The sequence below is a fragment of the Lagopus muta genome, chromosome 6 (genome assembly GCF_023343835.1).
Source record: "Lagopus muta isolate bLagMut1 chromosome 6, bLagMut1 primary, whole genome shotgun sequence".
Classification (NCBI taxonomy): domain Eukaryota; kingdom Metazoa; phylum Chordata; class Aves; order Galliformes; family Phasianidae; genus Lagopus; species Lagopus muta.
Genome location: NC_064438.1, coordinates 22105122 through 22176741, shown reverse-complemented (window position 1 = coordinate 22176741; position 71620 = coordinate 22105122). Strand labels below are relative to the sequence as shown.

The 71620-nt window shown below is 45.1% G+C and overlaps 2 protein-coding genes across 7 annotated transcripts in view; one reads left to right on the top strand and one right to left on the bottom strand.

Moving 5' to 3' along the window:
• The window catches only part of SYT13 (synaptotagmin 13), a 12763-nt gene extending 3113 nt beyond the window's left edge, over nucleotides 1-9650 (top strand). The window contains exons 2-6 of one of the 2 annotated variants that reach the window (XM_048947948.1): nucleotides 2140-2362; nucleotides 4690-4824; nucleotides 4921-5231; nucleotides 8671-8800; nucleotides 9074-9650. In XM_048947948.1, the coding sequence (XP_048803905.1) occupies nucleotides 2140-2362; nucleotides 4690-4824; nucleotides 4921-5231; nucleotides 8671-8800; nucleotides 9074-9378 (1104 nt within the window). In that variant the 3' untranslated portion in view covers nucleotides 9379-9650. Of the gene's footprint in view, nucleotides 1-2139; nucleotides 2363-4683; nucleotides 4825-4920; nucleotides 5232-8670; nucleotides 8801-9073 lie in introns of both variants that reach the window. The other variant, XM_048947947.1, reaches the window with a different exon arrangement.
• An 8101-nt stretch (nucleotides 9651-17751) lies between these two features.
• On the bottom strand, nucleotides 17752-64874 carry PRDM11 (PR/SET domain 11). 5 transcript variants are annotated; one of them, XM_048947925.1, is made up of 8 exons: nucleotides 64756-64874; nucleotides 48512-48630; nucleotides 47854-47957; nucleotides 46977-47239; nucleotides 45942-46009; nucleotides 30639-30826; nucleotides 26898-27548; nucleotides 17752-26049 (listed from the first exon to the last, which is right to left on the bottom strand). In XM_048947925.1, exons 2-8 carry the CDS (start codon nucleotides 48625-48627, stop codon nucleotides 23885-23887), a joined length of 3555 nt encoding a protein of 1184 aa, XP_048803882.1. In that variant the 5' UTR covers nucleotides 48628-48630; nucleotides 64756-64874; the 3' UTR covers nucleotides 17752-23884. The 5 variants fall into 5 exon arrangements, with proteins under 5 accessions (XP_048803882.1, XP_048803880.1, XP_048803879.1 ...); XM_048947923.1 differs by lacking the exon at nucleotides 64756-64874 and adding an exon at nucleotides 64256-64464; XM_048947922.1 differs by lacking the exon at nucleotides 64756-64874 and adding an exon at nucleotides 61274-61621.
• Between the last annotated feature and the right edge of the window lie 6746 nt (nucleotides 64875-71620).

The following is a 71620-nucleotide window of genomic DNA, read 5'->3' as shown; positions in this document are numbered from 1 at the left end:
AATCTGGTGTGTTTTCTGAATGTCAATACTGCCAGACAAAGAAGGGTCAGCTAGAGCCTCCCAGCTAATTTTGGTGTCTTTGCTTTCACACATTTTATGCAGAACTACCAGAATTCTTCTGTATTTAAGATACTGCTGCTGCAAAGGGAACTTCCATAGGGCACAGCTCTGCAAGTAGCTTACAGACAGCACTTGGGAACAGAGCTGGCAGCAAAAATAATAAACAGAGGCAGATGCAGTTGGAAGAGGGGGTGGGCTAGTCCCACTGTGCTCACATATGTCTCTCATCTCTAATTCTACTGAGCAGACAGACTAGAAGAATATTTAGGCCCAGTGGAGCTCTTAGTTGCAGTGCGCTGATGGATTTCCTGACTAAGTATCTTCCTTTTAGCAAGCAGAGAAGATTGTGCTAACAATACCTCAAGCTTGTACAGTATTTTTCATCCCAAAGGATTCCCCAGAGTGCTTCATATGTGAGATGCACTCAGCACCCAGGCTTGCTGCTGTGGTGTGATGTTCAATGGCTAAAACAGCAGCCTCATACAGCAGGGTCAAGAAAGAAAGAACAGGCAGTAGCTGCCATAGCACACACTGTATGAGTGTTTAGAGTCCTTGCAGAACAAAAGTATCCTGTTTCTTCAAGCTATTGTCTACTAGTTCCTAACATATTTTGGTTGATTGGTCTTGATCTGAAGAATGAAAGGCTTTGATAAGTTACTTCCTATGTATTTTAGGACTGATGAGACTCACATCTCGACGAGAGGGATTTCACTACATTGCTATTATAAACCAGCACTATATGACTTACATAATAACCAAACTCAGCTGAATGCTAGGCGGATATCTGCACACAGCAATGTGGTTCTTTTTCAACTCATTCCTGAGTAAGTGTCCTTAAAATTAGATAAGAGAAAGTGCTGCTACACAGTGGACTTCCTAAACATCAGTGCACCAGTTGCCTTGAGAAGATGGAGTGAGTGACCTAATTAGCTCTTATCACTGCCAAATCCATGCAACTGCAGTGCTATGATACACAAAAGCAGAATATTGACTAGAGATCTAGAGAACAAGACTACTCTCTTTCTCCAGCTCTACTTCTTGAGGAATGGCTGATCTCCCTCAGGACATACAAACTGGGACCACACAGTCCCAACACAGACAAATGCTTCAGGGCATCATCTACATTCTTCATTAATAGGAAACAATGACACTAATGAAGAACTTAATTACAGTTATGAATACATTTTGGCTCACCTTCATTCTACACTGAACATAGAATAGGTTGGCAGGCAGTGGGGTTGGAGAGAATCCCAGTGCACAATAACCAAACAGAATGGCAGTCTTACTTCCGCTTTTTCTTTTACATACTTTGGAAATATTAACAAAATCTGACGAGAGGGTCAGGCTCATTTGCTAGTCAGCTTTTGTTCTCTCCTGCTGATGAACCCAAATATAAATGAATAAGAAATTATTTCAGTTGTAAGCATATGGGATTCTTTCATGAGATATGAAGAAAAGATGACTGTTACATTCCACTAAAATATTTTTCATTGCTGGGAGAAAATACAACCCTGCATCAACCTTTGCCCAGTCTGCCAGGGCATCACACCATTTTTCAAGTTCTTCTGTTGATACCATGTTTAGCAGAGAAATGAATTTGTAAGAACAAACTCAAACAAAACATCAGTTCTCGTGTAATAAAAGAGTAATGTGTTTCTAAGGATCAGGTTGGTCCGCAGAGACAACAGATATCCCAGAAACTGATAGACCACTGACTCTACTATTCTTGGCATGCTGTTGCAGAGCTGGTCTGCTCAACCATTTCTCCTTTGTCTTTTTACATGACTGTGACCTATGCTTTTGCCTTCCTAATGCTTTCTACAAGTTTGCTTGAAATGTTGTATAAATCAGAGCTAATGGTAAACTCTTAATCAAGAAGACATGCACCAAATAGACAGGTAACAGATTTGGCAAGAAAATCTTTTGACACATAGGAAGGCAGTTGTTTCTCTAACCTGAGAAACAATGGCAGCAAGAATGACCAGGGACACCATCTTATTTCCCTTTGTATCAGTTCGTTTGACATAGAGATTCAAAAGAATTAATGAAAAAATAATAAATACTGTCTTAAATTTTCAGTTCAACGTTAAGAAAACTGCAGAGCCAGTCCAGCCTCGAGCTCTCCTGAAGTTTCCTAACATTTATGGCCCCAAACCTGTTGTAACTTCACCTGAGGTTGTTAACTACACACAATACTCCTTGAAGACAACAGAAGAACCAGCCACTGTAAAACACGCTGTTTTGGATGAGAACAGGATGAAGATACAAGTAAATGAAGAATTGTTCATTCTCCCTCAAAACGGTAGGAACATTTGGTCTTCAGACTATCAGACTAAAGATTTCTTTTCAGGGTGTAGATCTTCAATACTTTTGAACATTATGTGATGCTAGTTAGACTAATAAGCGTGGAAATGAAGACACTGAGTGCTTTTCACTCTCCTACCATGAGGATTGTGAGCTCTTTTTTACATGCATGTGTTTAATATTAAGTAATCAAGTAGTACATCAGGAAATTTAGACAACAAATCCATAATTACAACTGGTTGTATTTTTTTTTTTTTTTTTTAAATCTAAACACTTTGTTGATGAAGAACCTGCTCTTGGGAAGCAGGTTTCATGTTGAAAAGCATGTATTCAGTGTGAAGTTTTACCAAGAGCTGTTACCACAATACAGGTGGAACACCTGGTAAAATACTAGGCAGTACTGCTCCTCCAGAAAGACTGCTAGCTGTCCAGTAACAGCCTGTATCAGGGACATCAGTGGAATGAGTTCAAGTTTCTGCTTTATTTTTCCTGCTTCTTTATTCCACCAGTTCTACGAGATGGTCTTGGTTTGTTGTAATGTGAAGTGAAACTAAAGGCTGACACCTCAAGACATTTTTTGCCAAACAGCATTCTTGTTTTACAGCCAGTCCAAAAGGTAGCAAGCGAAAGCCTAGAACGTAAGATTCCTGGAGCCTAAGAGAAAAATGTAACATTAATTATGTTATAACCTGGCAGCATGCCTAGGTTGCTTCCATAACAATTTTTACCTGCATAGCTGTTATTTTAACACCATAACTGACTCCTATGGTTACTATATTGCCATATTAATGAAGCCTTCCTGGTGATTTGCCAGAGACACAGTGCCATCTGTCATGAATTTTTTTTTTTTTTTTTTTTTTTTTTGAGCTCTTTCTACTTATACTACCTATGAGTGTATTTTTGTCCTTACTGGAGGAAGGGGGGCGGGGAGCCACTTAACGTAAATCACTTAAAGCCCCTCCACCTGAAACCTGCAAGCACAAAAAAACTAAAGAGTATCATGGTGTAACGCTACTCTGTGATGAAAATACAGTAATAGCAGAGGGATAGCAAAACCTCAGACTGCAGCAAATGGGGACAAACCCAAACACAACATCTGTAAACACAGAAACAAAATAAGAAAGCCTACTTACCTTTAGAAGACCTCAAGCAGGCAAAGATCTCCAGTGAGACACCCATGCTTCTACTGCCAACCCTTAAATGGGGTCTGGGAAGGGGTGGATCCTGGCTCCAGCTCTTCCAGTCACTTAGGCACACTGCATGCACCTGAGCTCCCCTGAGTTGGCCCTGCCTTCCCACCAGGTGCTCAATTGCTGGTTCAGGCCTTGGCTTAGCATTTCCACTACGCATGGGAAGCAGTTGCATTAGAAGAAAAGACTGTTTGAGACACATCCCTGGTCTCAGGAAGACAGTCATAAGGTGTAGAGCCTGAAAGATGATGGCACCATTTGGATTAAAGCTCTACATAAGTGTGTTGGTGTAAGAGCCCCTCTGCACTGCTAATGGCACAAATCTGCTTCCTGCTGCACCTGATTTCATATTACTGAAATAAAACAAGACTTGTTGCATTCTCCTTTTTGTGCCACACTGAACTGATTGGGACTGTGGCTGAGATTTTTTGAAGGAAATGTGCAGTCCCTCTATTATTTCCTATGTGAGTAAGAACAGATCTTACAGATAAAAGATATTGATGATAGAAAGATGCGGCTTCCCTTTTAGTCTTGCCTCTTACTTTATTTCAGTATGCAATGTGTTCTCAGCTTCAAAATCATACATGGATAAACTGCCTCACACCTTCCCAAGCTCACTATCCTCAGTATAGTTAAGTGCCATGGGAACAGATGTCACATTGGCTTTCTGCATGACAAAGACTGTAGTGTTAACATAGATTTTAAAAAAGGTTATAGAGGCCTGAATTAATGCAGAGTTGCATGGTAGCTCTAAAGCAGGCTCAAATTCTCATTTAAAAAAAAAAACACAAGGGTTTTTTACACAAACGTGTGTAAAAAATGTATATAAAACAATACAGTAACAAGCAAATAGTTTAGGCACCTTGGCTTTGGCACAAGGTGAAAGAGCAAATGTGTGAACCACCTTAGAACACATGGTTGGTGGAGGGAGCAGGAAGCTTGTCCAAGTGCTGTGGAAGGAATTGAATGTGTGAGAAGGCAGCAAGGAGATACGATAAGGGAAGAAGGAACAGAAATGATATTCCTGCGTACAACTTACAAGAATAGTAAACCATATAGAAGAGTTAAGACAAGATGGATTTGTCTATCCTGGAAGGAAAAGACTTCCTTGCTAATGGGGTTACTTCAGTTCCAGGTGTGGTAAAGGATGTGTGTGTCACGGAGCATTTGAAGCCCGAGCGGGCAGCCAGCTGTAACCAGGTCCCTGAACTGCGCTATTCCCTCACGTATGATCAACAAAAAGCTGAGCTGTGTGTGGCCCTTCTGGAAGGTAAGAGGCAGAAATCTGCTACTGATGATTCTCTACTTGGACTTCTTCAGGACTATGCTTTGTGAAAGGTATTTACAGTCAATCTTTCCTTTCCAGCTATGCATGGCAAAATGAGTAGTGACCAAGATGCTGGCTGCCATTGCTACATATTGGGCACACTGGTGAGTAAATCTGGCATGACTGAAGCCCAGACAGAGCTGAAGAAGAAGGTGCTTCACACCCTCTGGGAGGAGGCCCTGCGGTTTCCATTACCTGAGGAGGAGATGCAAGAGGGGACACTGACTCTTACCCTGAGAAACTGCGACAAGTTCTCCAGACACAGCATTGTGGGGGAACTTAACCTGAGCCTTGCTAACATGGAGGACTTCGGGATGAGCCAGTGGGAAAGGCTAAAGACCCCAGAGAAGGTACGGACTCAGTCTGTATGCTAATCCAGAGGCTCTAGTTATTGTGTGGACAAGAGAAGCCCTCTTCCAATACAGCTGCACATCCAGGGGTGGGTGGCTCCGTGCATCTGGACCCCAGTTTGGAAAGGCAATGTGTGATTGCAAAGGTGACATAGTAGAACTCTGTACTGACTTAACCATTTCAGAAAGCAATCAAAAGCCCATCAGCCCAGCCCCTTTGTCTACAGCTCCCGGAATTTAAGATGTGTTAAAACTCCCTTTCCTCCTCCCTCAATTACATGATAATCTGATGCTGATATCTGCAATTGAAAGCCTATGTCTGGAAGTTACGTGCGTTTCTGTGTGTAAACAATGCAGGGACTGCGGTAGCAAAAGTTCAGCTGCTAGGTTGTGCCTCAGCAGAGCCGGGTGTGGGTAGGGCACCTGATAGCAACATACTCTACACTAAAGAAAAACCTCTGGCTGAGGGAAGGGCAGAAGATCTGGCAAGTTTTTGCTGCTGAAGAAAATGGAGGTCCAAAAGAAATTATTTTCATGAAAGTCATAATTACATAAATCTCTAAACCATGATAAATAGAGCCCTCCATCCTTCCCAGTCTACTGCAATATCCACTTTGTAAACAATACTCAATTAGCAACCAGTTCACAGCGGTGGTTGGTTTTCACTCATGTACACCTGGCAGAGTCCTGGCATATTAGGTACTCTGGGTACACACAGAATCAGGACAGCCCTCATTTCTACTCCAGGCTGAGAGTGCAAGGTTAGCACTAACTGTACTGCTGGACTGTACTGCCCCAGTTTGAGCTGAGGATGTGCAGTGAAAGCTGAATTTGCGTCATCTGGGACCTGAGAGAGCCAGCCCTTGCACAAATAGCTTATATACAGATCCTGAATCATTCATTCAGAACCAGAGCAGGAGGCAGTGAGGAAGAGCTGATCAAAAAAGAGCAGCTATTTTTGACAGCATCCATCCAGGAACAAAGTTAGTGGGCTTTGTTTAAAGTCTGACATTTCCTTGAAAAGCTGTGAGCCACAGAAATTTCATTCCTATCCTCTTTTTAATTCTCCCACAGAAGGGAAAGATCTCAGAGGGGAGCTTGCAGCTAACCAGGTAATGTAATTAGTATTCAGGAATTCACAGAGCGCTGTGAGCAATGCAAATCACAGATGTTGCAGACTGATGTCCTTATCTTGTCTTCCTTCCCTCCCACTGCTTTGCTAATGACAGTGATGATAGTGGTTGCTTGCATAGCACCTTTTCTTTTGTGATTTCATGGTGCCCTGCACAGTAACTCACCACTGACCCCGTGATGCCTCTTATCCTCAGTGCACAGAAAGAGGGAGAAGGAAAAGAACCTTTGGCTCAGACTCTTCATGCAAATCTTCAGCAGAAACCAACCATTACAGTTTTGGTTTCATGTGGATACAGGGTGGTCAAGAACTCGATCAGAATGTTAGAGGCCAAAAAGCCATGACCACAACATGTGTCATGTGTGCACAGTGAGTGCACGTGCACACGAGTGCATGTGCATTTACAGCCCACTGCAGCACCCAGCCTCTCAGCCTTTACAACATTTGCCTATGCATGGGGCTAGAGCAACCAGCTTCTAGCCAAGAGCTACAGAATGAGACTTTGTGAGAAACAGGGTGGATATGTAAACAAAAGCAGTTCATAACTTGCCAAAATTATTTTTTGTATTAAAGTGATATTTGTATTTGTCAGGGACACACAGCCATTTAAATCTGCCTCTTTTTGTGTTTCTTTCTTACGGTGTACTTGCATTTAGGGCAATTAGGATTTGTTTAAATGAAACATATACAAGCCCTTTGTTGCTACCTGAATGCATGAAGGAAGATTTACTCAGACTGATCTGGGATTGAATTTCAGGCTTCCTTGCTAATGGCCTCCCACCTGAGTTGTGCACGACAAATAAGTCATTCAAACCAGACAGTGATGACAGCCGTGCTTTCTGGAGAGTCAGTCACCTCACGGGAAGCATACAGAGGGCTTGTCCTTGCCTGTTGGAAGTAACCCGCTGAAAACTTAATTTGAAATATTTATGGCTCACTTAGAACTGCAAGTGGAGAGCACAGAAATGGCCTAGAGGAGGGCTGTCCATCCTAAAGCTTGTAGATCACACTAAGGAGTCCAAAGGGAGTCTATTGAATTGACATTGGCTTCTGTGTCTCTTCTGGGTCATTAACCTCACACTAAAACAGATTTCTGTCACAATCTTGCACTTATGGAGAGTAACTACATCCGTCTCGCCCTCGCCATAGGCTTGCAGCTCTGCAAGCACGGCGGGCAATTCCTTTCCTTCCTCGCATGGCAGAGGTGCTGCTTTCCAAGGCAAGCTCAGCTGATGAGAGGTCATTTTCCTCTTTTTCTGCCTTCAGGGATATTTGTACAGCGCAAGGGAGAGAGCAGAATAAAGGTCAGGAGGATAAGAGGACAATTACTAATGGGAAGAAAGGAATCAAAGAACCCAAAACCAAAATACATTTGGCCCCATGAAGTGAATGCTTGATTTTTCAGAGCATTTGCCCCGAGGTTAATCCCACTGAGGCAACAAGAACAGCTATACATGGACTGCAGGGAAGCCAGAACAGAGGAAGAGTAGAGCACTGTGCTGAGCTGATTTTAGGTTGGCTGTTGTTTTTTCTACCACCAGATAAGGCTGACAAAGAAGGTTCAACTCCAGCTCCAGGGTAGCTGGGTGGCACAAGCCAACGCTTCACCTACTCTTTCCCAGACAGCCTGACAGTTAAGCAGTGGAGGCCTGGGACCATGTCTGCTCAGAGACCCCTCACAGAAGTGATGAGTGAATTAAAAAGAGCAGTAATGGAAGTAGGGGATATAAATCAAGGACAGCTAGATAGTCTCTCACAAAATGATGGAATACTTACACAGAGTTCAGCCCCAAATTCTCTTCCGATCAAATATTCCACTGGAAATAGCTGTTAGGATGTAGTTCATGGAATCATAGAAAGGCTTGAGTTGGAAGGGACCTCAAAGCCCACTCAGTTCCAACCCCTTGCCATGGGCAGTGCTGTCACCCACCATCTCAGGCTTCCCAGGGCCCCATCCACCTTCAGTAAAGGGGCATCCGCAGCTTCATTGGACAGTCTGTACCAGTGCCTCACCACACTTTGAATAAAGAATTTCACACTAACATCTAACCTAAATTTCCCTCAGTTGCTTTCCAGTAGCAAAAGAAAGGAGTAATCATTGTGTTCTGGTCCCTGTAGTGAACAAGGTTACTTGAATATGCTGCCTGGTTTGATCTGATCCAATTTAACTGGAAAAGTCTCCTGTACTGAGATGGGGACACAGTTTGATCAGTCTATGACCTTAAATTCATCTTGTGTTATTTAGTTTTCCTAATGTTAGACCTAGATTGCATACAAAATTAACTCTTTATACATCTCAATTTCCAGGAGCCATCTACAGGCTATGGGGAAGTTCTGCTCTCTATCAGCTATCTGCCAGCTGCAAACCGCCTGCTCGTGGTGATTATTAAGGCTAAAAATCTCCATTCCAAACAGCTGAAAGATCTACTTGGAAATGGTGAGTGGAATAGCAAGAAAAACTGAGATTATTGTTTCTGCTATGAAGTAAATACAGAAAGAAAGTGGGAAATATGGTGTTCACTAGAAAAAAAAAACCCAAACAGTTGATTTAGAAAGCTAAAGACGTTTCAACAATTTTTTAAAAGGGAAAGCTAAAAACCCCAAGATCAGTGTTTCTCATATTTCTCCTACTCAGCCTGTTGTCAATAAAGTTCTCTGGTATTCATTTTATTAAATGTGCATTAATACAGTCTCTGTGATTTCTCTGTAGACGTTTCTGTCAAGGTGACCCTGAGGCATCAGTCCTTGAAGCTGAAGAAGAAGCAGACCAAACGTGCAAAGCACAAGATCAACCCTGTCTGGAATGAGATGATCATGTTTGAGGTGCCTCACGAGCTGCTACGTGCCTCTAGTGTGGAGCTGGAAATTCTGAGCCAGGATGGTGCTGGGCAAAGCCAAGTGCTCGGCAAGTGCAGCCTGGGTTTGCATGTCACAGGCACAGAGAGGAACCACTGGGAAGAAATGCTGAGGAACCCCAGAAGACAGATTGCCATGTGGCATCAGCTCCACAAGTAGGCACGCTGTGACTACTGCCAACCAGATTTCCTCCAAGCCTCTGAGCATGGGGAAATAAGCTGCATTTCACCTTCCACTTTCCCATCCCACCAAGTGGCCCAGTACAGCATTCTTCTCAGGCCACCCGCTCTGATTGCCAAAGGAAACTGTCTGGAAAATGTATTTAGAGGACAATCCTCACCCGACCAGGTGGTTCTCTCAAATAAAGGGTTTGGCTGTCAGGGTGATCTGCATTACTTTTGTTAGCCTGCCCACTGCCATTTCTTAGAGTTCCCAGCTGAGGGGATCAGAGGGATCACAGAAGTCTGAGCTGCTCCTTGGCATCTGGCACTTTCACCCAGGCTCCCTAGTGGGGACTGGCTCCATAACACGCAGCAGTCATTTTGCCAGTCTCTGTTTTTCATAATGCTTTATAAGATAGTGAGAAATGAAGATCAAAAAATAAATGCTGTCTTCTGACCCAAAGCAGTAGTATGGAAGAGAATGAGAAGCAAGGTGGAAACATAGGTGAACATGCATTAGATGGGTATCTAGAAGTAGAGAAGGAACAGAGGAAGAAGAGACAGTCATACTACCACCCAGTGTAGTCTTCGAAGCAAACACTGCCAAACAAGAAGTCAAATATTTTTCTTCACTTTTGTTTATTAGAGTGTTTGATACCGTAGCTTCAGGGTTCATGAAAACTGTTCAAAGCATGGAAGTTTCAGAATCCTTTAACAAATTACCTGTCTCTTCTATCTTTCTACATCACCCATGAAAGCCCTAAACATGGACAACAGGTTATTGCTGACATTACCTCCAAAAATGTGGACCAAATCCTTCTGCTTATTGACATTCTTTTCTGTTTGGGAGTTTCTGATTTGAAAAAGTTTCAAATACAGTAACTGTATTGCAGCATCTATAAAAAAGAAGTGGGATCATTTCATACCTTAGCATTTGATTGATGGTTTTGGTTTGAAGTCAACTTTCACACCCAATTCTCATACCTGCATTACTTGAAGAAAACCCTTCCAAACAGCCATGTATTTCATCACTTCCAGACAGAAGGAATTCACTGACCAGACATACTCTCTAGAACTTGCTTTTTTGTGTGCACTTTCAAGATCTGATGTGGCTTAAATGTTACTGTTTACTGGTCTTTTAGTGTCTGGATGGACTGAAAAGCTGGCATTGCCAGCAATGATGTTATGATCTCATAAGCACACTGCTTGTTGTACTGCTTTATTTCAAGTAGTAGCCACAGCTTTGAAGAACTTGCACAGGGACAAGACATCCAGAAGTCTGAAAACAGAATCATGTGTTTTGTAGCACTGAAAAACTCTGAGAACTTCATATTTTGCACGGTCAGTTTGATCCTCTGCTTAATTCAAAATATTAAACATATGACACTGGGCTTTATCTAGAATACATCCCATTTTGCTGATTCAGCCAAACAAGTCTAGTTAATTGTCAGGTGAAGGCTACCACCCTGCAGTGAAAGGGGGAACAACCAGAACCAGTCTCTGAAAATTGGCTGAAGTGTCAGGCACAGAAGTTTGTGAACAGAGGAGAGGAGTTCAGCTAGAAGCCACTAACTAGTGATGACTGTGGCTGGTATTTGGGCCATCTCTGTTTAAGATCTTCATTAATGACCTGGATGACAGGACAAAGTATACCTTAAGCAAGCTTGCAGAGGATACAAAACTGAGTGTAGTGGTTGATACACAAAGTGCTTGTGCTTCCTTTCAGACAAATGTGAACAGGCTGGAGAAATGGACTGACAAGAATATTCAATAAAATGAAATGTAAAGTCTTGCAACTGAAGAGGAAAAACCACAGGGCTGGGGCCAACCATCTGGAAAGCAGCTTTGCAAGGAACCTGGGGCCCTGATAGAAACCAAGACAAACATAAACCAGCAGTGGGCTTTTGCATCAAAGAAGTACAACAGTGCCATGGGCTGCATTATGAAAACCATTGCCAGCAGGTCAGTGGGGGTGATGCTACTCAGCACTGGTGAGGGCAGGTCTAAAGTGATGTGTCCTGCTCTTGGTTTCCAAGGCAAGAAAGATTTGGATTTACTGGAGCAAGTGCAGCAAAGGGCCATAAAGATGATCACAGGAGATAAGCATCTTTTGTACGAGAAGAAGCTGAGACCTGACACTGTCTATCCTGGAGAAGAGAAAGCTTGAGGGGAATCTTACCTGATCTGGAAAAGGAGAAAAGAAAATGGAAACAGACTCTTCTCAGTAGTGTCCAGTGACAGCATAAGAGGCAATGGGCACAAACCACAATACGTACAATTGTAAGTGAACATGAGAGAGAAAAACACCAAAAGAAAGAAAGAAAGAGAGAGAGAGAGAAATCTTCACTGAAAAATCTCTCTCTCTCTCTTTTCTTTTTTTTTTTTTAATTTTTCCATGTGAAGATTATTAAACAGTGGATCCAGTTTCCAAGAGAGGTTGTTTGTCCTTGGAGACACTCAAAACCTGATTGGACATGGTGTAGGACAATCTGCTGTAGTTTACACTGTTTTGAACAGAGCTGGGACTGGACGAGATGATCTCCAAAGTCCTTTCCACTCTCAGAGATGCTGTGACTGAACAGATCAACAAGGTCAATGAACAGTGGAGAACGTTATCTTTACATTGCTACTCTCATTATAGGTGGTGTAGCAGCGAGTAATGTGGTCACTTTGAAGAAAGAGATAAAAACAGCTTTGACCAAACAAACAAACAAGCAGACACAAACAAACAAACAAACAAAAACCAACAAAAAAAGCCACTGAATCTCATACCTAATGGTTTAACCTCTGTTATTGCTCCACTGGCTAGGGGAGATTTAATTAGAAAAAAAAAAATTGACTTCTTGTTTTGTTCTATGGATTTTTGTTTTACTAAGAAAGAGCTGTAGGACGCTTGATTAAACTAAATGTAGCAGAAACATGGTCAATAGCGAATTCTTAATAGTTTCTGTGTTCTGTTGTCTGTAGATATGCCTATAGGTTTGGAATAATCATTTCCATGTAAGTGCAAAATTCATTGTCATGTTGGCCTGTTCTTCCTATAGTTCCTGGCATCAATGCAATTCTTCCTTCCTTTCGGTATAATGATAAGAAGAACAACTTCATGGTATGATGCTATTTGGCTGGCAACAAAAAGCCTGAAGGGCCAAATATTTGTCTTGCTGCCAAGAGATTTCTCTAGTTCTGTCTCCTGCTTATTTTAATGAACCTTTTATAACATCTTGGTGACTGATTGTAAACAGCATTATCTGCCTCTGCCCCTGGTGATTTTGGCACACCCTGTAATTAGACAGCAATCCTACAGAACCTAAGAAATAGCCCCTTGAAATCTGATTTTCCTGTGAAAAAAATAATGTGCTCTTTTATAGCAGAGAAAGATAAGTGTAGACACTCAACCACAAAAGAGTCTTAAGGCAAAAAAGTGGTGTCATCAGACTAAAAGATTGGTGTTCTTCCTTCCTTTGCTGTATGCAATTGAAACGGGAAACAAATGTATGCATCTCTCCTGACTGGATCTTTTTTCTTGTCTGGCATTTTAGCCTGGGAAGAATGCTTTTTGCATTCAGCCCAGTCTTAAGAGGCTGCCAGGTGTTGATTTAACGAGGCAGGAGCCGTTCTGGGGACTGAAAGGAAATGCAGTTAAGGGTGCTGGCTCCCATGAACAGAAGGAATGTTGCGTACGTGTGGTACTGGAGGGGCAGGGACGCCCAACCCTGGCCCTTTTGAACTTTGTTAATAGGAGCTGTTTGTCATCAAATTCCTGTACCTGTGCAGTGCCCTGCCTTTATGCCACGAAACTGCCTGTATCAGGCAGTGCTTGCATGCCCTGAGCCCCGGCACCCCATGGGTTGTAGGAACTTGGTCTGAGCAAATGAACTGTAGAGCTGTTGTGGGAAATGGTAGCATTATATGTATAAACAAAAAGTATCTGGAAATTCCCATTTCATCACTTATGGTTGGACTAAATTATCTTAGTGGTCTTTCCCAACCTTAATGATTCTGTGATTCTATGATTCTACATCAGGTGACAATAAGTTATGACAATTAATGTTCTTAAGCAATGTGTTTGACCAAGAAGCCAGGTCAGTAGATTTCCCAAGGGCAAATCAGTGGTTGCACTGATCCTTCTACCTACTATTAACTCATTAACATGAAACATTGAGGCTGGAAACAAACAAGCTGTGGAGATAAAGCAATAGCAACAAAAAGCAACAAAAAATACCCTAGGGAATTTGTGCTACTGTAGGAAAGATTAAAAAAAAAACACAGATAATTGATAGTCCCTGAAATAGAGAATCACGAAATCACTCAGGTTGGAAAAGAGCACTGAGGTCATCTAGTCCAACTGTCAACCCATTGTTATTACTGTCTTTGGACCTTTCTCCAGTTATAAGGGGCAGTGGTTGCAGTTGGTGTCCTGTAAATGGACTAAGTATTTCCCTCAGTTCTTGTCCCAAGTATCCTTGAATGATGATGGGAACCATGTTCACTTTGCAAAGAGGAAACACATCAGAAGTTAATGGAAAATTCACTTCAACAAGTCTGGGGTAAGGCTGGGAATACTTTCAGGCTCAGCTCTCAGGCATTATAGTGCTTTCAAAATTCTGAACAAAAGAATTTTGAATTTTGCAAGGATTTGTCATCAGTGCTGTGTCCCAAGACACATTTTTTATCAGAATGAAGGAGTTTGTAATTTGAACTTTACAAATGAAGCTTAAGGTTTGTCTGCATTTTCCTGATGGCTGCGAATCTGAGATTCTGCACACAATCCCTGCCAAACGGCGTGCAGGAAACTGCAAGTCACGTTATTTACTTGATTCCTGTGGTGGCCACCTGAGAAGGCAAATTGTGCAGTGATTTCCCACCTCTGCAGCATGAAGACATGGAGCAAGTTGCATACTATGCATTATAATCCAACTGTTCATCCCTTCCAAGCACATGATGCACAAACAGCAGTGTGGTGGGAAATAGTCTAAAAACGATATCAATAGCAGGGCTTGAGTTAAGCACAATGTTGTTTAGTTAAATCTGGGAGCCAAGGTGTCTTGGACCACGCATCTTACATTCTTTAGGTCAGTTTGAAGTTTGATGGGATTGAAGGGCAGAACTTTGGCAGCATCTTTTATGTATTTTGAAGTGTAACTAAGTCTCAAGATAAATTTGGTTCATTTGCTGAACGATAAGCATGACGAGCAAAAACTAATACTTGACACTTTATATTGTTTCTTCTGTCAGTAATATCAAACTGCACAATAGTAGCAAAGTGAAATCGTGTTTCATGGCCTTCCAGCATGAGAAGGCTTTTCTGCTTACTCAGTCCTTCGGTGTCCAAATGTGTGTATTGCACAGAGCAGATATTGTTTGTCAAAACGATATTGTACGCACAGTCCAAAGCACTTGCACAGAGCATGAGATTCAGCCTTTGCGTCTACTGTTAGAGCACAAAATGTAAATCGCCACAAGTAAATAATTCCAAACTGTGTCCACATTGTGTCTGTTTCTTTACTGCAGGGTAAGGCCCCTGTGCTGCAGCTCACAAGCTGAGGGGCAAAACACTGTGATGAGGCAACTGCAAGTCCTGTGTGAGGTCCCACCTCGGGCTGGGTGTGCATTGAGAAGGGAGCAGCCAGGAGCGGAGTCCTGCTCTGGCCAAACACTGGAAAGCTGTTGGCTTTCAGCAGGGTGGTAGCTAAGCAAAGCTATAAAGGTTTTCCTGCAGCTGCAAAGAGGTTAGGGAATGGGATCTGGCAATCAGCTTCCTCCCCAGACACTGGCATCATCTCTGAAAACAAGCTAAGAAGGGAATTTGGATTCAGTTTTGTTGCTGATCCTTGTACTTTCAAGGGGACGCTGATGACACTTTGCAAACCATGTACCTGTAAGAAAATTCCTTCTTAGCTGACCTAATACCATCACTGGTTCCTAACAAGGCACAGAGATCAAAAGCTGTACATAAAAGTAAGAGAAAAAGATTTTGGGGGCAAGAGTGGGAGATATTTACCTCAATGACAGTTTGGGGGCACTCTGTCACTCACCAGAGTCAGTGTTCAAGCACAATGAGAAGCCACAAAGTGAATCTGGGGGGCTGGGGGCTGCTGACAGCCCCACAGAGAGGGCTGCACCCCCCTGCCCACTGTGTCTCCCACACTACTTACCCATACCATCCCCCCAGAAACAGCAACGGCTGACAGCAGCAAAGAGAACAAACTTGTTTTTTCCCTTGGATCAAAACAACTTCAAACGAGGGACTTCAGAGAGCTGAGAAGCCTAGTTATAGCACAGATGCTGTTCTGCAGGAGCCTTTGACTACTGGATATTTTTAGAGCCCCTTTAAATAAGCCGTGGCAGCGTTTGTGTGCCATCAGTTCTGCACGCAGCAGTCAATGTTTCCCTGTGCCTTCTGCCCTGTGCTGCCATGGGGCCAGCCCCACAGCACAGCCCGCTTTCCCCACAGGCCTCCCGTTTCCACGAAGGGACAATACCTTTGTTTTCTTTTTTTTCCTAAATTAAGTTCTGAGTACCAGCTGCTAACCACAGCCATCCCCGTGGAGTATGTCCAGGACACCAGCAGAGCTAGGGAAGAGTGTGCCAGGCGTTAATGCTATGACAACCATCACAGAGGAATTTTTCAATTTCCTTTTCACTCATATTGACATGAGAATCAGCGGTCCTAAAAATGAAGGGCAAACCTAGTCCTAGATCAGATAAATTTGTACAAGCTTCCCCTTCTCACAGTGACTTGGATTGTGCACTTTGAGTGAAGGATTCTTGCTTTTAAGCCCTCGGTTTGAAGCTATCAGCAAGGAGGCAGTCAGTGCCAACAGCAGTGGTGAAGTGTCCGCAGCACAAAACCACTTCTAAGAAGCTAATTACAAATCAGCAATGAATTTTGATTGCTATTCCTACTCTTCACACACTGTTGACCTGCTGAAAGTGAAACACTGCCCTGCTTTGTGAGCTACTGATTGATGAGCAAAGACAAAACCCCAGGGATGAGTTTTCCATCACTGGCTATGGAGCACCTAGCAAAACCTGTGCCTGCTGAGCTGGAGCTAAGCCATGGCTGCTGCCGGGTTTTGTTGGGTTTACTTGCTGCTCAAAAACAGACTTTAATCACATCAGTGAAAGCTGCTAGAAAATGGCACATTATTTCTAATACTTGGATTGCTCCATGACTTCAAGGCAGTCACTAAAAAGAAAACAAAACTTTTACACTAATTTTTGGCTGTTTTAATTTCTGAGTCTGGAAATTGCCTCTTGCTTCCAGTCCCTATGGCTCTCATTGTTTTTGGCTGAAACTGTGGGGCATTCAGTTCTGAAACCAGTGCACAACTGTTCTCCTAAAACCTCTGTACTCTTGAATGAATGCTTTGTCCCAAGGCCCTCCTCTCCTCAGCTTGTGAACCCACTAAGCCCAAACCCCCTCCAAGGCCAGAATTTGCATTTACTTTCATTTGGGACCAGCAAATTGCCCAGCACCAATTTGTTGTGAGCTGAGCAAACATGAGTGGGCACAGCAAATCACCAGTATAAAACCTCAAAGCAGAACCAAGCCTTTATACCATACGCAGCTGCTGGAGACCTCACTGTGGTCTTCCAATATTAGAAGGGAGCTTAGAAGCAGGAGGGGAATGGATGTTTTAGACAGACTGATAGGGATAGGACAAGGAGGAATGACTTTAAACTAAAAGAGGGAAGACTTAGGCTAGATATCAGGAAGAAATTTTTTACTTGGATGGTGGTGAGGCACTGGCACAGGCTGCCCAGAGAGCTGTGGATGCCCCATCCTGGGTGGCGTTTTAGCTGGGTTGGAAGGGCAGCCTCACATGCTGAGGAGTGTTGGTGGAGTTGGTGAGGAGTGGCAATCAGCCCAAAGAAAGGGTCTGGGACTGGATCATCTTTAAGGTCCCTTCCAACCCAAGCCTTTCTACGATTCTATGATTGTATCAAAAGTTTGCCAGCAGGCTAAATAACTTGCCTATATCACATAACATCGGTTATCCACAGGTATCCATTTCCAGGATCAATTGGAAAACTGCTACACCATCCAGATCTTTAAGTTAACCTCTTATCATAATATAAAGAATTAGCAAACCAACTAGATAAATTTAAATGTTTTTTTTTTTTTTTTTTTTATTAACAATCATTTTACATTACAAGGATAATATGACAAAAGGAAGTTTCTCGTGTACATACTATGATATATCAACATAGCTCTATTCGTATCCAGTGTCCTAGGTCCTTTCACACAGGTACTATAAAGCATAGTCTGTAAAGTAATAACATTTTAATGTTCTCCAAAAGAGTGATATTAACATATTAATACATATGTAGTAATAGACTTCTAGATATTTTTCTCTCATTGCGTGTATGTGTGTGTGTGTGTGTGTGTGTGTGGTGGGTGAGTGAGAGACAGCTTGAAACAGTTCAGCAGGGCTGTGCTTGGGTGGGGGTACAGAGAGGTGTGGGACAAAACTTTCTGCTTTCTGTAAGCGAGAAGGAGAAACATATCTCGCCAACAGTCGGGTGAGGACCTCACACCGGCAGAAAGCTCTGCAGCCCTCCCATAGCATTTGGAACATTACAGCATAGGAGACACGTTCCCCTACCCGGCACAGCGAGCTTATTTGACGTGAGGTGCAGTGCATCAGAGTCCGTGGCCTGGAGGCAGCGTGCCTGCTCGCCAGGCCTGCACGAGTGTCAGTGGCATCCGGAGGAGGGGGCTGGGGAGAGGAGACCCTCCATGAGGTTGGTGAGGAGCGGGGCCGGGAGCTGCCCGCGGCTGAGGCGGGACACGGCTGAGGTGGATTACCAGTTGTGTGGAGGCGAGAAGCCTGGGGGTGTGGAGTTTGGGGGAGCTCGCACAGTGCGATACCAGTGTAACCAACGGTCAGGATAACGCCCACCCTCCTTCCAGCAGAAGGTGAAAATGACAACGGAGAGAGCAGTGAGGGGCTGCCATTGGCTGCTTGGGCTCAGCACAGTGCCCTGCCAGCCCTTATCCTGTGACCATCCCTCATGCATAAAGCATTGGCTTTCCTTGCCCTATTCCAGCTCCATCGCTGCGTTTCTGACCGACAGCCGCATGCGAAACACGGCACAGACACATGGTTGTTCCGTGCTGTGCTAGCGATGGCAGATGGGAAAAGCAGAGCCACATTTCTGCAACACGGGTACGCTCAGCTGCCAACCACATCCGTGCAGAGACAGAAAAGTGCATATGAGGGTGGGATATGTGTCTGTCCAGGCGTGAGCACGCTGGACCTAACAAAGGCTTACTCAAAAGACAAGGATACTCGAGTGTGTTCCCACACCGAGACGCTCCCATGAGACAAACCTTATCGAGCACTTGGATAACATGCCAACAAGGATCCCACTGTCCTAACCACAGCAAAGCCTCTGTCTGCAGAGTGCTATACCTGTAAATGTAGGCCTCAGTGTATGGCTAAAACCATCCCAAAGTCCAACGTCTTCAGTGTTACATGCCTTGTGCCAGAACACAGGGCCAGCCTTACACAAGGGTGGTTGATTCTATCATCTCTATATTATATCTTTATATCTATTGAAAACATAGAAATATATAAATATATAGGATTTTATTTATAGATATATAAGCATGTGATTTTATCTTTTGTATGGTGTGTATACGTACTGGGATGTGCGTATATACAATATATAGACGGTATGCATATGTACTGTATACATACACTAGCTTACATGCACACACATCATACATGTCTCCAAGGGAGACAGGAATTGCATAGGCGTTACTGCATTGAATACAATGGCTGGGGGAGCAACGTACCATTTCTCTGCTTTTAAGACCTCTTTCGACAGGGCTGAGAGGGGAATCTGCAAAAGCAGAGCATGTTGCTGCTTATTTGCAAGCCTGTTTCGGTTGTTTTACCCATCGGTCAAACAAACAGCAATACGGATAAGATAAGAAGGAAAGGGGACACCGAAGACCCTGCGGGCCACCTGGTTGAGTTTGTGCTATGAGAAAGAGATAGATGGAGCCTGAATCATGTCTGAGAATTCCTATCAGCAAAAGCTCAAGCAGCACGGGGGACACAGCCAGAGTCAGCAGAAGCCCCAGAGGAGAAGACATGCGGGCACCCTGCCCTCTGCTGCTCATCCCACGGCTCCCGCGTGCTGCTGCTGGTATGGGAAGAGCTTTGGTCTCTTGTTCCATAAGGATTATCCCTGCTGAGTTCAGTCTTGTGGCCGGAGGGCACTGGCTGCTCCAGCCATCGACGAGCCCTGCAGAAGGACACGTCTGCATGTGCTTCATGGGTTCTGCTTTGCAGCAGGCAGTAAGACTCAAGGAGCCTGAGCAAGAAGTGGGTAGGGGAAATTGGCAACCCAAAAGCTCACAGGCTAGAAATAAAAGCTCTGGGGTCTGCAGAAATGTGTATTATTCACAGTCAGATGCCCTAGCAAGGAAGGGGAGGGGAGGAAAAGAGCTCATCTGAGAAAAACAAAACCTTCTCTCTGCTGCTGCAACTGCTCATGAAACTGTAAGCAACACATACAAAACAGCTTCCCCTCTGTTCAGAGCAGCAGGAAGGCACTGATTAAAGCTGAAGTACCGAGACCTCCCATTTGGGTCAGCCTCTCTCTGCCCTCCCGGTACCCTCCCTGCCTCACAGCCCGGAGCTGGCTGCACACAGAGCACCAAAAGGCAACCTGCTCTCAGGCAAGGCTGGCCAGGCAGGGCACCGAAAAGCCGAGGGCGCTTTGCATTGTTATTCCTCTCCCCCTCCCACAGCCTTGCTCGTGCCGGCAGTCACGTTTCCATCCACAGGACTATCCATGTGAGTAATAGCTACAGATCTGAGATAGGCAGATAAACCTGGAGGGAAAGCTTGCAAAGCACCTGTGCTTGTCTAGTACAAAGGCTGCGTCTATTTTCTGATGGGAGATGATGGGAGTTGTTTGCATTATTGCTGCTGCACCGAGCACTCATTTCCCCCCATAACAAATGCAAGGGATCTCTGGCCTTTCCTGCTCACAGCTATCTACAGTGTCCAGTCATGGGAAAATACTCTTCCCATGGACACTGCTGCTCACAATTGCATGCACGGTTATTACGAACGAAACAAATGCTTTCCCTTTTTCAGCCAGCTGCCTGGAGAAAAAGCCACCCACTGCTATTGGGAATAAGTACCTGGGTGAAAGATGTCACTGATGAGAATGGGATTGCAAAGCAACCAACAGGAAGGAGTGACAGATGACAGGAATCATTTCTCAGCAAGTCTCTGGTGGCTTTAACCTTGCCGATCAAGGCAAGGCACCATTTTCTCCCCAGAGGCAAAAAAGCAGAGGTGCTCAGAGTGAAGGTTGCACACAGGCAGTTCAGGCAGCTAAGCACAAGCACTGGGATATTGTCCCTGCTGACTGAGGTGCCTGGACACTGTTGCCAAGTGTCTCTTCCCTCACGTAGGTCAGGCCATTTGATGGCTTCCATGAAAAAAAGCCATGTGCCAAGGAGCTTTCAGTGCCGCAAACAGAAAGGCAGATCATTTCTTTTTCTCCTCCACAAAGAGGTACAGAGTTGAGCAAAGAAGTACATTAAAAAAACAGGAGAGGATGGAAATTGCCTTGCCAGCCTCCCTAGCACCCAGTGCAGCTTATGGAAAGTCTCTTTTTGTTATTTTTACTCCTGCTGCCCCAGTTTCCCATGCATCTGTGCACACTTGAGCAGGAGTACTTTTCCCCATCTGCCTGTCTCTAAACATCTAAGTTTACCTCGCTCATCTCTGGGCCAGGGCCTCGTGGAGCAGCAATTCTTCTACAGGGACTCGCTTTTTGCTTATTACATCTCCTCAAACTGTAACTAATGGGAGGACCTGCTGGCTCCCTGGAAGGAAACAGCTCTGACAGCTTTAAGGCAGTGCAATCAGCAGAGCCGCAGACATTTTGTGCACAGAGATCCCTGTGCTATGGCCACATAAAGAGCTGCCTTGCTTACTGTGCCAGAGGGTTTCCAGTTTAACTCTTGCTCCTTTAGATAAATGGGTCAATTTGATCACATAATTTATTGGGAAAGGCAGGAAAAAAATGTAATTAAAACAGTTTATGCAAATAAAACTATTTTTTGCTCACTAGGTGTTGCATATTGATACCTAGGCTTAATGCTCTGGCCTAGCTTGCGACATGCCTGAAGGCAGCAGGATGCAAACCAGGGGCCCTGGCACATTCGCTCCCACTGTCCCAACCAGAGCCAGAGATGGGTGGCACATGTTATCTGAGGTACGGCATGGGGGAAAGTGAGTAAGTGCTACAGATTGCAGCCCACCGGCCTGGCAGGGGCTGTTCTGCCCTCTTCAGCTGCAATAGGGCTGAACCAAGCCAGGGCAGAGGACGGAAGGGTTTGCCCTGTGTGTGCTCTAAGCAGGCTCCACCTCTCCTCACCACAGGGACAGAGGGGAAGCATTTCCAAAGCTCTGACAAACGCCAGCTGAGCCGTGTCCGTGAGTCTGAGAGCTGATATGGTGTGCAGTGGCTTTGCTGCACACCAGTGTCCACTGTGCATGTCTACTGAGGGCAAACGGGTTAGTGGGAGGTGAGATTAGGTAGAAGTGCGTGTTTTCCTGGGGAAGACAGTGTGTGAACCCTGGCAGTGAAAGTGACTCCGAGAGAGATCGGTTCCAAACATGCTACATTTCCATTGAAAACAAATGAAAAAGTTTAAAAAATAAAATAATATAATATATATATATATATTTATATAAATGAAAAGCTATCAACTAGCAGCAATGGTTCTAGAGATATCTTAGCACCAAGACCAAGGGCAGGGGGTAACAGGAGAAAGGACAGGTTCAGTGTTGCTGATACCACCATCATGTTTCCAAACAACACAGCTTGGCACAAAGCTCATCCTTCTGGGAAGTGAGAATTTGTCAGCTTGGAGACCTTCTGAACAACAGCTTCTCACTCCCATGATGGTCTGGTCAGGTTGGTGCTGTCCATGCCACATCAGCGGGGCAAGGCACTAGCATCTGTGGAGTTTTTGCACCTTTTTAGTTTCTTTTTTTTTTTTTTTTTTTTTTTTTTTTTTTTTTTTTCCTTTCTAACCTGAAGTGATATTGTGTGAACACGTGGAGCTCATCTACTTTAAAAGAATAAAACGATGAAGAACCCCAAGCCCACAGAACAATCTCCTCTGTGATAGAAGGTGCAAGTCCTCTATTCACATTTTGGCTGGACTCCGCATCCCTTCAAGAAAGGAAGAAATATTTCACAGGAAGAAGTAGAGCATCCCTTCTTCCTGTTGTCATCTGTCTGCTGTGCTGTGGAACATGTTACCTTGGTCACAAGAGAATACGTGAACCTTTACAGGACATCATCACATGTTTATAATCCAAGATAATCTTGCATTGATAGCCCCTGCCACCAAACTGCAGCAGGTTTTTCTTTCAGTTATTCCAAACAAAACAAAACAACACAAAAACCCCACAACAATCTAGGATTATAAAGACATAGTATAAATAATGTAAATTAGAATATAATTTTTTTAAGCCTTTGAATCTCTGCCCAGAGATGGCTCTTGACTCATTGGCTGTTTAGCTTCCACAGCAGCCCTGGTTTTGAATGAATAGTTGTGTGTGTGTATATATATATATATATATATATATATTTATTTCCTACAATATAAAAATATAAATGCAAAAATTTCCCCCTGCCTTCTCTATTTTGCTATTTTATAATCTGCACATGACATCATGTTATAATATACGTATGATAAACTAGGACTACGGTTATCATAAAAGGAGCTGAAAGCCAAGTATTACTCTACAGCTCAAAAGTAGGGAGAACTGAGAAAGGGGTATCACAGTTTAGTGGAGGCATGTGTTTCTGAATCAGAAGAAACAAAATCCTGGCCCTAGCCTTTCCTTCCTCCCAGGAATCTCTGTGAGTGCAGAAAGCTCCCACTGCAACAGAGAGAACCAGGTGGAGCTGGAAGATCCAGGGACAACATAAACACACAGGATGCTCTGTCGAAAATCAGAAATCTGACGGTCGTCAACAAAAGGTTCAAATGGCTCAATAACTGAACTGAACTACAAAAAGAGAGGCAGAGATTGAAACTAAAAACAACAACAATAACAACAACACAAAACCCAATCCAACAAACCGACAACACACATATAAAGGAAACCACCGGGAGAAGAAGGCCAACAAAGACCCGTCATCTAGCTTATAGATTGTTAGATTTGAACATGTAGAGTATGGCCCCAGCACATGCTTCTAAAGAATGAAATGTTGCCACCTACACTGCAGCTGCCATGGTTGGAGACACCAGTAAATTTCTAAACATTGTCTCAATCTTTAAAATTCTGCCTAGCTTCTATCAGACGCACATCGTCTTAATTTTAAAATTTTCAGTGTGGGTTTTTTCTTAATATATATAATATATATATATACTTTATATAATATATCAAAGTTTAGAGTATAGATTTAAAAAAATTATTCAACAGCTTTCTGATCTGAGGCATTCCTTCCTAAATATCGGGGTAAAACTCAGAGCCATGGTCCACACTCTGTAACATCGGCTTCTGATCAAGAGATGACATCCTGCTCAGCATTTCGGCTGACAGTGCGTAGCTATTGCCCGACTTTTCCTCGAACCAGCTATCTAGTGCCCTCTTGCAATCAAAGTTGGCAATGGGCGGCCCGTTGACAGCAATTGTCAGCAGGTCACTGAGTTGCTCCAGTGTGAGCCGAGAGCGGTTATTTTTGCGCACTCTCTGCAGGGCATTGCGCCCCTTCTCACAGCAGGCCGATGAGGTGGGAAGGACTTTGAGGATCTGAACTATTTTATTTAAGAGAGGGAATCTCTGTTTGTATTTACAAATGTGACTGAGTAAGTCTTTAAAACCATTTTTGGTATAATAATCCACCTTGAGTTCTCGCCACTCCATCAGCAAACTCCCTTGGGTGTCCATTCCCTCTCTGCAAACCTCTCTGGAAAATGATGGGACCGTCTCCAGGTGTTCAAATATTTGTACCATATCCTCCTTCCCATAGCTCATGAGCTCATCAGTGCTTCTGGGCCAAGCTGCAAGGTCAAATACCTGACAGGCTTTCACAAAAGTCCGGCTACGGGAATCGAACCTTTGGGCTAGGATCACCTGGGTCTTCTGGCAGATCTTTTCTCTGATTGACTGGAATTTGGCTTCAGCCACCCGTAGGTTTTTCACAGCAATGCCATTAAAGCTTTCACGGAAGTTTTCCTCAAATTCCTGCAGGTACTCTCCTGGTGAGTCTGCTAGCCGACTTATCTCCTGAATAGCTTCCTCTATTTTATCATCCACTTGCGACACAAGAAGGTACTCCCCTTGGAAGACGTAGGCAAGGCGTGAAAGCACAGCAATCACATCCAGCAGGAAGTAGATAAGTTTAATTGACTGGTAGTCCATCAGGAACTGCAGGAGGGCCAAGGCAATCGCAGAAGCATCTGCCCTTTGGGTTTGGCCACTGACATCCTTGAGATGGGCCACCACCTCAAGATAATCCTTGATGAGAGCATTGAGCACATTCTGCTCCCCAATGATCCACTTCACTGCTCGAATGTCACCCAAGAACTCAGTCTCCTCACACAGGGTGGAAGCAGTGACCCTCAACTCGCACATGAGTCGGGGAGAGTAACGATAGAAACTGAGAAGCTGCTTCAGATTGTTTTCCAGCTCCTCCAGGCACGGCAGTTCTTTCCCACTGATTGCATCCAAAATCTCCAAATGGGGTCTGTGTACCATAAAGGGCAAGCAGAGAAGCCATGGCAAAGTCTTTCTGATTGTCATGAACAAGTTTGCTCTCAGGCTGGCGGTAATGTTAGCACCATCAACTCCCAAGCCAATAGTTGGCTTCTCATCCTGCAGTCGAATTCCCAGGCTGGAAAAGGCCCTGTCTAATGCTTGGAGGTAACTGTCTGTTGTAGAAAAGCCCAATTCCTGAAGAGACAGGAATTCAGTTGCTGGAGGCCCATCACTGCTTGTGTACTGTACATACACTGCAACTGTGTCAGCAAGCACATCATCACTCTGCCCATCCAGAATGATGCTGAGGAAGGGAGACTGTCGGATGCGTTCAACAAGGTCCTCCCGAAGAGCCCGGGCAATGTGGTGGATTAAGATTTGGCAATCTCCTTCATTCATGTATTGATCCACCACCTTGAGTTCACACTTTCTCAATAGTTCTGCCAGAGGCCGAAAGTCATAGTAGGGCCTGCCTTCCAGTGCCAAGTGATAGGCTGTATTGAAGAGCAAAGTCATATTTCGGCACATCTCTTCTGTCTTCTCTGGGTGCATTCTGAGCTTGTAAAGCTGCAGGCACTTCTTGTGGAGGTTGCTCTGGCTATGAAGTTTTATTGTGTGTATCTTGAACTGCTTTGAGCCAATGATGAAAGCTGAAGTCCGAGAGGATTGCACTGTGTATTGCCTACAGACATGGCACCACATTTCATTCAATGTCGGGGAGTACCGCAGAAACCAAAACTTCTTAAGCCACTCTTGCTTAAACCGCCGTATCCTCCGTCCCGTCGCAGAAGACATCTTAGAAGGCTCGTCTGTAGCAGCAATCATTTCATTGGAAACAGATTCATCAGCAGAATCCACCTCCTGGTCATCATCCTCCATGATGGTGGGAACAGAGATGATACTTTCTGAAGCTGGAAAAAAAAAAAAAAAAGAGGAGAAGGAAAAAAAAACAAAAAGGTATAATAAAGCATTTACCAAGACTATGAGTTAGAGAAGCATCCTACAAGTGATGGTCGAATGCTGGCTGACGAGCTGGCCACACCCTGCCCACAACCACAATGGCTAAAATTTGAATAACAGCTTTGAAGGAAACATAAATCGATGCTTCCCCTTATAAACTTAGTCTCCAACATGCCACAACAGACAGAAAGAAATGATATTACATCCTGACTATTTGCACAATGCATGGTGTGACCCAAACGTTCCTTTGGTGAAGGCTCCTGCTGCTCAATAGCATGTTCCTGGAAGAAATGAAACATCTTCAGAAAAGGACACATGTTCGTGTTAAGGCAGTGGAGAAAACAGTTCCAATGAGGAACACAGTGGGACATAATTTCATACACAAAGAGCACACATTCCAGTGTTAACCACTGAGTCAATTCAGACTTTCAAGCACTGTTTCCTGGTAGCATGTAAGACACTGTGGATGGGATTCTGCTGAAAAAGAATGCATCAAAAATACAGCAAACAAACTGTCTGCAATGGAATGTCTTTTTTATTGGCAGTGCATGATTGATTACAGCAGCAACAAATAGAGCAAGTTGTCATACAGAGTCTTTCCCATACTTTCCAGTCTTCCACAGTGCCCACAACGTCAGCTGCCCATTCGTTCGCAAAACCTGACAATGAACCTTCCATGGAAACACTTGTTCACCTGAATACTCAGAGCAAAATGCTTTAGATGGGTACACCGCACACAGGCATCTCAATACTTTCCTTAGGCAGGGTTTGGAGAAGGCTGATACTCGGCAAGGCTTACCTGTGGGGTCTGAGAACTCTTGGAGCTCAGGTACCTGGGGTGGTAGCACAGATGGCTCAGGTAACTTCCCAGATCTCAGCATGTCTAACTCAGCCTGTAGCTCTCGGATTTTCTTCTTCAACCGGATGCAATTGGGGCAGAAAGAGGTGGTAGGAATTTCGTGGGAGTTGCCTTCTGCAGAAGCCAGTGACAGCTCGGTAGGGCTGTCTGCTTTCAGAGACAGAGGTTCTTCTTCCTCGTCTTCAAGGACCCCCACTTCTTTGGCAGAGCTCAAAGAGGAACCATGAGGGGCCTTCCACTCGTCTTCGCTTCGGTTTCTGCTGAGGTTTAGGGAGCCATGCTGCATGGCACCGCTGCACCTCTCGAAGATCTCTTCAGCCTGGTATTTAGATGTTGCTCTTGTGGAAAGTGGTGTACTAGTTGCTAACTGTTTCTCTTCAAATTTGGCAGACTCCAAAGAAGCCTCCAGGACGTCCTTGAAGATGAGGTCAATCTTTTTTTTCTTTGTTTGGGGGTGGGATTCCCCCTCGTCATAGCTGCGCTTGTAGGGGCTCTTCCCTTGCTTTAACATGGTGAAGTGGAGTGGAACCCTTGTGTCCTCTTGATTATCTGTATTCTTTTCTGACTTTTCCTTCTGTAACTTTTTGTCTCCTAGAAAGGAAAATGAGGGGTGGGGATTATCACCGGAAACCGACCAGCATCTTTCAATCTAAAACTCAAATGAAAAAAAAAGAACAAAAAGGCAGACTGAATCCCTGCAGATCTGTAGGTTGTGTTACAAGCCAGGGAACTGCAACAACTCAGTGGAAACCGAGGCTCGCAAGAGGAAGAGCTCTACTAATGGGCATGTCTGCAAAAACAGAGGCAGTCCTGGGTAGCCACAGCAGAGTAGGACCCACACACTTTAAAGAGAAGAGAAACTATAGGCAGCTTGTTTAACCTAGTGGTATAACCAATCTGTGCTGGAAGGAGCCTAGACAGTAATCACTAATCACAGTGGAACCTATCACCCAGAGCCCAGTGCCATTTCGGCTGTCTGGAAGACCTGTGCCTGTTTTGACTTGGTAAAAGGTATCGAATGTACAACAGCGCAGCAAGAGATTCAGACTGTTTCACAAGAACCCCAGCATCAGTGCATGCCACAGCACAAAGATTGCAAACCATATTACTCTCCTTCAGTTTGGAGGCTGCTCCAGAAATGCAAAGGCAAAGGGGTAAAAATAACTTGCACGTTTAAATCCCAAGGTATACATTGCCAACTGAGCTATCATGGGTGTATGACTTCCAAGGATGGGGCATCTAGCTTGTGCCAGCAAAGTCTAAGAGCATGGCCATTCAGTGAGTAAAAAAAAATAATAAAAGCAACCTCATACAAATTATTAATTGCTTAAAATAAAGGGAATAGCCATATTTCCTTACCTGGAAATTCAAAAGACGATAGGTTTGGCTCAATTTCCATCATTCTTCTATCTTGTAAATAACTTCAAGCATTGATGGCTTCCCAAACAAGACGCTGCTTTATGTTGTTTTTGCTTTTGTATGCTTTTAAAGAATATTCATGCTTTCATAAGAGTTACGGAGCAAAAGCTATCACTCCCCTCTAAGAAGAGCAATTCTAAGAATGCAGAAAAGATGTAAGACTCAAAACAGTTAGAGTAAGGCACTGTAAAAAGGACTGGCCTGGATGGCAGGGGTCTTGTAAGGGGTTTTGACACAAGCTAGGAACCCCAGCCACTTGTGTGAATTTGTAACAACAGATCTGGTTTGCAATACATCCCAGTGGAGATTTTCTATGGGCAGAGCTTTGCATCTCTGTCCTAACATTTCCCCTGTTATGGACTGTAACAACTACTGGAAGGGATTCAGATAATAGATCCTTCTTCTTTTTCTGTGATTTCTTCTCCTAGCCAACCTAATCATTTGGCCCTACAGGAAAGCTAGAAATCACACAACAATCCCTTGTATTACAGTTCTCAACGCCATTAATGAGGTGGCTCAGAAGCTACCAACAGATACAAAACCTGGGGATCACGTTACTTTTTTTGAGTTAGTAAAGCCTGCCACTTCACTTGACAGGCTAACCTGCAGGGAATTTTGAGTCTTTTAAACAGAAAGCAGACAAACAGATTTTTATGCCCTTCCCTCCTCCAAGTGCCTTCCACCTCCAAGTGCCTGCCTGTCTGTGGCTGCAATGCTTCTCCAGCCTAGCAGCAGCCCCACGTCATGCACTCGTTTTAAAAAACACCTCTGCGCTACTTTAGCAAATGCAGCCCAGAGCTCAGCTGGCTGCAAGATAAGCTCACAAAGATGTCAGAGGTTTCCAAGAGGTCTCTCAGCCACTTGGGCTTCCACCTGAGCATGAGATAGGATAGGCAGATCTCTGCATACTCATAGCAGCTGAGTTAACAATTCAGTTCACACAAACCACAGCACCATGACAAACTGTGACTAAAGGCAAGTGTGGTAGGACAGGATGCTTGCTTCTGGCCTTGGTGCCCCTCTAGACTACTGCTGCAACACAGCTGCTCTGAGGACGCAGTCAGTCTTCTGCAGTACTTTCAGACAGTATTCAAAATATATTCAAAATGTATTTCAGACAGTCATCTGGACAGCTAGCATCTGCATGGGATGTGTACCTAACCACTCAGTGATTTATAAGATCATTAACACGAAAACACACACTCATACCGGTGTTAATTCAGATGTGGGTATTGCCCAAGAACAGCCATCAAGATGCAATACTGAAAGTGCATAAGAACTCCAAGGTGATGGAGGACAACCAGCTTTTTCAGGACAACTCGTCCACCCCATGCACAACAAGGAGACACCTTTTACCAAGTCAAGGCAGCAACAGCAGCTGTGTAATAATATACATGGGAATCTTAATTAGAAAGTTATATTTAGTGTGGCTGCCCCTCTGAGGCCCTGCTGTTCTGTGGCTAGGCCTGGAAAGAAATGCCCTTAATTAACTTCAGGTCTCAGCACTGTACAGATGAACAGATGCATTAAGAATTTTTGCCTTCCTCTAAAGCTTCCTGTGTTGCTCACATTACATTGACCTAAAGGACTGCTGGGTTTGCTCCAGCATAACTATTGCTAAGATAAGATAACGATTTTCATCCAGGGAAGAATCAAGCTGAGAAGTACAAAGCCTCCTGTACTTCATACAAGCACTCTAAGGTTGTGAGACTATGGAGTCTCTAGCTGATGTCGCGCTGATCCCACATTATCTTTCTGAAGAAAGAGGAGATAAATTAAGCCAGGAAAATGAACATACAAACATGCCAAGGAAATCTCTCTTAAATATACACACAAAACCAGCCAGAGTTCCCTCACAAGAACCAGAGAAAGCAGCATGGTCAAAGAAAACTCCAGTGCCAGACTGTGGGACCACCAGCTTGGCAATTCTCAGGTCACAGAGTCTTGTGATGGAAGAGCTCTGTGCTCTCTGGGCACTGTATCAGGCTCTAGCAGCACAAAGACGATACAACACAACACGATACAACACAACACCACACAACACAAATAATTATTTCACGATCTCCAAGACTGTGTGAACATCATTCTTCTTGTATCCCCATTCACTGCAGAACTGGAGGCTCTTGCCAAGACATGAGCTGCTTGTAGAAATGCAAGTCTTCTTGCACAGCCTGGGCATCACCTACATCACCCACTACACTTGGTACAACAAGGGTGATGGGCAACAGGGACCTGGGAAAGGGTAGAAAGAGAAGGTCTCACCTGTCGTGAGATTTCTGTTGATGGTCTCCTGGGACATACTATGCAGTCGCTTCATGTAATCCTCACTGTACCAGACCCGCAGCTTCTCCCCAGGCCGGATGTCACGACAGGCACGGAAGTAAATCCTCTCACTGTGCTGGAAGGCCATCAGGTTCTGCTCCCTCTCCTCCCGGGATATGATCACATACCTGAGGGTAGGGTGACAAGGCAGGTATGAAGCACAAACTTCTCTCATACAGCCCCCCTTGCACCAGGATGATAACCACAATGATACCAGAATGACCTGAAGAGAGAGCCATTGACACAGCCAGACTGGAAAGCATGGAGTTATAAGTAATGGTGTGCAAATTGCCAGATACAGGACAACGAGCATGGACACCCAGGGAACACCAAACCAGTGAGTCCATTTCTGCTGGGAAAGGGACTACAACAACGTACATCCAACCTGAAGGAGTACCTCTGCCAGTCATAGAGGTACAGCCTGTCAGTGGCCAAAGCTTCTTTGCCTATGGAAGCCAGGGCTTCTGGATTCCCTACCATTATTTCACATCCCAGGCCTCCCTTGTTCTTAGGAACATCTTGAATACGGCAGGGTTTTTCTGCCAATCTCTTCCCCATGCATTGTCTTCCTTTCTAGGAGAATCCCTATGTCCTTGCTTCTCTCCTCTTGGACAAGCAAAACTGAGATACTCAGGAGAGAGATACACATCCAATGTGCACGGGGGTATTCACTGGTAGTCCAAAAGGAAATGAAGGAAGTGTCAGTACTGGAAGGTTTTGTGCTTGGACATTCAGCCCTGCAAGTCTGGGGAAATCCTAACTGCCTGAAACACAACACTGCACCGTGGGATCTCCCAGCAATGCTGACAAAAAGATCTCTTTTTGCTCATGGGATTTGTTTTCCTGATTTATATCAGCAAAGTTTCAGCACAACAGAAAAACAATTCACCACTCCAACCAACTTTTCTTCTGTGCACCTTGTGAAGACAAACATCTACAAGCAGGATCGTATTATTCACCCTTTCACTCCTTGTTTTCTAGTTAGCGGAAATGAAAAGGCATGGTAATAATGGCTTCAGCTGCTGCCATGCACAGGCTGATAACAATTCCTGGGACTAGAAGACCTCAGAGCAGGTTCACAGCTGAAAACCGCTTCCTCTCTTATGCCACTTGCCTCATTTATTTAGCACTTCCTGCTGCAGTAACACTAATGGAGGTGAGCACTATGCCGCTACTAGTTCTTGCCCCAAAATTCCCTTCTAGCTCATGAGTATTTCTCTGGCTTAGGGAATCTGTCAATTTCTCCCTGAATGCTCTCTCCTTTTCTGGCCACAAGCATGTGCGGATAAAAGCACGAGCTCTTGTGCATGAGATTACCCTAACTCACACATAAGGTCACAAGCTCAGTCAAACTTCCCACAAAATGTAGAAAATGCACTGGCAGTGTCTCATACTGTCCATGGCTCCAGAAGTTCCAGATTTAATGCTAAGCAGCTGTGCACGTGCCTGCAATCAGCTGTGTTTTCCCTATGTTAGTTATCAGGATGGTTTGCAATCTTCAGCAGTTATTTAAGTAGTCAGTTCAGACATTGCCAAAATAGGCCAAACACTGACTTTTATGAATGCTTTTTTTTTTAAATCATAAAACCAAAGAACCTTTAGACCACTAGTTTGTGCATTTGAGAAGCAACTGGAGCAGTGTGGTGGGAAGGAGGTCCTGCAACGGTGCTGAGCCAGGCTAACACTTCTGCTGTTATTCATTGCTCTGCTAAAGCTGTGCTGAGCATTCAGATGGCCCTACCGCAGCACCTTCAAGATGTAGCCATTTGCCATAGTCTGATGCTCTGCCACACAGGTCATCCTCAAAGATACTCGCCTCAGTACCAGCAAAATGCCAGGCTGCTTTCTAGTGACAGCCAAGGAGAGACTTTGCGGGCAAGGAGAGACTTTGCAGCTGTTCTTCATCCCTCTGCTGCCCATGCCCTGCAGTCCCCCCTGCCTGCTGGCAGCACATCAACCAGCCATGTGCTCCAACCTCCTGCCTGATGGCCACTGAGTCTTGGAAACCTCACCAGGAGAGAGCCCTTAGCTGACAGTTGCCGAATAATCTGGCCTTTACTGTGTTTCTTCAGCGCTGCTGGCAGCTAGGAACTGGTTTTGACAAAGGAAGGTTTATATCTGCAATGCTTTCCTGAGGTAACATGAATGTGGATGAGATCATCCATATAAAAGAACAACTTTCCCACCAACGCTGCCCAGCCCTGACTCATTAACCCTACAAGCATAAATTACACAGGTTAGGAAGGACTGTGACAAATCTATATATCACTTGTCAGGCTAACATGCTGCAAGGTGCTGCCACACACCATGGGTTTGAGGTGGGAGCATTCTTCTGGACAGAAGGAGCCCATCCAAAACCCAAAGCCTGCTCAATGAGGCAGGGACATGAGCCGTGTGCTGAGGAGAGCTCTGGCCTAACGCTCATAGCACACAGGCAAGAAGCCGCCTTGGTTCAGACATCTGACATCTGAGAGAGGCATGGCACCTCAAGAGAGTGTCATGAGAGACCTCAAACCCCGCAGAAGCTGGGATGGGACCACTGCTGTGGCAGGCCCTGCCACCCAGAGCTGCCAACAGGTCACTTTGTCTGCCCCAAGGCACAGACCTCCCAGTACTGGGATGGACCAAGCTCACGTTAAGGCTCGAGAGCAACACAGACTCTGCCCAGGCAGCTCAGAACAGGCCTTGTGATGGTTCCGGTACCAAAGTAGAGCAGCTATAAGCTCCTGCTTGCTGCTTCAAGGCTTGGACCAACGCCATGGTTCCTCACTCTGCAGCACCACTCTTCCCACAGCCTCTAGCTCATCACTCTTTCTTAAGCCACAGCTCTCTCAAGAAACAAATCTGTCAAATTTTGGGTTAGTCCAATGAGCACACTTTAAAAAAAAAACAACATCCAAGTGTTTTCTAGCTGACAGGGTACTTTTTCTCCCCAGCTTCAGCAGCCAAGAGAGATGGTGAAGAGCAAAGGGAGACCCCCCCCACAGCTGGGGGCTCAGGTCCCTATCCCTCTCCCCAGGATTTGCAGTATGCCTTCCCCTTCCTTGCTAGCTCATCCTTTGGCCAGCTCCATCAATGCTCTGCTGACATCCTGCCAGTGCAAAATACCACCAAGAAAAGGCCCCAGGCCTTTCCAAAATGGAGGTGGGGAGCATCTCTGCAGAGGGAGATGCTGCAGAAACGCTAAAGCCTAAGGAGTGCCACCACACCACTCCACCTTGGTTCTCTGATGCTGAGCATTCCTGAGGAAATCCATCAGCTGTGACGGGTACGATCCAGAGTGATTTGATGTGTGTTCAAACCAAAATTTGCTGAGAGAAACAAACGACTCAACAGCAGCTGTGTTAAAAGTGTTATATATTTATTGGAATCTTAACAAAAATACTTTGAGAATTTTTTTTTTTTGCATGGACAAGACATGAGGAAAGATTTGATTTGACATGAGCACTTACTTCAACAGCCAGTTAACATGCTGTGTGCAAGAGTAAGTATCCTTTGCAAGCCAGTACAGAAAAGCCACTCCACCGAGAGGTCTACACAAGGCAGGCAAGAAATCCCCAGATCTGAGCCTATTTGTAACAGTCCATAGAGGATACTGGGAGAAAACAATCTACAATCCCCCCTTTGAGGGGCTATACTGATCACAGTTCCTGTGCCAAGACAACAGGTTCTCTCTCTAAAGCCATTTGCACACAGGCAAACTGATGGCAGCGATGATGCCAACAGCACTCCTAACTCCCCCAAGTGCTCAGCACTGCAGGGAGCCTCCTTCTCTGCTGACCTGAGGTTTCCTGCATGGAAGGAACTTTTCCCCCCTCAAACAACATCAAAGGAGCTAATCGTATCAAGTATATTCCTGGGAGAACATCAGAAGGGACCAAATATAAAAATATAAAATATTATTTCTGATATATAGCAGCAGCACTGTAATGACTCAAAAAGCCTTTAAAACATATCACCATTTTTCAGTTCTCCATGATTTATATTATTAGATCCACTTCTAGCATTCTAACATTGCCTTCAAGAGACCACATTTGCAGAATACAAACAGTACAAGAAAAGTAAAAGGATGTCCTCACAGGAAGGTAAGTGCCCTGCTCTGGCACCAGCACTACAAGGAGCTTCCTCTATATGAAACCAAAGTGGGCTATCCTTGAGAAGAAAGGGTTTTCTCTTTGCTAGAGCTCTACTTCCTTAAACAAGGGCCTTTTACCACACCACTAAAAATAAATTACTGGAGTTAAAACTACAAAACAACTAAAAAGAAAAAAAAAAAACAAAAAAAAAAAAAAGGAAAAGCACATCAGGAATGTCTGACACAGGAGACATACAGTCATCAGAGAAGCTAGTGCACTATACTTTCAAAGGACAGGCCAAACAGATTGATGAAGAAGATCCTCCAAGAACACATATGACATCCTTCTGCTATTCTATGCTGCCTATGTTCAATTCCTGCTGAAATGTATACAGCTTTTTGCTCACATGTGGAAGGACAATGGGCAATCACACTGACTTGAATAGTTTTCTGCAAGCCATCTGTACCCACAATGGGACAGCCCAGAGTGGTGTGCTAGTTGTGTGTAGGTACCACCTTGACCCTTCTTCCCCGCTGGGCATGGCATGATAATGGCCCAGATATATTCAGACATGGGGCAGCACAGTAGGTGCAGATGTGCAAATCAAGCAGAGAACAGCCATGCTGTAAAAAGAGCTGCCAAGTACATTATCTCCACCTGAGGCAACATTATTATAGCTTACTTCCAGAACTGGGATTGTACATGGAAACATCATGCAGCACTAAAGCAACTAAAACGTTTTAACAGTTCTTTCTAGCATATGTATGGGGTTAGGAAGCAGTACAAAGCCAACATGTTCAAGACCTTAAACTATACAGCTTGGAATTTAGATGTAAACTTTTCACAATAGGAGACAACATCACAGATTCCATCCCAAGTAATACTGAGCAAGTCCGAAGCAACTGTACTGAAGTCAGCAGAGTTACAGTGACACAAACAAACTCTTCTTGAGGGCAGAAGCCCTGTCTCTTCCCTTATTTCTATGCAGCTTTTAGATTTTATGAAGGAGAGGTGGTTCGAAACTGAAGATTACAATGCAAAAGAAAATAATATGATATAATTGTATTTAAGAGCCATCACACTACGAAATAATTGTATTTTAACTTCAGTTGTGAAAGGCAGATGGAAGTTTCACATAGACTGGAGGAGAAAAAGATTAAACTCTTTTACTTAAATGCATGTGGTACTACAGCATGCAGGCACATATCAGATCAGCCCTTCTCAGCAGTCTAATGCCACAAAGAGCTCAGATCTCCTGTCATTCTGACAGCAGAAAGATCTCTCAGCATTGTGCTTGCTTCCTTTCCCTCTGCATATGCTCTGCTTTTACATACCTTTTCCCAAACCTATGCCTAACAGTCACAGTAAGCCCTGAATTGCCCATTATTGCTGAGCACAAGATAAAAATAATGAGCAAGAAAACTTTGCAGCTGTAAAGGATGCATCTATTAGTTAAGACTCTGCACTGTGCATATAGTAATTTGCAGGAAGATGATGGGAAGGCAGTAGTAGGGTCAATCTGTGGGTTGATAGCAAAAGGAGTTCTCTAGGACATAGTCTCAGTAAATAATGCTTTGCAGGCACAAAAAGAGATCAAGATAATGATTCCTACTGCATTTCTTAGCTTACAAACCATATAAAGCATGGGGAAAATAGTTAAATCTTCTAGTTTCTATGAATAGGAAAATGCCCTATATCCCACAGCCTGTAAGATCTGAGATTCCTCTTTGTCAGTGCAGAGGGACAGCCGTACAATTCAGCTGTTGTAATTCACAGTGCTTTATTAGACGCTAGCAGAGGGACAGATGGGTTGGGGCTGGCTGTTAACCTTCCCCACATAGTTCTAGTATACATGGAGAGGCCATGTGAGCATGCAGCAACTCTGAACAGGGCAACCTTCTCTACTTTATATGAAGCAGACTAAATATGGTGTTTTCTCTTTCGTGATCTGGTAGTCCATGCAGGAGCTGTCTGTTTTGGAGGCAGTTGGTTAGACTCTGCACTGGGCTCAGGGGGTGGTTTTGAGCAAGCTGCTTGCAGAAGAGGCTTCCATGTGACACTAGGGCTCTGTGTCCTGTGAAAACTCTGGACCCCATCACGGATGTCCGATAGGGTCTGGCACATTTGGCCAACCTGACTGGTGAGGTCGGTCATCTTCTGACCAATGACATGCATGCTTTCTGCCATGTCCCTGTGAATAGCCACCAGCTCCTGGCAGAACTGCCTGAACAGGTCTGTTTGTTGCAGGTGGGAATGAAGAAGCTGGTGATCAAAGCTGGAGAGAGGCGGGCTTCTTGTCTGGGGACGTGGGGATTTGCAGGACGAGGAGGCGCGCGGTGAAGGATGGTGCAGTTCCTGCCTTTGGCTGATAGCTTCTGAGTGCTCCGATGAGGAAGAGGTGTGAAGGAAGGAGGGCCTGGAGAGATGGCTGATTTCTACACTGGCGCTCTGCAGCGAGGAGGAGTGGTGCTCCTGAGAAGTTCCTGGCGTCTCCTCATCTTCGTCAGCTTAAACAGAAGAGGAAGCAGGAATCATTAACGTGAAATCCCTCGCAACTCTGACTTCTGTTTCAAGATATCACAAAGCACATGAAAAGTCTTCCCCTATTCCCACAGCCTGTAGCTCATGGTGAGTAACTCAACATGCATTTGCTGCAATGGTAACAGCTGGTTGACAAGCCTAGTTACAAGAGGCTTGAAGAACAGGCAAACTCAGCCAACAGAGAAGGAATCCAAGCTGCCATGGTATCCTGTAAATAATGTTACTCATTACTAGAAGTCAATTTCAGACAGTAGCAATGACTCACTTTCCCCAAAACCACAACTAGCTAGAACACTCCATTATTTTGGAGAGACGAAGGCTCCTGGCCATTAGTCCGGCTCCAAAACATCCCTGACACATTTTGTACCTTATGCAGAATTGCTGTACCCATACTATTTCTTACATCCTCATCACGAAGACACTGACATAGAACTCACTGCTCACAAAATCTGTACTGCAAGGCAACCGCATGGCTTGCCACCACTGAGCAAGGTAACCAGACAGACAGGCATAGAAGCAACCAGGAAAGTGCTTGATAAAAAACAAAAACCAAAGCAAAACATCACTGGAAATTTCTTATTAAACTTCTTATTAGAAGTTTATTTCTTATTCAATTGCTTATTAGACTGATAAATGTCTAGCAATTTGCCAGGCTGTGTGAGCAACCATGCCAAGCATAAGAAAAGATTACATTTCTCTTGTTGCAACTGCATTCTACCCTGCTTGCTGAAAGTGTATTAATTTTACCTCTGAAACACAGCAACTGGCTTCCAAGGTAAATGTAAAGAATGACCAAGTACCAATTGTCTACTTCAAAGATTTTTCTCCTTGCATTCCTACTGACATTGTTACATCAGATATAAGCTTTTGTCCTTGCATTCCTACTAACATTGTTATGTCAGATATAAGTTAATATCTAACGAGGTAGGACAGTGCCATCCATGAAGTATTAGTTTCCTTACTTCCAACAAGTTATGCCCTCCTTCTCTCCCGTGTATCCCTAAAAGCTCACAGACCAAGACGTTGCACTTCCAGACAAAGAAAACATGTATGCAACTGGGAAAAGACTCAAAAATCAGCCTGTGGTTCAGCACTGGAAAGTGTCCAAGAGTTATAGCGTAAGAAGATTAACTTAGAAAGCAGGGACAGTAGTTCCTCAAAAGAAGAGCCGAGAAGGGAGCCATTATCATCTACTTTTTCCAACAGCACTTGCAGTGAGACTTCAGACCACTAGTAAGAAATCACTACTGGTCTGGCTTCATAGCCCAACTGTTGAGAATCACTGAGCTACCCCCAAGAGCAAAAAGCCCCCCTAGAAGATAGTTACCATGCAGTGATCCACTAGTGACAGGCAAAGGCTCGCAGCTTGAGAGCATTGCTATTCTAATATGGAACATGCAAGATGAAGAAATCCTAGTCCTTCACAAATATTCTTTCACAGACTGGAGGCAGTTGCTCTTCAGCTACTGTTGTTCTCTGACTCGTAGGATTAGTTCAGGCTTACAAGCTGTTAAGAAAGTAGAATCCAATACCTACCCTTAGAAGACAGAATGGAAAAGGACTAATAATCAGATAAAGAAGATGATCTCAACTTTCTTTTAATCCATCTCATCATCCCATAATCACCAGAGAAGGCAAGACTGCCTCGAAACAAAACACTACAGCATGACCTGGCTTGACGGGCAACCCAGCACCTCACAAAACACACTGTGCTCTTCCAGTGTCAAACTGAGATAGGCAAGCATAAGACAAAGAGGTGTTAAGGCAATGATACTTACAGCTTGTTGACAGGCTGTCAACCATATCCAGATCCGCTCTCCGGAAGCTGTGCACATGGCGTGATGAATGCAGCGCTGACTCGATAGCTCTCTCATGGGCGGTCAGGACGATAGCTGAGGGCCGCCCCTTGCTGCTGGGGCTAGAAAGGGATCTCTGCATGAATGCCAGTTTGTCCTTGGTCCTTCTCTTCATGTCGTCCCATCTGTGTTTAATGTCTTTTACAGATCTGGGGACCTGGCTGACTGACGTGATCTGTCTGGCTATGTCTTCCCAGATCTTGTCCCTGTCAGCATGAGACAGACGCACTGTCTGCCTCCCAAACAGCATGGCTTCATTTCGGGTCACCTCAGTGACCAGAATGTCCAGTTCTTCCTTGGAAAACTTGGGCTTCCTCTTTCGTTCAGCCATGTTCCTTGAGTTGAACATCCCACAAAGCACAATTGGGTAAAAGGAAATCAGCACAAAGTATCCCCCTCCATCCAACAACTTGACCAGTGTTGCACTTGGGCAGAGGAGTTTGGTGGGATCGAGCTCCCCCCCACCTGCAACAACCTCAGTTTTCTCTCAATTGTGGCATGAAAAGGTAGCCACTTTGTTTTTAAGAAGCAACTTTCAAGCTTAAAAAAAAAACAACAAACAACAACAAAAAACAAATACCAAGCGAGACCAGTATGAAAGAGCCTTCCTAGCTTTACAATTAAAATGAAATCTTACACTTAGCCTGATGCTGTAGCATATGTATGAGGATTTCAGTACTTCCTCATTATAAGTTGCTGCAGATTGTGTACAGGAAAAAGAAAAAGCAAGACGACTTCCAATTGAATTCATGAATTAGCTTCTACGGTGACAATGCTTGAAAACAGATTTCTGAGGAAATGTAGAGGTTTGAAACACACCTTACTGTTGTGCCTGGCAGAACATGCAAGACAAACTTACATCACCCTACCTATTAAAACTCACTGAAACTTACAGAGGCTACACTAAATTGGATTTTTTTTTTCCAGGGTAGAGAGATCTTAAGTAGAACCATGGGCAATTACTGTAATTTGTTCTTCCTAAAGAAAAGTCTCTTCTTCAGCAGCGGGTACTGAGCTTCCAACATTTGTCTGCTTCAGAGCAAGCTTTTGTTTTACCAGAAATGGCTGCCATTTCCTATTGTTCTCAAAAGGAATGAGGCCACCCACTTGCTTTTCTTGGCCAGGCTTTGCTGCCATTGCTGCTGACAGGAGCCTGTGCCTAGCTTCTGGTGCTTTAAGAGAACAACGTGTAGCCTAAGTGCTTTGAGAAGAAAAAGTAGCCAATCTGAGAATGAGCAATTTAAAACAATTTTTTTTTTTTGGGGGGGGGGGGGTGGGAAGGGGGCACAGAGGGGGTTGAGCAGTGTTAGTTTTTCCAGCCACAGCCATAGGAAACTTGAAAAACAAACAAACAACAGCAACAACAACAACAAAACAACACAAAGTTTTAGTCCTAAATACTGCTTTTCATTGGGGGCAGGAAGGGGGAAAGAGCAGATCTACTCCCTATGGAAGGAAAATACAGACTGTGTGAATATGCTGTTCTACATATAAACAAAATGGGATTTTTGACAGAGGAGTAAACCACAACTTGGGCAATGAAAACCTGTGCATAAGTACACAATGCAGCTCTGGAGAGATCAGGCAGCCATGGACAAGCTGGGCCATGGAGAAATCCTAACACCTGCCTTCATCTGAATAACAGCAGAGTGAAATAAGAGGTCAAAATGTGCTTTAAAAGGACTGCTTTTAGGTGTCTCCAAACAGTTAAAAGCAAGTATGACTTTTTTTTTTTGTAATGTGAAGTCACCTTTTTCAGTGTTCACTTGATACAATTCTTGGAATTTTAAAAGAAAGAGTTTTAAAAGGATATCTGTGTCAGCATGGACTTCTAGTTGAGAACACAACAAATTTGAGGTAGAACACTTCAGTGTTAACATAAATCACTCCCAAAAGTTGTTACTACAAACCTAGAAAATTGACATTTAAAAAGGATACCAAAAGGTAACATGGTAGAAATAAAACATCTTAATAGTTTGCTCTGAAGCATCACTGTGAGAGAGAATATCTATCCGCTTCCTCATATGCTTTCTCTTTATGGTCCCAAATTAAATGAAAGCAATGATGCTGTCGTTAGTATTATTGTCATTTTAGGGAAAAAAATTCCCACTAGGATAGCTCAGAACTTCCTTTTCCAAGAAATTACACTTAATCCTAAAATCCTGGCTGAATGTCCTCTCTCACAGTCAGATGTTAGCAACCCCAAAACACTTTCTGAAAAGTTGGGACAAGCCAAAGGCCTCTGCAGTTTTCCCACTCATTCCACACTGGTGATGGCCCTGCTGGAACCTCCTGCCTTTCAGCACTGCCATGGCTCAGCAGAAGTGAAAGGCACACTTCTGGTCTGCAGACTAAGAAAAAGCTATGGAAAGGCAAAGCAGCTCCTGTCAGCCATCATACTTGTTTCTCTTTCATGCTGGTACACTTCAGTTTAATGAGTCTCACTGCTGTGTCCTCAAGCTCAAGCTCAGGACAGAGCTTCATTTTGGTGGAACTTCTTTTATTTAGGGACATAAGGAGCATTAAGGGTAGATGGTAATTAACCAATAACGAGCCAGCGAAGCACTTGGTTCACTGATCTTAAGACAAAAATTTTAACAGAAAAGGAGTTCTCCCAGCTGAACACTGTAAGAAAGGTACAAGACTACGTGAAATACTGAGCAAGGGTATTTTTACTGTGATTTATGCCATAACCAGTAAAACTAGGCTTCAACCTGTACTCTCTGCAAGTACCCACAGAACCATTAACACTTCCTGCAGTAGAAAGAACCCCCCAGTGACAAGCTGCTCAAGTGAAAAGTATCCCTTGCTAGAGAAGAGCCTGCAGAACATAATTCACTCTGAAGCTGCTCAGACCCTTCTAATGAGGTTAGGAAATCCGTGCTCTCTCTACCCTGCTGAATCCATGGCTGCTGCCACCAGCACAGCTGCATCGATGGGGAATTTTCGCCCCTTTTTGCTCTTCCCAAACATCAAGCACATTCAGCACAACCTGGGGTAGACTCAGATATTCAGATTTCAGGGCTTCCTCCCGTTTGCTCCAGCAGGACTTTAGTCAAAACTATTTTGTTTTGTCTGTGAGACTGTGCAAGTACTGCAATACTGAACTAGCCACACAAAGTTCTGGCCACTTTTAATCATGAATTCAATTAATGTTACCTTCCTAGTGGGAATATTAACCTCCTCCTCCTAAAAAAGCAGACAGTTTTACTGCTTTCTCTCAGTCATCTTTGTCCCTTCATGCACTTCCCCTAACATGCAAGTTATCACCAGAAGCAGTCACTGTTAGCTGCAGGCATCTATGGGGATGTTGAGTGGGTTTTACCAGGCTCCAGAGGAGGCCCAGCAGTAGGCTATAAATTTACAGCTCAATCCAGATCAATCTGAAAGTGCAAGACTGTACAACTAACAAACCAAAAGTGAAGTTGTAAACTACATCAACAGTGGGCACTTGAACACTCTACAAAAACATTAAATAGCTCTACTTCTCTTTGCCTCTAAGAAGCAAGCACGTAATCTCTTCAGAGTGCTGGGAAAAGAAATTTACAGTGATTATATCCTGCAGCACTTCAGAATCCATTGGCACTGCATAGCTTTCTGTCTCTAACACCTAAGAACCTTCTATCAAGAGACCAGTACATGAAGCTCAACAAAATAACTCATGTATAGGCTGGTGGCTTTTGTTCCCGCTGAACACACAGACAGCGATCCTAATATGTGTAAGTATGCATATGTATACAAAATATTTATTTTTGAAGAGGTCCTGTAAAATCAAGAGAGCAGTTCATTACTTAAGAATCTATTGACCCAAGTCGGTCCTGTTTTGAGCAGGCTAATCTCCAGAGGTCCCTTTCAAGTTCTATTATTCAGTGTAGATCAACATGCAAATGTCTCCATTATAAGGAGAATATAGGAAGATACACAAAACAATGTGTATGGCCTTTTTGTCACTGTGTTTGGAGGAAGAAGGAGACCGAGAGGAAGGCAAAGGACAAAGAGATGAAGAAGTTTTGCACTAACCTTTTCACAGGGGCTGAGGGATAGGATGAATTTGAGCTGTGCCAGAAACCTGAGAACTGAGATAGTCACATGTAAGAATGGAGAGACTATATATACCAAAATCAGCCTGGAAACTCCACACGAGGGACAGCACTCCAACAATTTGTTTAGGCACTACCAGTCGGCAGATGCTTCCTATCCTGCACCTTAGTCTGGGCAAAGTGATACAAATACATGGTGGGAGTGTTTCCTGGATTTTCTTTCTTAGCATCTTTCAGTTTCTGGTCAGATTTATTTATTTATTTATTTAAGTAATATATCCATAAACCAAGTAACAGAACTTCCTCGGAAGCAACCAGGAGCAACAGCTGGTGGTCTGTGTCCAAGAAAGCAACAATTTTGTCTGAGGTTCACCATGATTTGTGGTATTTGGTCATTGAGTCACCAGAAACAAAATGACAGAGGAAGAGGTTTACACACATCCCTACAGTTCAAAGCCAAAGGAGTTTTGTACAGTAGTAGAAACAGCAGTGCTTTATGCTAGACAAAGGATTACTCTAGCGCCAGTGGCCAGATTAGGAGAACGTGCTCTCAGCATCAGGAGCCTCTTGACTGACTAAAGAGGGAAAGGGCAAGAGGATGTTACCATTGCCACGCCATCCGCTATGCTTTGTACTCCTTCCTTCCTTCCACTGCCCTGGGTAAACTTAAAACAGCAAATGCTGTGATGTACAAATTGTTCTCAGAGGGAACATGAAAATGGACTCAGGTGTGGCAGTCAAACAACAAAAACAATAGCCAGATCTACAAGAAGAGAGAGGAGTCAGACCAAGCTCCCCTTCCCGTGCCATACACACCTACCCAGAGGGTGAGTAGATCTGCTTTGCAAAGCACTCCATCTGTGAGTGATGGCAAAGAGCATCATCTGAAAAACAAAAAGAGCGCTGTCTACAGCGTCCTGCAAGTACGATTTCTGTGGGTAATCTCTGACACGTAACGTCTTCACACAGGATATTGAGGGCATCTCTATTTGAAAGCTGCTAATGTACAAAAGCAATGACTTTTGAGGACTGGTATCTTTACATGTACTGCCAGTCAAACTCCAAGTAATACTGCTATTAGAAACATTTTTCAAGAGTTAAAAAAAAGTAAGGTTGTTATAGCCTGTTCTCCAAAGACATACTTCCCTGGAAGAGCTGCAAACTCCCTTACTCTTTTCACAATTTCAACCTCCTTGCTTTTCAAGGCTGTAAAAAATGGCCCAGATCACACTCATCTTAAGATGTAATGATGGCAAATACATTTTTAAATGAGAACATTCTGTTCTTTGGTGCTGGGACCATGAGTAGTGCCCATATAAATCCAGATATCAAACTGATGTTGGTGGTACTAGAAATAACAGTTAATTATACAGTTTTTGCTTTCCAAGTCTGTTTTCCCCAGTTTCACTGTCATCCAGACCACATAAAGAAGCGATATAAACAAAGCAAAAAAATCTCACAGATTTCTGAAGTTCATTCTTTAACTCATGATACATTTCCCTTTGCCTAACCGTCCCCCATACAGCTGCTTCTTTTTGGAGTGACAACTCCAGTCTCAGCATAGGACTAAGGGTTTCTCATCCACTAGTAAACTGCTGTAATGGCTGGAATACTTAAATAAAAATTAGATTTGCTAAACCTCACAAGCATACCTGTTAGAACAGTTGCTGTCGATGTACAGACTCAAATGGAGCAAGAGTTGGTGCAACCAGCTTTCATCAGCTACACTGGTCTTGCATCTACCTGCATTTTGTGCCCATAATGACTGACAATAGAAATTCTCAGGCATCTAGGCCAACGAACCAGTTAACTTCCACACTAACTTCATCTTATAAGAAAATGCCTTCTTGACAACAGCTGCCTCCAAAATTCAACGCCTGAAAGCAGGATTGGTCCAAATGTGGGACAGGCCACAGTATGCAATGATGTCCCAGTCCAGTGACTCACCACATCTACTAGGACTCTTCAGAGCTTTGCCTCTGCCTCAAGAGGCTGCAGAAGTGACCTACATATGCAGATATTTGAAGCACTGCGTTGTTTTTCAGACGTTTTCTCTTACCGCTGCAGTCAACAAACCAGAGCCATCTGCACTCCTGGTTCAACACTGTTATTTGGGTCCAGCTTTCTCGAGTCCCTGGGCCAGCAGAGGGAGCGCAAGCACACTCATGATTCCTGCATTAGGAGCTGCAGCAGCTCACTCCATGTTTATCATAACACAGCAAAGCTGACACTACCAATGACAGTCACCACAGACAACTATTTCAAGTGAAACTCAGATTGGGAAAAAAAGCACCTCTTTCAATGTCTGTCAAATAGGAGAGGACAAAACCCCCAAACAGAATAAATTACTTTGGGGATTATGCAAAGCATTTTTCAAATATCTGAACATAAAGAAAGGAGAGAAAAAAAAAAAAAAAAAAAAAAGAAGAGGAGTGATATCTGCCAGCATTTGTAAGGGTGGATAAACAAACACACTTTCTCTTTATCATTTGTCCTCATTCCAGAAAATAGCCATCCTCTATACACATCCTTGTTTTAGTTCCTGTCATTGAAAGTGACTCGGAAGGAGCTCTCAACACAGCAAACGCTGAAAGAGCATACGCAAAATCTCTGTGGAAGTGTCTGTGTTGTTCCAGTTTGTTTTTCCGTCACACAAAACACGGAGTATTTTATGGCCTTTCTCTGGAACACAAAGCCCCAGAAGGGTAGACAGAAGAGAACTGGACTCACCTCATCCAGTTTGCTTTGGTTTCATCTGTCCCATCGATGGATTTGTAGCGGTTGTTCTTGTCAACTATCTGCAGAACAGAATAGATGCAGCATGTAAACTGGCTGGTTCTGACAGGAGGAAATCTTCAACTTTCAGATCTGCTTCACTTCCAGCCTCAGTTCAGGTCATGAAACAATGCCATGAACCTAAACTTGCCCAATCCTGTAGACTGCTGCACTGGATATTTGCGTGGAAGCGACTCTGACCTAAGAAATTTCTTCCCATTACAAGCATCTGTAATACAGCATTATGGATGCAGCTGACAAAATGGTTAAGTCCCCAGATACAAAAGATTAACCTCTCCTACAGGGCAGAGCTGACATACACATTTATTTTTACAAGAGTGTGAGCAGCATTTCATACTAGAAGCTCTCATTTTTTTCCCACCTAGAATTCAAGTCCCACATCTTATTTCCAACAATAATTAGTACCTGTTGATGTCTCTATCTCTAGAGATATCTGTGATATCTCAACCTCACAGGCTAACAGAATTCTGTAATACTAGTATCATCAAAAAGATAATATTTGGTGCATTTGGATCAGTTCCTGATGGATTGGGAGAGCTGCATCTATTCTTTCCTGGCCCCTTGGGCCTTGTTCAAGCTGAATGGGAAGGATGCTGGAGGCTCAAGGGAGCGCTCTGCAATCTCCAGATATGGTCTGTCTTCTCAAAGTGATGATCAGAATGGAGGTTGTACTGGATGAAGCTAAGACTGAGTGGGGATGGAAGAACATGCAAGAGGGAGAGAAGACACAAGCTCTGCTTTATACAGCTGGTGTCATGACATCTAGTGTCATGACATCTGACTTCCTTTTGCTTATCTGTACCTGAAGTCAATAATCACTATGGCAGGTTGATCTTTGCCTATTACCCACATGGATCAACATAAGAGCTTCAGGGAAGGAGGAAGAGATGGCTAAGTTCTGGCTCCATGAGCCACTAAGCGCCAGTTCTGGGCTCAAAAGTCATTTCTATAGGGAGACAGCTCACTCACCAGCCACGAGAAGAATCCTGCGGACTTGTCCTGGCTAGAGATCTGCCCCTCGTACGGCCCGAAGATATGACCTTTGGGGATCACCTCATTCATGCAGCGCACGTCGTTCTCCCCACTGGGCTCTTTCACCACCTCTATGCCAGGCGGGATGGTCAGTGCTGCCCGGTCAGGGATGCCAACAGGCACTGGCGTGTCAGAGACGAACACAGGGGGACCGTGGTTGGGGCACTCATCCACAAAGTACTCCTGGCAGGACTCGCAGACTGTGGGAGGCAGGGGAGCAGGGGTTAGGGCAGGTAGATATGACACCCACTCTGGCTCATACAACACACGGTGCTGAGGTCAGCTCACCTCACCTTCCCATTCTATCCCCAGCTCAGCCAAGGCAGGTAGAGCTGTAATCCCCGTCACCACATAGACTTGCCACTTGTTTCATCACATGCCTCTCAGCAACTGCTCTGCCCCAGCTCAAACCTGTCCATCCCAAACCTGTGTGCTTTAACAGGAAAACGTCTCTCTCTCTCTCCTCAGGCAAGCACCAGTAGTGAATGCTGATTTACCATTGATGGCTCCATGTACAGTGAAACCCACTCACTGTCTGCAAAGTCAGAGCAGGGAGACTTACTGATCACACACCAGCAGGGAAGGAAAACCAATGTCCCTGAAGAGAAATACCCTCATGCTATGTCCTTCATCCTGCTTTGGAGATAGGAGATGGCACTCCTAATCAAATGTGTCTACTTCAGAGAGCAGGCACATCTATCCCTGGCTTTTTCCTTTCCTGCTTCCTACTCCAAGACAACAGGCTGCCAATTAGGGAAGCCTGAACTCTATACAAACAGAGGTACTACTGTTTTCTCACTAACAGTACACTTACACCAGAAATCCACTTGCTGGAAACTCTTGGTCATGATCAAATCCCGTTTCCCTTTCAGTTTCTTGGGCTCCACATCCATGGACTGTGGATCGGGCCTTCCAGAGCTGAGGAGAAAAACAATAGAAAGACAACTTTAACCTACTAAAACCCGGGAAGCCAAACAGAGAAACAGAAAAAATGAGTCCATGGGGGCTCAGCAACTCAGTCCTCATACCTGCAGCAGAGAAATGATTCAAATTGTAACCCAAGCTAGCAAAAGACAGTATTTGAGATGCCTTATGACTAAAGCCTACAAAAGTTTGTGGCTTCAGCTAGAACATCTGCATGCATAACATGCAGCTGGCCTGCCCACCCACTTGATAATATACAGAAGAGATTCCCACCAGCAGAAAGGCTGCTTCGCTCTACTAAAGCCCCAGAACGTGCTGGCCAAAGGCAAGGCATGGCTCTCCACACAAGCCAGCACCACAAGGCTGGATGTGAACTAGAGCATGCAGCAGACATGTGCCTAGCACATGAGGGGGTGACCATTCCTGCCATACACCTCAAGGGAGATCTCACTAGTGAGAGTTTTAACAACTTTGTGAGGTTCAAGTATACCCCAAGGGAAGAAGAAGAAAAAGGGGAGAGTGTATTTGACTAAAACTCAGCTGCTTACCAAGGGTGTCCATACTCCTGGTCCTGGTGCGGAGAGCAGGCCTCTGTTTTTATTGTCACCATTTCTCCTAAGGAAGCCTGGGTCTGGTTCAAACAGTCCTTCAAGTTTTCACTCATGTTCTGAAAAAAAGGAAGGAAGGGAGGAGAAAAGTGAGTGGCCAGGAAATCACGACCTTCCCCCTTCAGACGAGGATCCAACCAGCAGACCTCCCCACAGCAATAAGAAAAGCCATCAGGACAATGCCAAGGCATCTTCACACACGCATAGGTGTAAACTCCTTCCTGCCGTAAGAAGGAACCAGCAGTTCAGTTGCAGGTCAGGTGAAGAATGTGAAACACTGCGGAGCAACCTGAGGCACAGGGAATGCAAAGTATGCTCTACAGAAAATGTTACACATGGAATTTAAGACTTATGGATAGGTTGTGTTACTGAAATACCGAGCATGATTATTTCAGAGCAAGTCTTTGCAGCCTGACTGCCAAGAAAGAGGAATGCAAATGGCGGTGTGAACCAGGCCCTGTCTACAAATCTAACATATGCCAGTCTTCTTTTGTGAACAGAGCAAGTTATCACATCTGAAGATGGAGCTTTCTGTGTGCTCTAGACATCTCTGACAGACAGGTAGCCTACCACAGCCTTCCTATCCCTTGCAATGAATAAAGGTGAGTGATCACCATTACCCTTGTAGAACACAGGCTGCTGTAGCAAAAATGCTTTTCCCTTAGCTCTCCGCAAAAGCCAGGAACCTTTAAGGCAGAAAGCTTCAAACTGCTAACCTCCCACAGTTCTTGCTACAGGGTGCTGCTGAAGAGAAAATATTGATGCAGAAAGTGATAATAATTCAGAATTAGTTTAGCTAAGATTTTTTTGCAGGGCCAGTACAAATCAAAGCATCATATCTCGAGACAAGGAATAAGGCTGAATGAGAGCTGCTTGTCTCTTCATTCCATTCATCTTAAGATCTCCTCCAAACCACATAAACTGGCTGCTCTGAGGCCTGATACCAAACTGAACAGCTTTGCAGCAGCTCCCCAGAAGTCCCCATGACCCCCTTTTTCCCCTTTTGCTGCAGCAGGAGAGAAAGGAGAGGCTGCAGCAGATGAGCTGCCAACTCCTGTCAAGAAAGCCAGTGGAAGTCATTATGACTTGACTCTGGATACTTTTAAAAGTTATGTTAATGGGCCACAAGTCTTTGAAGACAGGAATTCTCTTATGCTGCACACGCTTGTGGAGGACTGAGCACTGTAGAAATCTGGTCTGCACTTGAACACTGTTTACAAGAAGAAGGAAGTCTACTCCCAGGCTTTGCAGCCCTTCTTTGTGCTAGGGGAATAAATGATTAATTTTTCCAGCTCGACTTCTCACATGCCAACCTGCAGGCTGAAAGACCTTTATCACATGTGTATCAAGGAAGCACCAGTTAACATTCATACAGCATTCTGAAAGCAACGCCTCAAGGAAAGTGCAAGCAGATAGATGCAAACATGCACGCTTTTAAGAGTCCATGTTATGTGACGTCCAACACAAGATATGTTTTCTTTTCAAATTACTATACACAGTCAGAAGAAAAGTGGTGGGGCTGCCTCAGCATTTCAGCAGAGTGAGCCCCTAATCTGCACTCTCCAGAGCAAGAATAAAACCTTTTGATCCTGTCTCTACTGGAGGCTACTGGCTTTTCTCTAGGAGAAGCAACAGTCTTCCTGAGAAATCTGCAGAAAAGCAGCTCAGGAGGAAAAAAGCAGCAGCTGCATGTATGTGTGTGGGTGCTGCTTAAAGAACAGAAAGAAATGGATGCTGCCCCATAGCTGGTAGCTGTGGGGCCTGTGCTGGCACAGGAGAGGCGGATGCTGGCAGTGGTGCAGACAATCTGCAGAGAATGCTGTCGGAATAAAAGCTTGGAGGACAGGGCATCTGGAACTTAAATGCCCACAAAGCCCAAGGCTCTTTAGTAGGAAGAGCTGCAGACATATGTCCCTGTGAACAGACAATGGCTTCCTCTTCCTCGAGGGATTCCTGCTTTATGAAGCAAGAGGGATGCCAGGACTGTGCAGGCTGACCTCCTGTGCAGCACAGGCTGGGGCACTTCCTGGAGTCAATTCCTGGTTCAATTACAGCATACCTCCAAGATGAGCAGGGGGAAATTTTTTTTTATTTTTTTAATCCAGTGTTGGTTTTATAAATGGAGGTTCCCATCCCACTGTATAGCATAGTTCCCAGCCCTTCATTCTTATGGTCCTCCCTGAACTCACTACAACTTATCAGCTACATTCCTGACAGCCGTGTTCCTGCACAGGCTGAAGCAGTGCCTTGCACTGAGACACCACTCTCCCTGCTCAAGATTTACACTTTTGTGTCCAAGTTGCACATTTACTTTCTAACCATGCCCAGCTGGAATTTTATGTCTGACAAAACACCTCACTGCTCTAAGGGTCCTTGATCCTGCAAAGCTGCCAGGCGGCCATCCCCGCTCCCCACTTTTCTGGGTATCCTGCTGGTTCACCTAGCCTGCTGTTTTCTTACCCAGTAAACGTAACATCCCAAGCCTGTTGTTAGCTTGTTTGTTTTCATCATTTGTGATTCTCTCAGACTTTGTGTTGACCACAGAGATCATAAAAATTAACTTCATGCTGTTCTCCAGGACACTGATAAACTTGTTGATTAACACTGAGTCAAAAAAATGAATCCCAGCAGACACTGATAGAGATACATCCAGACAAGCACGGTTCTCTTCTTGTTGCCACCCTGCAACCTTTCATTTGGTCATGTTTTCACTCACCAAGTGTAACATGTTGGATCATTCTAGCTGCTTATTCCAACAACCTGTGCTACAATTTCTATGCACTAAAGGCTTAAGGCATACCAACATGTTTACCTTTATTGAACAAAGCCACAGCAATGTCACCAATAATCACACTACGTTTGAAAATACCTATTTTCCAAAAATCTGTACAGATGGATCATTACAATTAATGTCCCCTTTAACCAAACCAAATCCCTACCATTAATACATAGTTTTACAGGTGCCTCACCCCAACAACAGGAAGCCTACATCAGATAGAAGGTAACCTAATATCCCAGTTTGGCCAGAGTAAACTTGTTATTAGCTTACTTATTTATGACTTCATCGCTAGCACAGAACAGTTTTTTTTAAGTCTAACTCATTATGAACATATTTTTAAAAATGTTTTTAGTATTTATGGCCCACAGAGAACTAACTGCTCAGACAGCACTTTAACATCCCTTAATTCAGGCTAGCCAAAACAGCTAAGTTAAAAATGTTCTTCTTTAGTAGCTGTTTAGTTATTTCCCAAGCTACTGTTACAACAGAGAGCATTGCACTGCTGCTGTAACTGGCTGAGTTAATTGGATGATAATACCAGTCCTCGAGGGAAGAAATATTCCCCATTTCTCCAGTTCCAGGTGCCTGTAGATGACCCCGCACTTAGGACTCTTCTAGTTTCGGATGCATGTAAAGCTGCTGTTAATTTCTCTTAATTTTACTGCCCACTGTTTCTTCTTGCTTGCCATTTTCCACACCTGCAAGATTCTAAGTCACACTCCACACATTTCACATCCTTCCTTCACTTCATTATTTTTATACCTAAAGATGAAGATCCTCTGGAGATTTCAGATAACAGAGAAGCAGCATGTAAGCACAAGCAGGGCTGGCTGCTTTAGTTAGCTGCCAAAGGCATTCCCAGGATACACACATCCCTGCGGCCACCAAGACAGTCCTCCTGAAGCCAGCGTGCACACAGCCTATTGCAATCTCCCAGCAGCACGTTAGGGAGGTCAGTCCTTAGCTCAGAGGGATGCTGTGAAGATCCAGGTGTTCTTTGCACACAGCAGCTCCTCTGGACAAGAAAGGCAGTCATGGTAGGAGGCACAACATCCCTCAGGGAGACCCAGGACACCAACACGGCTGCTGCAAATCCCAACAGGCACAGATGGTGCCACACAGTGTCTCCCATTCTCATTACAAAGTAGGCAAGAACCTGTAACATTATTACACAGCACCCCTAAAGATCTCCTGTGGCATTATCATCTCCCCAACAACAAAGGAAACAGAAAACACCAGAATATCTGAGATGTTAAATGCGTGAAAAAAAGAAAAAAATCCAAATGGGTTCTGGCATGAACAAACCTGTGAATTCCTGCCCTCAAGAATGCCGCCTTTATCACTGCCCCTCTTGCAGTTATTAGTTAACAGCCACAGACTCTTATCTGCCTGGATCAGGCTCCAAAACAGAGCTTTAATTTTACATTTTACTGGCATGTTTCCCAGATTTGGACATTCTTGTATGTGAAATAGCCATATAGGAATCCATCCCCTCCTCACTATTCAGCTCATTCCTTCTATTTCTTACTGCTGGCCTTCTAGAGGTCATTGCCTCTTCTTTTAACATCTTGCACAGCTTGTATAGCATTTTTAAGCGCAGGCCCGTGCATTAAGATGGACTTCAATTCATATTCTTTTTCTCCAGTTGCATATTATTACCAGAAATAGTAATCCAGAACACTCAGCTACTGACGAGTGAAGGCGGGGAATGAAGCACCGCATTCAGGGCTGAGATGCCCCCCAGCAGCTACCAACGACCTTGGGAGACTGTTTTCCTCAAGATGTACACACTTACCAAGGTCTTTGGCCATGCCAACCATTACAGGCCACTTAACGAAGTATCAGCTGGCCACACAGCCCATAGCACAGCCAACACAGACCTCAAGAGACCCCACTGAGTAAGACTGAGAAGCAAACCATTCTGAAGAGGACCCTCCACAGTGAGCCTGACCCCGCACTATCATGCCTTGGCTTAATACCCCTCTGCCAAAATACGATGCTCCTATGGGTGAAGCTGCCCTGTGGCACGGCAGAGCAGTGCCCCAACATATCCTAACATAGTAACACACTGGTGGCCTGCCTCCTGCAAGGCCATCTGGTGAGCACTGGGCTCTTTCCTAACAGCTGCAAAGCAGGGCTGAATGCAGCCTCCTACGGTGGGATGCAAGCTAGGGCACTCACACATTCAAACTTCACCAATACAAATTACGGGGCACAGGTGACTCTGGATTTGAGCAGTGTGGCCTACAAACAGGACATGGCTTAATTGCTGCCAATTACACCACTACAGTCAGTAGCCATGAATTCAGCAAAAGCATAGGACATTTTCATTCAGTTTTAAATTGTCAAAACACTGAGTAAGATCAGGACTACAATATAACTGGAAGCACCACCAATTTTGTTAAGAGTTTTCTGAAGAAGTTTTGAGAACATCCTTTAAAACCATAGGACTTGAACCTGTTTTACAGCAGGGAGTGAGTTGTCAAGTTTCAATGACTGGCTCAAGACCAGCAACTGTGATAACAGCATTTGGGTGCTGTGACATTGACTTCCCAGTGTCATTCCCACTGCAGGGAGCCAGGAGGCATGGAAATTGCGCATCTCCTACTTTCATTTTAAGTAGACGCAAGACATTTTCTTACTCTTGCCTTTCTGTGGTTTATTGACAAAACACACCATCAAAACCTATCACCATCTACCTCAGAGAGACCTACTTCAGAGGAGGAAGGCAGAAAAGATCTTCTGAACTAATCCCTGAATTAGTCTAAATTAGTTTGTCTTATTGAAATCATGGTGACTTCTAGTCAAGGTGGAAAACACACTGCTGAATTTACAGGATTTGACATCAAACTCTATATTCCAGCCAGCCCAGAGCATTTGCCCTTTGCTGACCCAAGAGTGTGAAGCATTATGGATCAACAAAAGGTTCTGCAAACTGGATGATTTGGTGCAACTTCTATACGTCAAGTGTTGAGTAAGAATATATCTGCACAGCAGGATGCTGATAAAGTGAAGTTCCCATGCAAACCAAGCCTCTGAAACAGTGCAGAGTGCTGTGGAGCAAAGACAGCTGCTCACTGTAACTGGAAGAACTTGCAAGAGACTTGTGGTTTTTAAAAGATATTGAAAACAATTCTCTTAAACTGGAAACTTCTCATTTTCGGTATTTGGATCTCAGAACAGATCTCCCAGATTTGTAATTTAAGGGCAGAAGAGAGAATTAGGTCAACCTGACTGATCCCTTGTAAATCACATGTGATTTGCGGAATCAAACTCTCCAACCCACGTAAGGTTGTAAGAGCAGATACGTTTTTATTTCAGCGCTGCGCCACACGCTGGGAACAAGGGGGATCGCTCCTCCTAGCTTGCACACCAGAAAGTGGGATCTCGATACATTTATAAGCCAAGTCCATACATATTCAGCAGTATTTCCCAAGACCTATTGACATATTCATTACTTACTGTCCCTCCCCCTGGTGCATGCGCAGTAGCTTCCTCTGGTGGCCATCGGACAAAGGCTCAATGTCTTCCTCCTCACCTGGTGGTCATCCCTGGATGAAGTCAGTAGTCTTCCTTGCCATGTCCCTTCAACCTTTGTCCCAATTTTGAGCTCTTCTCCCACCCTGTGTGCCTGTGCAATTTCTTATCCTGTTTGTTCCCCTTTCCATTGTTCTCTCATTGGCCCCATTCTGCTGACTTGAGAAGGCTTCCTTTTGGGAATGTGTTTGGGCTAGCAAAAGTTAAACTAAGCAATTCCTTCTGAGTTAGCAAAAGTTAAACTAATCAACGCTATTTGCAAATTTCTTTTGAGTTAGCAAAACGAAGCGGTGTTATGGACCCCTTACATCTTGTATTCTTCAGTTTACTATCTCACATGCCCTTACCTTTAGCCTATAAAGCCTATACAAAATCTCTGAGGCTAGCAAGAAAGGGGAAGAGGAGCCAAGAGAATTTCATTTCAATTGCTAATTGCTGTCGCTGACAAGTTATGCATGAATCTCTTCAATTTTGGGCACCAGTCAGCAGTTATTTTAAAGTGCCCTGCAACCTTGTGGAACTTACTGAAGCACTGAGCATAACGAGAGGCTGCTTTAAGCAAAGGGAGAGAATTACTTTTGGAGTTAATGGCTGTAAGAAACCTCACCATCTTTGGTCAGGATTGCCAGTTGCATTCATTTGCCTTTGGCTTCCTCAACAAAAATACACACCTACATACACAAAGTTAAACAGGAAGAAAAATCCAGTACTAAAACAAGATGCCTTTCCACCAGCATTTTTCTCCCCAAGGGCAGAACAAGAACTCCATCAAGTGACAGTCAAAAGTGTTGTTCCTTAAGGCACTACTCAAAGGTGTTCAAGATGGCGACAGTGGTGTTGAACAAAAACATACAGAACTGAGCCCTGGATATATCTCCCTTCAGTACCTTTGCAGCTTTCCAGCACAGTTGATCTGTGTCACTGTTCCAATTTGCCCTACATTATTTTCGTGGTGCAGAGTCCGGTTGGAGGCCTGTAACCAGCGGTGTTCCTCAGGGGCCTGTGCTGGGTCCAGTCTTGTTCAACATCTTCATCAATGACCTTGATGAGGATCCCCTCATTTAAATGGCCACCCTCAGCAAGTTTGCTGATGATACGAAGTTGGGAGGATTGGCTGACACGCCTGAAGGCTGTGCTGCCATTCAGCAAGACCTGGATAGGCTGGAGAGCTGGGCAGAAAAAAACCGGATGAGGTTTAACAAAAGCAAGTGTAGAGTCTTGCATCTGGGGAGGAATAATTGCATGTACCAGTACAGGTTGGGGGATGACCTGCTGGAGGGGAGCTCTGCGGAAAGGGACCTGGGTGTCCTGGTGGACGACAGGTTGGCCATGAGCCAGCAGGGTGCCCTTGTGGCCAAAAAGGCCAATGGCTTACTGGGGTGCATTAAAAAGAGCGTGGCCAGCAGGTCAAAGGAGGTGATCCTCCCCCTCTACTCTGCCCTGGTAAGACCTCATCTGGAGTACTGCGTCCAGTTCTGGGCTCCCCAGTACAAAAAAGACAGGGATCTCTTGGAAAGAGTCCAGCGGAGGGCCACGAAGATGGTGAAGGGCCTGGAGCATCTCCCCTATGAGGAAAGGCTGAGTGAACTGGGTCTGTTCAGCCTTGAGAAAAGGAGACTGAGAGGGGACCTGATCCAGGTCTATAAATATCTAAGGTGTGGGGGGCAGAATGGCGAGGCCGGACTCTTTTCAGTGGTGAGTGGAGACAGGACAAGGGGAAACGGCTGGAAACTGCAGCATAGGAAGTTCCGCACAAACATGCGCAAGAACTTCTTTACAGTGAGGTGACGGAGCACTGGAACAGGCTGCCCAGGGAGGTGGTGGAGTCTCCTTCTCTGGAGATGTTCAAGACCTGCCTGGATGCCGACCTGTGCGACCTGCTGTAGGGAACCTGCTTTGGCAGGGGGCTTGGACTCGATCTCTGGAGGTCCCTTCCAACCCCTACAATTCTGTGATTCTGTGATTTTAAGATGCTGGCATCAGAAAGCCACACTGATGTAAGGCTGAATCTGAAATAAACATGAAGACTGCAGACATAAAACTTTCTCCTTGACCCTACTCATTATTACATCCCTGCCAGCATGTCCACACTCACTGCAGTCTTTTTCTGCTAGAACCTGGTACAGAAAGCTTCAGAGAGCTGCCTGTCCATTCTGACCCCTAGGTCTCGTAAGTGACAGTTTCACAGATTATGCTCAGGTTACCCTCTCCAAGTTCATAAAACCATTCTCATACAGAAAAGTGGAGTTAGCTCAGCAGGTCCGCCTACCAAAACTAATAGCATAGCTGTTCTGTTCCCATAAATAGTTCCAGATCACCACATTTCAGCTACACATTTCACCAATGGTGAGTCACACTTTCTTCTACATCACGGAATAGGTGTCAAACAGAACTAGCTTTTCTCTTGTCCTCACTTGAAGGGAAGGGTCATCAAGCCTACTTCTTTAAAAATGCAGGCACTGCATATCGTATTGCAAAGACTCTTCTGTAATGATCAAACTCTAGCTTAAAATAGCTCAATTATATGCTCCCCTCATCTAACAGGGCAATGCCAGAGACTTGATCGTTCAGAGGTGAAAACCTACTTTGTACACTCATCTTAATCCGCTGCTGATTTATTTGTGCGCTAATACTGTCCTTTAGCTCAGAGCATCCTTCACCCTCCTCACTGTTTATACCACCACTTCAGTTTACGTATTGGAGACCGACTCCCTATCAGTCACTACCTTTAGCTCCTAAGCCACTTGTATTTCACTGGTTTACTCCAACATTAGATATTAATTGAGTTCTCATGCACTGAATTAACTGTCTTATATCAAATCTAAGTATATCACATCTACATAACTTTCTTTAAATCAACAGTAAGCTTCACAAAGAACAAAATACTGTTTGAGAAATATAAGACACTTTCCATAACAATGAGTGTCGAGCACTAATCACTCCACGTTTACCCAGGTCTGATGCCATGCCACCCAAGCCATCATTTCCTTGCCCATCCACACAGCCATTTTCAGGACTGTCCCACCAAACCACCCTTCCAGCCTCTTGGACTTTCTGCAATATGTGAAGAGAGACGAAAAAATTAACATCAACAAGCTCCAGATACTGTCTCATTAATCTAATGCTTTTTTTGCTTCAGAGGAACATGCTCAGATGGTCTTCTACTATTCTCACTGGTGGAAAGACAGAAAGTCTGAAGCGAGGCCACAGCTCTATGCTGGGAGAGGGAACAGACCCTTACAAGAGGTCCATCAACATTTCACAAGGCACGCAGAAGAAAACTAAGCCACCCTGCCAGGCCCTGCCAGCCTGGGGCCCCGCTGCAGGCCAGCCGCTCCAGCCAGCCTCTGCCCTACATGGGCTGGCCACACTGGTGCTTCAATACATTTAACACTGGTGGAGGTAAAAAGGGAAAGGGAAGGGAAGGTGTGGGGGTGGGCAGGAAGCAAACCCCAGACACTGCTTTCTAAATAGCAGATGTGGCTATTCTGGCTAGCATACTTCCACTTTAATTTCTAACCCACAGAGATGGGAAATGATTCATGAAAAATCAACAGGATAAAATTAGCTGGAAGGCAGAGAGATAATTTGTGCAACCCAACCGTCACAGACTGAAGTGCCAGCAGTACCAGCGCTGCCCGGCATTTCAGCCTCCGGTGCCCTTCAGTGACTGGCATCAGGCCAGCAATCAGCCTCACATACATTTCCTTAGAGTCTAAATTATCCCCTCCGTAGAGCTATGCACCTCACAATCACACAGACTTTCACTCAACACTTCTAGAGAAGCTCAAGGGTTTAAGGTCTGCTACCTGCGGTACTCTGTCTTCTTCTCCTACTGGTGAATGTTTTATGGTGATGGATGGGACAGAAGGGCAGCACAGAAAGGCTTGCGCACACGTGGCTAAGCAATGCACGAAATTCAAACCGCCCAAGTCCAAAAGTTCAGCGTGCTTCACCAGAGTGCCCTTTCCCTGCACAAAGCCAGAAACAGACACAGCAGCGACTCCAAGAACAGTTCTGTCTTCATACACATTACTGATTTTTGAGAAACTACTCCTAAATTTTGTCACAGGAAAGCACAAACCACAATTCCATCCTTGATATGGCCACGTGACATTGGTTTTTTTGAGCAGCTGGCATTGCCTACAAAACACACCCTCAGTTCATTGCCCTGAAGGCAGGTGAGACACCCTCAGCCCTCCATCAGGCCCCAGGGCTTCCAGGGTGGCCCCTTCCCAGCATCCCAACTCGAGGCTTCAGGAACCAAGTATCAAAGCCTCGTCAGCAGAGCATATTGACCCCTCCATGCAAGTGGTCCTGATGCAACATCAACACAAAAAACTTGGTATCGTTTGTCCAGTTGGTGCCTGTTCATTTCTGTTGAATGACATTACACAATAGCTCCTCTGTGTCTCTCACTGGAGTTTCAAACCACCTGAGCTACAGGACACAGCAAGTGGTTCCTTTCTTCCAATAGGTTCTACCTTCCTCCTCCTATACCCCCAAGTTATGTGGGTGAAAAACAAGAAAGTAGGAGTAAATCATACTTTCAACTGGTCCTAAAATTCCAACAAACTAGCTCACCCCTTGGAAAGCACTAAGGAACACAGCAGGGAGAATGAGAACAAACCACTGTTCTACAAAGGCAGGGAAAGCAAAAGCAAGAGCCATATTTATTTCTTCTCATTTGTACCCTCTTGCAGACTATTAGGGAGATAAGATCTTGCAGCACAACAGACATTATTCAGGGCTGGTAAATCTGTCTGCAGGTTAGGGGCTCATATTACGCGGCTTGGATGAGCACTGGCCGAGCATGGGTCACCCCGACCCCTTTCCTTGGTGCAGGCAGCAGTCCAGATACTCCCAGTGTCAGATCTGCCAAGAAATCAGATATCCGTGTGCTGAATTCACCACCACCATCACTTGATCCGCACATTCCCTTCCATACAGAGAGGGGTGTTCAGACCCCACATATCCTAATGCAGCAAAAAACTTTCCAGCAGCAACCAAGCACCTCTGGTCCATCCCTTCAACACCCCCTCATCAAGTGCGTCTTCGACATAAAGGTGTTGGGTTGCACAGAAACAGCTAATCTTTACGCCGTGGGCATTTGTAAAACGCTAGTTTAGTGGAAGCACACAAGAACTCATTCAGTTCCAGGCCAAGAAGAAAAGCGAGCACACTGCAGTGACTTCGTGCATGCAAGTCAGGGAGACTACAAAAATTCATTGACTATCCCAAGAGAAATCAAGGGCAACATTTCAACACCTGACTGCAGAATGAGACTTGGTTAAAGAGAAACAGAACTGACAGCTAAGTCCATCAGACCTGAGGAGCACGTTAGCCTCTGATTTAGTTGGTGCTAGCTCTCAACACATCTAGGAGATGCATGCAGTAAGCGGATCCACCTTTCTGAAGGTGCTGTCATTGCAATGGCAATGCAGTGCTGGCTGGCAAGGTTCTGCAAGGTTCTGTTGCACCCATCACCCAGTCCTACTCTACTCGGCTTAGAGGATATTTGTTGAGGAACAGAGCAACTTATCCATACGCTGTACATATGAAACTTTTCTGTTCAATCATAAAGGGAATTAAAAAAAAATAATAAAATCAGTAACTAAGAAGTTTCTATTCTTCAGAAGCTGATTGATTTTGTTATGGGCTCAGAAAATGCAAAAACAAACACTGCATGCCTAGACAAGTACACAACAACTCAAGAATATATTTTACTATTCACAAAAGTTTGTCATCAGTACTGGTTTTCCCTTCAGACAGTTTCCAAGTGTTTTCATTAATTTCCACTAAATGGATGAAAAGACTGGACTCTGCAAACTGTGGCATGTTTAACATCTGCTTTAGTCTCCCCAAACAATAAGTCTCCAGTTTAAGGAAAACAGCAGATCACATGAAGTACTCTCTAGCAGTTCTGGAAGGAAAAAACACAGGAACAAAAACCTACCAAAGACCCTGAAGTACAGTGATAGGGGGATGCCAACGGGGATGCCAACGGTTATCTGAATGAAAGGTGTCAAGAGCATTGTGCTAGGAGGGAAAAGGTAACCCCAAGCAAAATCAGGATGCTTTTCAGGGATGATGGCACATACAAGCCATCTGCTCAGCTTTCTAGCTGTAGGACTGCATTTAAATCCACTCAACTTATTACTATATAGTTTATACAACACATTTTCAAAATAAAGCTTCATTGTACTGAGAGGGAAAGCACTGGACAACATTTCAAGCCTGGAAATAGCTGATGTCCCTGACTAATGCCAGCTCCAATTACTGGCCTTCAACGTGATACATATTAAAACAGAGGTCACTGGGTGCCAGCACACACTGCATGCCCACAGCACTCCAACTCGCACTCATGAAGATTGGGCAGGGCTCACCTGGGACCTGCATGCACATGTGCTCCTGAAGCAAGGTAGGATGCTGCTGGCAGGGTAGAGGAGCTCAGCCTTGTCATAGATGCTTATTTTTGTCCCTCCACTGGTGAACCCTTCCCGCAGCACCATGGGACCTGTTTCTGACAGAGGCACCAAAATTTGGTAATCCTTTCTCCATCAGCCTCAGCCCAAGACACCTATGTCTTTTCTAAAATTGATCCTCCATACTAACATTGCATCAGCCTTTATTCCTTCACCAGTAACTGCAATTATCATGCAAGTTCCTAAAATGTATTTCTCAGGGGTAATGCAAAATCACAAAACAACTACCAATGCGTGAGATGTGATGAGCTTTGTCCACTAACAAACTAGATTTTCAGTGCAATTGACAGATGTAAAACTACCTTGGCTGAAAAGCCAAAGCCTAAGGAGGAGAGAAGGAAGGGGGCAGAAAAATGAAACTGTTTGTCAGTGTGCTCAAACAGGATGACTTCACTTATAATATCCTTCTGATGGGCCCCTTATTGATGGCTGTTTGTGACTGAGGGATTGTGCTGAAATGCTGCTCTGCAGTATGCATTACCGATCCCTCTCTGGAGGCTGCCAGTTCCTGCAGATTACAGCTTAAACCTTAAATTACAGGTAGAATGTTTTTACCTTCTGACTGCAGAGAAGCTGTTCTGGGCATGAAAGGCTGAAGCACTTCCTCCCTGTGCTATGGACAGAGGAGCCCTTTGAACAACAGCTCCTGGGGATGTGGGCTTTCCCTCTCACAAGCACAGCATTGACCAGGAAATATAATAGCAAAGGTTTAAAAGCCATCTGACTTTGTGAAATACTGCAGAAGTCAGAGAAATGACAGGAGGGACTCCTCAAGAAGCCCCAGGCCTCACTCAGCAGTGGCACGTGCTGCTCCTTGTGGCCCCTTGCCACCTGTGTGGCCCTGCCTCACCGCAGCGCTGGGGCCAGAGGGACCCGTGCTCTGAGAGCTCCATGATGCAGTAAGGACGCACATCTGGCCTACCCAGGTGTGGGCCGAAAAGAAGCCAGTTGCCTCCACATCTCTTAGAATGCCAGATTTTGGCTTTCTTATGAAAACCTGTTTTTCGTAGATCACAGATACACATTCTCAAGGCTAAGGAAGTGTCAGAAATATCCACCAGCCCTCATACCACAGGGAACAAGTCACTGCCTCTCCATTATTCAGCCTTGAATCCCCAGGCCAAACTCTAGCAACCTCTCTCTTCATTCTAGATGTCAGTGTTATTACTTGGTTATCAACCAAAAACCCCAATCATTTTGTCTTTGGAACAACGTTTAGTTTCTTCACGCAAACCTTCACACCAATGCCAACACCACACCAGCAACAGCCACTTCAAAGACGCAGTTCTGATGCCACGAACTGGAGGCATGCTCCAGTGGCCAAGGAAGAACAAGTTATTCCTACCAGCAACTGGCAAAGCTCACAATGAGAAGGAATTCCCCATAAGCTGGCTTATTAAAGTGCTATGCTTTGCACTTGGTGTGCCAGGTTGAACTCCAGCATCTCCTGCTGCTACCTCAAATCCCCTGCCTGTGAGACCAGCCAGCCTCAGCCTGCTTGGCCAGCACAGCCCATCTGCAGCAAGATGGGCTGCCTTGATGCAGTATCTCTGATTGATTGCAGCATTCCCTGCAAGGAGCAGACACACACCATCCCAGAACTTCCTCTCCGATTACAATCTGTACTCAAAAATAAGAATGCGCTGCCCGCATCAGGGATGCACTTCTATTGTCGGGTTTATACACAATGCATCAGAAAGCTTAAATAGTCATTTCCCTTTCCACTTTCGTTGCTTATAGAACTTGCCAATGCACAAGGGGAAATTTAGGGGTTTGAAACTTGGCCCAGGTGGCCTCACTAGGAACTGAGTCCCAGTAGCAGCACACAGGGGCTGCTCAGCACACAGCGCCTGGAGCTATGCCTTGCTACCTACAGCACAGAAAGCAATGCCCAAACTAGCCTGCCTGCTCTGTATTTCCTGGTGCTAGAGAAAGACATTAATTGTGGGGAAGAGGAAGCAGTGCCAAGCCAACAGCTTTGCCCACGGGCACCAGCAAGGCTGTGTGTACACAGCTGGGGACCTGCAAGGGGGAGCAGAGCTAGAATCCCCTCTGGGACACGCAGTGAATGGAGACACGGATTTCCTTGTGGCTCCAAACATTGGGTGCTTCTGGAGTGTTTGTGGAGAAGCCAAAAACACGTATCAACTGAAAAAGAGAGGAAGCAGCGCCTGAAACATTGGCACGGCTCAGACCAGGTGAAGTTTTTCATGCAACTAAATACACTAGTTGAGGCGAGCTGCACTATGACAACTTTTCCACTTCCCACCGCGCAGGATCCAGGCAAAGAGGCGCAGCGTTAAAGGCAGGGCAGACAGATTTTTCCACAAACGCTGAACGCAGCAAGGGTGTGTGGCAAGTTGACCGCAAGCAGCGCTCCCGCGCCCGACGTAAACGAGCGGGGCTGGAAACGGTCCTCCAACTTCCAGCCCTGCCCCGCGCCGTGAAGAAGTTCCAGCCCCACCCGCGGGGCGCTCCGCCCGACCCAGCCGGGCCCCGGCTCCCGCGCCCCCGGGGAGAGCCCCGCGCCGCCCCGCCCCCGCCGTCCATTGGCCGCAGGCTCCGTCACTCGCGGGCCCCGCTGCCCACCGCGCGGGGGGGGCGGGCGCAGCCGCCGCCGCGGTGCGGGCGGGAGCGGCGCGGCGGGGAGCGGCAGGGCCGGGCCAGACGCGTCCCGCCGGGGGAGGGCGAAGGGGAGAGGGGCGCCACCCGACCGCGGGGCGCCGCGAGCACCCCCGTCCCGCAGCCCTCCGGCGCGACCCCCGGGCGGGGCCCTCGTGCCGCCCGGCCCCCTCGTCGCCTCCCTCCTCCCCCCCGCCCTCCCCCGCCCGCTCTCCGCAGCCATTTTCGTGGCCACCTTGGCTACCAGCGGGGCTGACTCACCTCAGCGCTGCGGGCGCGGGGGGCCCCGCCTCGGCGTCCGGGGACCCGCTCCGCCCGGGGAGGCCCGGCTGACTGCGCCCTGCCTCCCCGCCGCCCCGCCGGCCCCGCTCGCTAGTCGCAGGCGAGGACGGGTCCCGGGGCCGGGCCGGGCTCGGCGGAGGCGGCGGCGGCTCCCTCCCTCCCGGCCGTGACCACCATCTTATTAGCACAGGAAATGACATGGAGAACGGAAGAGAGGGGCGTTCGGGGGCCGAGCCCGGGGACCCCCCGAACCGGGGGGAGGCGCCGCCGGCCCGCCCGGCCCGGCCCGCTGGGGCTACCCGGGGCCGCCGCGCTCCCGCCTTCCTGCAACTGCCCGCCCGGTGCTGGCGCCCGCGGGGAAGCGGGAGGAGGGAGGGAAAAAAACCCAACAACAACAACAACAGAAAAACAACCGCCACAAAACCCTCACAAAGCAGAAAAACAACACCAGTGAAATCCAAACCGCCCCCGGTTCCCACCTCCTGCTCCGGAGCCTGCGAGTTCCGCGCGGAGCCGGCGGCGATCTGTGGCCGCCCCGGGCGGGCAGGGGCTCGGGGGGGGGCTTTTAAAGGACTGAAGCGGCTCCCGGGCAGGGCGCGGGGGGAGCCCGCGGCTCATGGGCTCGGCCCGGCCCGGCTCGGATGGGCTGCCCCGCGTTGGCCCCGCGCCGCCCTCCCGCAGCGGCCACCGCTAGCACCTGCCACCGGGCCGGGCTGTGGAGCCGCGGGGAGCCGAGCCCCGGGCTGCTCCGCCGGCCCCGGCGCGACTCGGAGCGGCCCCCGGCGGGCGGTGGGTGCCCCCGCGCCCCAGTGTCGTCTCGTCCTGCGGGGCACGCGAGGTTCTGTGCTCGCAGAGCTTCGCTGCTTTCAGCCCACCGCCCCGTAAAGCGGCCCATCAGACTGCGATGCCACGACGAGCACTACCCCGAGCTCTGCCCCCAACTCTGCCATGAGGCTGAGGGCAGCGTACTGACTGACAAAAAGTAGGCGTAATTTAATAAACAGAGGAAGCATGTCTCACCAATAAAACAAATTCTAAATAAAACCATCTGCAAGCGTTAAGCTTGAAACAATGCAAACTGCTTAGCTGCCCTGCCAAAAGAAGCATGGTGGGGGGTAAAGAAGGGGGTAGATAAATGGCCATAATTTTCAAGTTCCTTTGGTTGACAATGGGCTTGGAGGCAAGCAGGGCTGTGCTGACAATGCGCCGGCTTGGGTGCTCGGAGCTGCTTCCTTCTGCAGCCCTGAAAAGCACCCTCCTCTGAAATTCCAAGGAGTAACGTTCTTTCCTAGTGTTCTCCAGCCTGAGGTGCATGCTTTAAGGAAAAAATAAGTGAGGATATGGAACAGCAAAGCACAAAGCAAAACCAAGGCCCACGTCTGCCATCCCTAAGCTGCTCCTGCTGCTGTCACAAGAGGCTCAGTGGTGGCAGAAGGCTCAATTAAAAAGTCCGCTTGTGTGATTATTCTAAAGCTCGTTTTCCAGACCCCCAGCTGCAGCACGCTGTTTATTCCCTGTTTCTAACCTCTCCAGGGAGGATTCCTTCACAGAGGGCAAATGTGCTCTGTAATTTTACCCCTCAGCAGTAACCGCAGATAGATGGACGTCGAGGCACTTGCACTTGCTTGGGACAGGCGTACCATGAGCTGTCAGCACCTTCCAGCTCCTCAGAAATATTAGAGATCTGAGCAGAGCTGCCCTGGTTTGCAGTTTCTGTGTGCTGAAATGTGTGAGAACGCTCCACTGGCAGCCGGTCTGACAATGGGCTTGTAAATATGATTGATGAATGAACTGTGAGAAAAAATAATAATTAAAAACACAATAAAAATCATGGAAGTAATACAAATGTGTGTTGAACGCCAAGTTAATTTGAAGTAATAGTTTTGTAGCTGCTGCAGTCTGGGGCTGTAAGAGCAGGCTCAAAGGGAGGCATGAAGCTTTTATTTACAAAGAAAATTAAATATTTAAGTACAATATAAATAACACCTATTATGTCTCCTTGCAGACGTGGGCAGCTGGGAGGAAGACCTGTTGTCTTAATGCAACCCTATAAGTTTAACAGTCAGGCAATTAAACCCAGCAGAGATGTTTTTGTGTCTTTTCTGTTGAGAAGCTCATCACACAAGGAATGCAGCATGAACTTGCCGTATCTTTACAAAAGTATCACCCTTTTAGCTCAGAAAGGCTTCTTCAGCAAATCACCCCCTCCCTCGTTAAGAACCCGTAACATTATTTTTTCCTTCAGGTGCATTGGCACTTGCTGCAGTTGCTCGTGTTCAGCCTCACTCCACCAGCACAGCCGTTCCCCTCCAGCTGCTGCTGCACTCAATAACGTTAAAAAGGCACTGCCAGTGAAGAATGAGTTAACGAGGTGTCAATTTTCCAGTGTCAGACTGTCAGATCTGTTCCTCCTTGAACTGCTAGGTACTCTCCCAGAGAGACAAAAGGTGTCCTTTACCAACACTGAGTTTTTGGCCAATGGCATTAAAAATACCGTGCGCAATAGTGGATGAAACAGAATCCAGCTTGCCAACAACTGTGCTCCAGTGGCTGTCAGAGCCTGTGATGTTGTGGGCTGAGGGAACCCTGTACTTTTTCTCATCTTGGTGTATGAGCCTTTCAGGCAGAAGAGTATGGATGTTTTGGCAATGCAGTGCTCTCCAAGGGTGTGTGGATGTCACTGGGTTAAGTCTGATGAACAGGCCACAAGAAGGCCATAGAACACTGCTGAGTTCAATAGCAAAGCAAGAGGCTTGTGGACAAGATTCCAAGCGGGGGGTTGCAACCTATCCAACTTCTCTTCTCTGGTGCTGGGCAGATGTGCCAGGATCTGTGAGCCTGCCTTAAGGGCTTACCAGAGCCTGCTCACCTGGTGGCCGCATAATGGGAGAGAAGGGGACAAGTGAGCGCCGTGTGCAGGAGGGAGGAGGTGGTAGGGCCCTGCTGTCCAAGGAGTGAAGGAAAGTGGGACCTCTCCTACACAGCAGCAACCTGAGATTAGCCTCAGCATCTGCATGCCCACCATGGGCAGTGTTGGCTGTAGGACTTCCTGCTCTGCCTCATGGTGCTGACAGAACTGTTTGCAGGCTGTGAGCTGGAGCAGCAAGCTGGATGGGGTTAAAATGCTGCAAACACACACATGAAAAGCTGCTTAGCTATAGAATCATAGAATTGTAGAATCCTTAGCGTTGGAAGGGACCTTTAAAGGTCATCTAGTCCAACTCCCCTGCAATGAGCAGGGACGGATGTGCACAGCTAGATCAGGTTGCCCAGGGCTTGATTCAGTCTTGCCTTGAAAGTCTCCAGGGATGGGGCACAGTACTGGTGTGCACATGCAGATTGCATTTACCTAGATTAGCACTGGGTCTTGTTCACAGCACAGTCTTAGAGCTTCAGGGATTGCAGCAGGAACAAGTAATGGAACCATAACCAGAATCCCAGAGAGGAAGTGACCTGCCCAAAACCAGTCTCTTTAGAACCTTTAGAGTAGGTGAGATACATACAAATAGTGCCTTTTTTAGAATTGGTGCTGGTATATTCTCAATGAATGATCAAAATCTACATGCAGTGCTCTCTCTGTAGCTCCCCAAAAACTGGGGAGTGAGGAATGTCTGCCCACAAGCACATAAAAATGTGATGTTTTTTTTTTTTTGTCACATATTTCAGCAGTCAATAAGAATGTATGCTTCATATATCACAATCAGCTACCCAGTCTGAGCCTAAGAACTTATATTTAACTAAAAAAAAGATCTTCTGTTTAACTGAAAAAGAAACTGTAGGAAAGGCATCAAGTTCTGATCTGAAGAAATTAAGCGAGGAAGAATTTCTCTTTCCTTCTGCGTTCCCCTTCCTCATTATGAACACCAGTGTTAATTCTTTGTACGGCTTTGACTGTGTCTACATTCTAGCAGCTGGTTCTTTTCATGTTTTCTTTCTAGTATACTTTGGTACAGTCTTGCTACTTTTTTTCTTTGGAAGGTACTATCTTGGTGACATAATTTCTTTCTGGGTAGGTGAATAAGTTGATTTCTTTACGCCTCCCACTGGAAGACATTTTCAGTAGTCCTTTTAGCTTTCCAGGTTTTGCTGTGAACTCTGCTTAGTTTTCCAGCTTCCCCTTTGAAGTATAGCTAGGGTCTTCCTAGCCCAAAATATACACGGGTACAAATGGCTTATTTATTTTTTGCTTTCAGGATCAGCTTAGCATTTTGTCATGTCATTACTCCGCGTGCTCCCAATGATCTGTCCTATCCTTTCTTTCTCATCGGAGCCTGTTGCCCAGGGGATGGTCTGCTACCCTGTGGGGATGGGCTCTGCCCGCACCCCTGGCATTGCAATGCCCTCAAGACCCCTTTTTATGAATGGACCCATGCTTGTTAAATCAAGCACTCCCAGATCAAATAGCATAACACTGCCTCTTCCCAGCTTGCTAATCTCTGTGTCACTTGTGAATTTTATCAGCAGTAATTTTATATTTAACTTTCTGGTCACTGGCTAATATGCTGAATAAGTTAGATGTAAATACCCGTCCTTTGAAAGCCCATCTCTGTTTGCTGGGGGTTCTCCTCTGGCAATTACATTTTGAGAGCTGAAAGAAAACCAGCTCTTCATCCACCTAATGGGAGCATTTTCAATATAAATCGTATTATTCTGGGTAAATTAAAATGTCACTGGAGCTATGTTACCAGGCTTCTGTAATGGTGACGCACAGTTTATTCTTCCTCCGGGGGATTTCTTGATGCAGAATCTGCATTGGCTTCCCTTGAGCTGCACACCAAGTGGTGGGACAAGGGTTCTCCCTGCTCCTGCACACCACTGAGAGGAGAACTACGAAGGCTTTCACTTCCATGGCACCTTCTGTGATTCGGAGTGACTCCATGCGCTGCTGCATTCTCTCCTTGGGATATTTAGCAGTTCATCACCAGGATTTTATCTGTCCTTTGTTAACCAAGTACCTTTAGAAAGAAAGGAAGTACCTTGATTTGTTAATCAAGGGGCACAGTTTTTGAGATGCTGTCATTGCTCCAGCCCAAATCTTGCCATACATCTCACATTTTGTTCCACATCAACTTCTCTGCATCCCCTATACACTCTTTATAACAGGGACAGCTCTGCTCTGACTGTATTGGAAGAGGACAGCACTGCTCGGGAAGCTCTCACAGGTTGAGACATGCAGCCACCCTAGCGCTTCCTGCACACATCACTTATTAATACTTCATTTTACTGGGAGGTGGCAGGAGTGTTGCACCTCCACTGTTGTTAAGACAGCACATTATAGGTAGTCTATGCCATAGTTATCTATTAGTTATATGTTATTGCTAATGAGCCACTTTATTAAAGGAATTAATTCACTGGATGACCGGAGTACTAACACAAATTGTTCCAGCAGACTTTTGCAGACAGCCTCTGCTGCTCACCGCTGCCCAAGTGTATTATGTTACCAGCACTACATCATGAGAACATGATCTATAAACCTCAGGATTCTCTCGTCCAAACTGGAGATGTGTAGATCAAATTTAGCTTTGAATTAAAGTTTTATTTAAAGGAAGCATTTGTCTGTGTCAAATAAATCCTTCTGTGTGGTTTGAAGTCCTCGAGGAAAATATAGGAATTTTATAGCAAGTAATTTCCAACTATTTCACGTAGTTCTAATGCATTACAGTCTGAAGATAATTGTAAGTGGAAACTAATTATAAACAAAAAGGAAAATGACTGTCCAGATCTTATTGTCTGTAATGAATAGAAAATTGGATATAATTATAAACCTCTGATTTTTTGCTGATCTCAGCTGCTGATAATTGTGCAATGAAGATAACCAAATTGCTTCTTAAAATGCGTTTGCTTAAAGAGCAACACATTGCCCTTATCTATAGCTGAAGAATGTAAGGGGAAAACAGCCTTGATTTTGTGTTAAACTCGGTATTTGAAAGCCACAAAACCAGCAGTGGCACAGAACTACGGTTTTGCCTGCATGTGTGACACTTGGTATTTTCCTTAAAGCTTCTGATGACTTGGCTTTCTCAGCTTTCATTTTATAAATAGTGCTTTCTTGTCCTCTGACTGGGAGGTGGCAGAAAGCCCGAGCTGATACACAAAATATTTAAAGATTCCCAAGCCAGAAGTAACTAAAAGGCAACCGCCTTTTTGTACTTCTTAAAATGCCATCATTTAAAGCTCATTCTGCCTGCTTAGCTGGTGGCTGCGTTTTGTGTGATCCCTCCATGCTCCCAGGACTCCCGCAGTGATTTTGGGATGAGAACCATCTTCTATTTGTTATTTGCAGGTGCAGCACTGAGAGCTTCTTACAGTCTCTAAATCGTACATTAATACTGGTAATATTAACGATATGATGCATGGTGTTTTAAAGCCAAAAACTGACTTTCTCTGAAGCAGGAGCACTAACAGTACAGATCCTGTTTAAGAAGAAGAGCTTCATTAATGTCCCACAGAGCTGAAAATAATGTTTCTGTAGACCTCTAGGAGTTGCACAGCAAGGACTTTCAAAAAACACTTGAAGATTTTTCCTTGTTTTCTTTACACTCCTTTTCCTGGAATGTGAGCTCCACCTTTAAGGTGCGCTTCAAACTGTATTGGGCAGACTGGTTGGAGAATTTAAAACCAAAATATCCAGCCCGGTTTTCATTTCATCTGCAAAAGGCAGATGTAGTCATCTTGTAGTTTCCATTGCTATGTGCCTGGGATGGAGCTGACGAAGAACCCGGATTCTGTAGGTGAGATTTGGTAACATTGTGCTACCAGAGGAAACTTTAGAGTGTGTTACGCTGTGGTTTAGAAAAGTATCTCCCTCTCTTGTGGTTAACGTACAGAGCTTAAAACAACCCCTGTGGAAAACATCTCTGTCCATTCCTAATCATTTCCTTCTTGTTTATTTCCTTTGTTTCTGGCTGGTTTGCAGTGCCATTTTCAACTATGTTTTCTCCTTTGCAGTTTCCTGCTTGACAGACAGCTTCCAGACAGTTTTTCATTCTGTATTTCTTTATTGATTGTTTTTATTATTTGATAAAACTAGAGAATATGAGAGTTTCTCATGGAACGCAGGTATTTCTTTTGAGAGTAAGATTCTTTTCCTCCCTTTTAGTTGTCAGAAATTTGAAGCTACACGCATTTCTTAATTTGGAAGATTAAAAATTAAAACAAAGGACGTCAGAAAATTAGGCATTTGTTTTTACAGACCGAGATTAAAAATGATTTTGCTTAGGGCTGCCATAGCAATTTCATTACCAATTCCCTCTGGGCTGCTTGGTTACTATCACTACCAAGAGTCAAAGCAGAAAGGAGGAAATGAAATGTTAAAAGATGAGTCCACTCACTTTATGCTCCATT

Coding starts and splice junctions, on each gene's coding strand:
- PRDM11 (XM_048947922.1), bottom strand. CDS start 61,399: ATGGTGCTGCGGGAAGGGTTCACCAGTGGAGGGACAAAAATAAGCATC. Junction 46,010..46,976: donor CAGGATTCTTCTCGTGGCTG/GTGAGTGAGCTG, acceptor TCTGTTCTGCAG/ATAGTTGACAAGAACAACCG. Junction 27,549..30,638: donor CAACAGAAATCTCACGACAG/GTGAGACCTTCT, acceptor TTTCCTTTCTAG/GAGACAAAAAGTTACAGAAG.